At 36.7% G+C, this 72,089-nt stretch overlaps 4 protein-coding genes, 1 non-coding gene and 1 pseudogene across 7 annotated transcripts in view; 3 read left to right on the top strand and 3 right to left on the bottom strand.

Moving 5' to 3' along the window:
• Nucleotides 1-2,998, top strand: part of LOC122309238 (origin of replication complex subunit 6-like) — a 3,694-nt gene extending 696 nt beyond the window's left edge. Inside the window, exons 3-10 of the mRNA XM_043122634.1 lie at nucleotides 1-72; nucleotides 184-264; nucleotides 519-630; nucleotides 743-805; nucleotides 909-996; nucleotides 1,091-1,161; nucleotides 2,298-2,394; nucleotides 2,503-2,998. The exon at nucleotides 1-72 is cut by the window's left edge and continues 33 nt beyond it. Of these exons, the coding sequence (XP_042978568.1) occupies nucleotides 1-72; nucleotides 184-264; nucleotides 519-630; nucleotides 743-805; nucleotides 909-996; nucleotides 1,091-1,161; nucleotides 2,298-2,394; nucleotides 2,503-2,582 (664 nt within the window). The 3' untranslated portion in view covers nucleotides 2,583-2,998. The remainder of the gene's footprint in view (nucleotides 73-183; nucleotides 265-518; nucleotides 631-742; nucleotides 806-908; nucleotides 997-1,090; nucleotides 1,162-2,297; nucleotides 2,395-2,502) is intronic.
• Nucleotides 2,999-3,049: 51 nt separating this feature from the next.
• TRNAL-CAA lies at nucleotides 3,050-3,133 on the bottom strand. Its single transcript has one exon. It is a non-coding gene; the product is annotated as a tRNA-Leu (tRNA).
• A 6,219-nt stretch (nucleotides 3,134-9,352) lies between these two features.
• LOC122311617 (sphinganine C4-monooxygenase 1-like) lies at nucleotides 9,353-12,398 on the top strand. Its single transcript, XM_043126228.1, has 2 exons — nucleotides 9,353-9,893; nucleotides 11,603-12,398. The coding sequence occupies exons 1-2, from the start codon at nucleotides 9,672-9,674 to the stop codon at nucleotides 12,155-12,157; spliced, it is 777 nt and encodes a 258-aa protein (XP_042982162.1). The 5' UTR covers nucleotides 9,353-9,671; the 3' UTR covers nucleotides 12,158-12,398.
• A 7,330-nt stretch (nucleotides 12,399-19,728) lies between these two features.
• Nucleotides 19,729-21,712, bottom strand: LOC122309213 (protein PHYTOCHROME KINASE SUBSTRATE 1-like). Of its 2 annotated transcripts, none has more exons than XM_043122604.1 (2): nucleotides 21,518-21,712; nucleotides 19,729-21,369 (listed from the first exon to the last, which is right to left on the bottom strand). In XM_043122604.1, exon 2 carries the CDS (start codon nucleotides 21,335-21,337, stop codon nucleotides 19,850-19,852), a length of 1,488 nt encoding a protein of 495 aa, XP_042978538.1. In that variant the 5' UTR covers nucleotides 21,338-21,369; nucleotides 21,518-21,712; the 3' UTR covers nucleotides 19,729-19,849. The 2 variants fall into 2 exon arrangements, with proteins under 2 accessions (XP_042978538.1, XP_042978539.1); XM_043122605.1 differs by having other exon boundaries at nucleotides 19,729-21,315.
• Nucleotides 21,713-26,620: 4,908 nt separating this feature from the next.
• Nucleotides 26,621-33,027, bottom strand: LOC122310560 (probable methyltransferase PMT2). Of its 2 annotated transcripts, none has more exons than XM_043124536.1 (7): nucleotides 32,583-33,027; nucleotides 31,184-31,850; nucleotides 30,838-31,048; nucleotides 30,345-30,639; nucleotides 29,142-29,531; nucleotides 28,686-28,763; nucleotides 26,621-27,221 (listed from the first exon to the last, which is right to left on the bottom strand). In XM_043124536.1, the coding sequence occupies exons 2-7, from the start codon at nucleotides 31,829-31,831 to the stop codon at nucleotides 26,990-26,992; spliced, it is 1,854 nt and encodes a 617-aa protein (XP_042980470.1). In that variant the 5' UTR covers nucleotides 31,832-31,850; nucleotides 32,583-33,027; the 3' UTR covers nucleotides 26,621-26,989. The 2 variants fall into 2 exon arrangements, with proteins under 2 accessions (XP_042980470.1, XP_042980469.1); XM_043124535.1 differs by having other exon boundaries at nucleotides 31,184-31,838; nucleotides 32,583-33,026.
• Nucleotides 33,028-64,708: 31,681 nt separating this feature from the next.
• On the top strand, nucleotides 64,709-68,431 carry LOC122312009 (annotated as a pseudogene).
• The last annotated feature ends 3,658 nt before the right edge of the window (nucleotides 68,432-72,089 follow it).

Below are 72,089 nucleotides of genomic sequence, written 5' to 3'. Positions count from 1 at the left end.
AAGGCAGAGTGGGATGTCGGAGAAGGCTTATAACAGGTCTTTCAATTCGTTGCAGAACGGTCTTGGCGTCAAGTGGGTGTTTCTTCCTCTTTTTACTTTTTAAGTTTTTTTTTTTTATTTTGCTGTAATGTATTGGTGGGAATGGGGCCTAGATTGGATCCGATTGGAATTGTGGTGTTGCAGGAACAACCTCGATGTAAAGGAATTGGCGATTCAGTTTGGATGTGTGAGGCTCATTCCTTTTGTGAAAAAGGGCTTATCTATGTAAGACCCATTTCCGTTTGTATTGCCAATGTTTCCAACTTCCTTCTCTTTATGTTCATACGCTGTCTCTACGTGTTTGACAAAATTCCTGTAAGCATGAAGTTTGTTGCAATTGTAATTTGGTAGATGTTTCACACGTTAGTGATTACTTTGTAGTATTTGATCCGAAATGGTGAAAGTTTATTGTCAATAATCCCTGTACAATTTTTGTAAATGCTTGTATGTGACCAATTGCTAACATGTTTGCTTTCCAGTTTTAAGGAACGGTTTCTGGCTTCATTGCCGGCTTCTCGGCATGCAAGTGCTGACTTCACTCGCCCCTTATTTACTGCAGTGGCATTTTATTTGTGTGCCAAAAAGCATAAGGTACCTCATTTATGATCCCTCTTTGTCTCTCTCACCATACATAGGCAGGGAAATTAGTTGCCTTCTGTTCTTTTTGAGCAATTTACGAAATTATTTACTGCTTGTTTTACAGCTCAAGGTAGACAAGCTTAAGTTGATTGAGCTCTGTGGTGCATCTGAACCTGAATTCTCTAATGTAAGGGAGCCTTCCCACCATGCACATTGTTGTGTGGCCCACTATAGTTTTCATTCTTTTACTTGTAATATTGTTAGACATTGATTATGGTTTACCACTGCAGGTTTCTACTTCCATGAAGAACTTATGCCACGATGTTTTTGGAGTTGCAAAGGAAAAGAAAGATGCCAGAGATGTAAAGGGAAACCGAGGTATGTCTCTTAAGTGCTTAGATTGTCACTTTGTAGTGTCAATACTTGATCAACTCAATATTGCTAAGCAATTTGTTTCTTGATTACCATGCAGAGCTTTTGGATATGTTACCTGAAAAAAGGAAAATTGAGGATGGTGGATATTTATCTGATGATGAACCAGAGGTACTGTAATGGAATCTCAAATTGTTATTTAGTTCTTGTCAAGTAAAAGGCTCTCTTGTATATGTCTAGTGTACTTGGGCTATGCTTATTTATAATTTTATTAACAAAATTTCTTTTATCCATAAAAAAAATAAAAGATGTCACTCTTGTGAACTTCCAATGCATTGTTATCACCTGTCCTCTCAAACTCTGATAATATTTGGGCCATTAATCTTGGGATTGCTACATCAGTTCACATGTTGACTTCTTGAACTCGTTATGATATTTGATATGGATGTAATGTTTTTCCTTTTGCTTCAGTTTTCTAACACTAGAGATTACATTATCTAGGTCTATAGGTTACCCATCTTTAGAGTCTGCAAACTTTAATTTATATATCTTTAAAGAGATGATTAAGGCTTGTTTTCATCCGCTTCAAGTTGGCAAAGTTTTGTTTAGTTTCGCAGACTCTTACAGATTTGCTTATCTTCCTGTCTTATATCAAAATTGTGAACTTCAGATTAGTTCGCACTTATCATTATGGTGGAGACTGATTTGGTCAAACCTTTGAACCATAAGAGCATAACATGTTTCCAATACTCGTAAAAAGACAGAGCATAACATGTTTCCAGTGGTAGGTTCTAACTCAATAGATTGTTATGGCATATACTTAGGATCTGGTTCTAGAAGATTAGTGGTGTCCTGAGTTGATTTGTAACGTGTTGAATCAATGGATAAGTCAGAGGATATGAATATGAATCGATAGTGCTTAGTCCAAACGGAACACTAATTTTGCTGTATTACCAAGATAGTTTTTCTTGGCAATGTCACAGTTTTTACTTCTGATTTGAGCTTGTACTTGTAAGTAAAAGTCCAGATAGAAAATAGGTGATGGTGAATTACTGCAAATCTTATTACTACCTGATAGCTCATACCACTCATCGCCCATTCCTTGAGTTTGTCATTTTACATTCCTATTTATTGCATGGTAATTTTGCCTTGATATCTGAAGGTATTTGATACTATGATGTGAAGTGTTCTGTTAAACTTGAGGATTATTTACTGTTCCAGTTCAGTTTACTTTCTTTTAAATTAACCCAAACTCCTGAAATTCACATTACGTACCATCAAATGAAATCGATGTGATGCACTTGCAGTTGTCAAGTTACAAGAAGCGCAAACGAATGGAAAAACATGCTTATGAGGAGTGGAAATCTTCTGTCGTAGCATCTAATAACCAAAACAAGGCAAAAGGTTCTAAAAACATATCCCTATCAAAATGAAATTCCTTCTCCATTTCCACAGTGCCACATCCCACATCAAGAGTCACCCACACTAACGTTATCTACTTACATTTTCCAGTTACATGCAAGCGGTCCAAGCAAACCTGCCTCAATTTTACAAAGGAAGTTGCAGAGACACCAAAGTTGGAGGCTTTGTAAGAGACGAAAGTCTAGTCATACGGGGCTGGAAATTCACATGGGAATCAAGGATAAATACATTTCCAATTTTTGGTCATTGTTATCGCCTCAAGGGTGTCGAGTCTTGTTGGTCGGGTTCATTATGCATATAATTGGTTTTCACGTGCTGTATGGACCATGAAAGGAATTGACTAGCATGCATTATTGAAACAACTCATTTTGTACAGAGCGGCGATCATAATTGTCTACATTAAGATCAGTTTCTTTTTTATTTTAAAAAATGTTTCCGAATGCTCTCCTGTGTCACATATTTGAATACCCCCTTAAAAGCTTCGGACACCTCTGTAGTGGTTTACATAGGTGCTAGCTATGTCAAGTAAGCTGTGACATGTAAAGATTCCCTTGTTATCGTGGAAGGAATTTATTGACAAGTTGCACTTATTTATGTATGAGTACTTTCCAAAACAATCAAAAAAGTTAAAATGATCTGTCAGAAGTGGGATTTGAACCCACGCCCTCTCTCGAGGACCAGAACTTGAGTCTGGCGCCTTAGACCACTCGGCCATCCTGACGCCCGTGACCTTCTGGAGAAGACTTTTAAATCTATACTTCGGAGCGAGGCCACCCTAATGAGCGAATAATGAAACCGGACACAAATCCCTCTCTTTCTCCCCCAAGCATGGTATATCTCTTATAAATCAGGTGAAAAATGTCAACACAAATTAGAACGAGTTATGGTGATGAGTTAATAACTTAATGAATGAGTTTGAAAAAACAGCTAATTTGTACAGTTTGTCAAGATGATGTTAAGAAAAATTGTAAATACAGACTGGGTAGTGCTACAATTACTGCTGGTGTTAGGAGCTACCGCTAGTTGTATTATATGTTTATTTTTTTAGCTTTTTCTTTTTTTACATGTATTAACATTTTTAAATTTTTTTTAAAAAGAAATTCACAACATTATTAAAAAACACTTAATCATTAAGTAAAAAAAATAAAAAAGCTAGCGGTATCCCCCAATTGGAGCTATCAGCAGGCTCCCAAGCATTTTCCATACAGACCATTTGAAAAATATATGCTCAGATGAATTGGAATGTCAGTGTAGGGGTTGAACTAGTAGCCTATAATTTAGTCTCGAGATAAGGCCGAATATCAAACTAAGGGATAAAGCCAAGAAGCTCTATTTTAGTTTGGGTGTTGAGGATACCTCAACACTTCTCAACATACTCCATTACTATTCATTACTTTATTATTACTTTTCACCTATTTTTAATTACTATTTATTACTTTTTACTACTATTCAATATTCCATTATTACTTTTCACCTAATTTTTCATTACTATTCACAACGTACTTTAACACTTCTCAACACCCAAACCCTAGACTTCTAAAAGAAAAATGTTTCATAAGGCAAATTAAATTCAATCACTATAAAGAAATAAATCTTTATATAAAGAAGAGATCCCTCACAAATATGACAAACTATCTAAACTATCTCCACAGAAGCTCCCTATGTGCAAACCTAACCACACACACAATGATTCGAAATAATGTTTCCTATATTACTCCATTGTATTGTGAGATATGTGAGATCATGAAAGATTATAAAATCACTCATTATAGTGGATTTCACCCCCAAACAATCTGTGGATGTAGGCATTATGCCGAACTATGTAAATCTATAGGTCTCTCTTCATTTATTTTTATTCGCTTGTTTATTATTTATTATATAGATGAATGCGAAGAGTATCGTATTAAAGTCCGAATCACTAATGTGGGCCGGGAATCATTCATTCTTCCCTTCCAGTTTGTTATGCAAATTTTAAGTATTAACAGTTGGAGCTGTCTGTGGGATCGATTTTTTATTCTTAACACTAGAAATGGGTGTAGGAGAATTCCACGGCTCATGAGATTATTTCTAGGAGCCAGATAAGTTTCCCCAAATTAACTATTTTCCTATTATTATTTTTTATTTCATTAATACTTTTCTACAAAAAGAAGGAAAAAGAAGGGGAGTGTGTGCAGCAGACATACACTATGCTTCCAGGCCACACGTGATGTTAAAAAAATAGAGATTAAACTAGTGGAATGCATGGCATCTACTGTGCACGTGACAGATGCATTGTGCACAGTGTGCATAATAGGTGCACGGCATGCACCCATTTGTTTTTTTTTTCAATTGTGGAGATCGCAAGACTTGTAGCCGCCAACGCCATAGTGCGACAAGGTTTGGTACTAGCCACCCCGCATGGTGGAGGTGACATAATGGCAGAGCCCTCCACCGGTCTCTCATTACATCGGCGTGTCGTGCACGCCTTGCTTAATCTGGGTAGAGAGAAGAGGATCTAGAGGCCCACACATCGGTGTCCATGAGCTGTAGAAGCCACCAACAACCATCACCCAGACCGTTAGTGATTTTTGTCGTCGGCAGGTTAGTTCCTCGATCTTGGAAGCCAACCACGTAAGGCATAGTGCCACAAGCAAAGGATGCATGTCCTTGTGCACCTTGAAGGTCTAGACATTGGCCACCACCTTGCTCGCTGGAGTTTTCAGTCACAGGCAAAAAGGTCCCTAACCACAAAGGTTGTGCTTGCTGTCACCCCTCACCACCATCACCAAAGCTAACGGTAAGAGCCGCTCGACGCCGACACCACATTGTGCTCACCAACCTAGCCCAATTGCCAGCTCGTGGTGCCATCCACGGCAACACAGTGACCCTCCAATGCTATTTGTCGCTTTATGGTAATCCTCACCCACCAGTTGGATCTACAGTAAAGCTCCGCACAACTATCACCATAGGACAATGTCGTAAGACTCACACAACCCTTGGCTCTTGGCTATGAAAGCTTTTCTTGACAATTACTCATCGTCGTGAACCAATGAGGCCCCCAGCGGCTGCCGCCCAACTCGTTGGTGTGCTCTATTGCCATCAAGGTTGTCTTCAACCACAGAAACTTCGCTAATTGCAAACCCTCCTTGCCATGGGTTAAGAGACTACTACACGCCATAGGAGCTCCTAGCCATCACTGTCATGCTCCTCAACCAAGTTTTCACACCCCGAAGCTCCTCATCCCCTCATGGCAACCAAGTTGTGGCAATTGACATGCACCAACTCGCCACCCTCATGGCAAGCAACAACTCTCAAAGCTATGGCGACCAACATGAACCGCCTTGTGGCAAGCAATAATCTCCTCAAGCAGTTTACTACCCATGGCACAATGACACATGGCAACAATTAATTGTGGCAAGTAAAGATGGCGGTAAAATTTGATCACTAGTTATAATCAACTAGAAGTTACAATTCACAAAAAAAAAAAAAAAAAAAAAAAAAAAAAAAAAAACAAACAAAACAAACAAACAAAAAAAGAAGAAGAAGAAGATAGAAAATAATATTCAGGGATGAACAACTTCCATTATGCCAAAAAAAAAAAAAAACCACTAAAGCAAACAATCTCAGTCAAGAATGACTTGAAAGAAATGGCTAAATAGCTTTGGTTTGTCTCTCCCGAACTTGCTATTTTAATTTTATTTTTATTAACAAATTTCATTTTTGGAGATTTTTCCCATCAAAACTCCTTGAAATTCCACAAGAATCCGAATGGCTACACACTTCGAGAATATGCTTCGTGGGAAATCGCTTGCCTAGAACAGAATACCGGCTACCACCCCTCAGCCATTTTAATCTTTCTTCATTTGAATGGATTGTTTGGTATCGCGGGTACCTCAGACCTCCACCAATACTGAAACATGGCTACCCGCGAGCATCACCCATGTCACCAGCCTTCATCACGCTCTAACAAAATAGCCCATGTTTTCAAATCTCAAACTTCTAATTTGTATTACATTTACCTTGGTTTTTGGTTAAAACCTCTCAAGACGGGCAAACTTCATCTCACGCCATAATAGCGCCAAAGGCCCTACTAAAGTTGAGTCCCCAAACTCGCGATGAACAACGGCCCTCAAACATCAAAGTTGAGTCTTTAGACTAGTAGTGAACAACCCCACCAAAGTCGAGTCCCTAGACTAGCAGTGAACAACAACCCTACCAAAGTTGAGTCTCTAAACTCGAGGTGAACAACGGCCACACCAAAGTCTAGTTCCTAGACTCGCGGTGAACAACAACCCTTAAAACACTAAAGTCAAGTCCAAAAACTTGTAGTGGAATGAGCGTGGAGGTCAAAAGACCCCATGACCCCCCTTTTTAAACATCAAAGTCAAGTCCAAAAACTTGCGGTAGAATAGGCGTGGAGGTTAAAAGATCCCATGACTCCACTTTTTAAACAAAAAAGTCAAGTTCAAAGACTCATGTTGGAATGTACGTGGACATCAAAAGATTTCGCGACCTCAAACACTAAAGTCGACCCTAGAGACTCACGGTGATGAAATGGGCGTGTAAGTCAATAGACTCGACGATTCTCACACAATGCTTTCTCCAACAAATGTTGAGTGACAATACTTACGCCACAATTGTCGCTAGTGGGTTACCTTCTGGAATAGGCCACCAAGCTCCACTACCGCCTCGCGTGGGTTTCCTTCGGGAATGGTCGACGGGCTCGACAACCACCTAATGTGGACCCAGGAAGTCGATGGGTTTTCTAACCACTTAAGCAAAGGTTACTACTGAAAACACCAACAACAAAACAAGAACACTAACATCAATTTACACCAAGGGGCAGAAAATCCACTATTACCAACAATAGCAAAAACGAGTATGAAAATATACACAAAAACCAATCATGGAAATATGTACTTTTTGCTGAAAATAAACAATCTTTCAAACAAACATCCATACAAATAAACAAACTCAAAATCGAATTCCGCACTCACACCTAATACGGTTGAGTATGTCTCCCACTAGAGTTGAGCTCCACTCTCACACTTAATGCAGCCGAGTACACATCCTGCCAAAGCAGAGCTCCACTCTCACACACGATGCTGTCGATTACATTTCCCTCCAAAAAGGAGCTCCGTGCTTGCAACTAATGTGGTCGAGCGCTTTTCCTGCCTATCTCTCCAAGCTGAGCTCTTTACCGCTTGGCACAAAACAAATAGAAAACTAGAGACCAAACAGGAAACCAGAGGCCAATTTTTAAAATTTATTATGCCGATTATTGACTTGAAGATTCACAAGGCCTTCTGATCTAGTAAATCACAATTAAGAATCGCTTGCATCTATGGTGATCAAATTAATAGCCTATAATTTAGCCTCGAGATAAGGCTGAAGATCAAGGTAAGAGATAAAGCCAAGAAGAAACTCAGACTTCTAAAAGAAAAGAGACTCAGACTTCTAAAAGGAAAAAATTTCACAAAGTAAGATTCAATCACTCTAAAGAAATAAACCTCTATAAATAAGAGATCCCCCACAAATCTGACAGATTATCTAAGCTCTCTCCATAGAAGCTCCCTATATGCAAACTCCACCACACACACAATGATTCCAAAGAATATTCTCTAAATTACTCAATTGTATTGTGAGATATGTGAGGTCATGAGAGATTGTGAAATCATTCATTAAGTAAATTTCGCCCATAAACAACCTGTAGACGTATATATTATGCTGAATTACGTAAATCTCTGTATTTTTATTTAATTATTTTTATTCGCTTATTTATTATTTTATATATATATGAACATAAAGAGCATCGTATTAAAGCCTGAATCATCAACGTGGGTCAAGAATCATTCATTCCTCACTTTCAATCTGTTATGCGAATTTTAGGCACTATAGATTGTCCAAGATCTTAAGATTGACGTCGTGAATTGAATTTATCTTCGGAGTGTATGCCCTCCCATCAAAATATGACAATTAGCTGTTTATTATGAAAACATAGAACATAAAAAATAATCTTGCTTCATGTAGTTTTCCAAAAAAAAAAAAAGTACAATTTTTATGTGACAATATGAGATTGAAATGTATAAAACTAAATTTTATACCACATCCAAGCGTAGGTACTCTGATCTCATGAACTTTGTCTCTAGTGTATTTGTATAAACTATGAATCTTGATGGAGTATAAATTAGTTCTTATTTCTTGTTTAGAGCATTCACGTCTCTCTAAAAATTTAGCAGAGTTTTAGTGAAAAAAAATTGCGTGTAAATTAACTTCTCATTATTTTTATCATTATATTTATTTATTTTTTCTCTATTTTATTATTTGAGAAATAATAATTAGAATTGTGAATATATAAACACACATAATCACTTTTAAAAAAAATAAATAAATACAAAATTTATATAAAAAATTTAATAATAAATTTTATTATTTTTCAAAATAATTATATAATATTTACACACTTTACCACTCGACTACCGTTTCTCTTTTTCAAATGTACAAAGTCGATGATATTATTCGAAGCAACCACCAAAATTGGTCGTCATGCAGGGCATTTGTTTTGTCCACGTGTGCTTAATGACGCATGCTACGCTTACATGGACGTGGTCCGCACTCCGCGCACAACTTTGTTTACCCGTGTCTCCTCGGTCCCGTCAACCCATCGGGGAGGAACGTAGCGATAAGTCAGCCAGGACAAAACCGGCGTCGCTTTGTAACTTTATATCATTTTCCCACAAAACCCCAACTTGCTAGTCTCCATCAAAAGTCGGTCTCCGCCAAATGAAATCCTTCATTGATGTCGGGTCCCGCATTTTAGTCGTCTTTTAAATCGCCACGTATCGAGTTTATAGAATTCAATGTAAATTCGAGCACACCAAGTCATTCCCTTCACGAAATCCGAAGGAAACGGCAGTCAACGACACAGGTGGATTTTTTTGAGGGGCCTCCATGCTCATAAAACGGTCTTCGTCTTCTTTTCGGAACCCTAAGTGAATTGAATTCCATCGCCAATCCTTATTATATATACGGATATACATGCAAAGTTATCTGCCGACTAATCACCTTCGAGAATACTCTCGTTTACAATAACAAAGTCTAACGTAGACCGCGAGGTTCCACACTTTCCCCTTATAGCTCTTGTGCCCATTATTCTTTTCTTAATTTGACTCATGATTTTCTGATTTGGGAGGGCGGGAGGGAAAGTGGGAGGCGTTTCGATTCTCATGCAAATCTCACGTTTGGCGCTCACTGTCTAACACTTCTCCACGTTCTCAAATATGGGTTTTGCGATTTCCGACGAATTGTTGGGCACTTTTGCCCCAATTGTGGTGTATTGGGTGTATTCTGGGATGTATGCTTTGTTGGGATCTTTTGAGAATTATCGGTTGCACTCGAAGAAAGACGAGGACGATAAGAACTTGGTGTCCAAGGGTACTGTCATCAAAGGGGTCCTTCTTCAACAGACTATCCAGGCTATTGTTGCAATCATTTTGTTCAAGGTAAGTGTATTGAGAAAGGTTGGATTTTTTTTGTCTCTGAATTGAGTCCTGACCTTTAATTTTTGGAATGAGTTTTGGGTCAATTAGGCCAAAGGGTTTATAGATGAGACTTTTCAGTTCAGTCGGGTAATTATCTTAAGAATTCAGGTATTTATTCTTTTTCTGTATTCAGTGTCTTTTTGGGATAGAAAATTTGGATACTTTGGTTTCGGACATTACTATTAGGTAGTTGCTTCTGTACAAGAAAATTGGGCACATCTAGAAATGGCACTCCCTTTGTTATTTATGTTTTTACTGTGATTATTTTGTACTGTGATATTTTCACTGCCCTTGTTAATGAACAGCATTTATTACTAAAATCTTGAGTATACAGAATCCTTGATTGTAATGTTTGATCGGATGTAGTAGTGGTATCTTATTCTTATCGTTTAACATCTGATGATTATAAGAATCTTTAGCTTGTTTCCATGTCTATCTTGAGTATAACCTTTGGTCATAGAGTTATTTTTTCCACAAGCTCAGTCCATGATTTAGTCTTTTTCTTCTTGTCAATTTCTACTTTTCTTGAATGTTTACGCTGTTCTACTCTTTTTTCAAGTGAACTTTTACAACTTTATGGATTTGTGCATAGGGGAATTCCCCAATACTTATACTTTGGGGCCTCTTCCAATTTTGGAACTCAATATTTTCAACATGGTTTCCCTGGGTCAGGAAGCAATAGACACAAAAGAATTAGTCAATATCGCTCTGGCCATGCACTTCTGTGCTTTTCTATTTTAAACATCTCCCATAAGTTGGTTGCGGTGAAATTTACTTTGTAATATGAGTGGATTTAGAAGTATTCATAATGGATAGTTCAGCTGCAGTTCTTCTATTTGACACGATTGACTGATTGGGTAAACTCATGATGTATGGTGGGTAGCTGGGTATAGCCAGGTACATGTAAGGAAGTGGTTATGTGAGTTACTGTTTATAACATGAGGTCATATGAATTATACTTGGTCTAGTTATGTCTAGTTAGGCTAAAAATTTTCTTATGGCTCATCCTATAAGATTTGATGGTCTTTTTGAGGCCTGGTTGCCACTCAGGTGATGCCCTCATATTGAACTAACCTCCAGAATTATTCTGTATAACTTTTAGATTACAAAGTAACAAATGAATAAGGGGTTGTGCATCGCTTGTATCTATACTATATGATATATGACTGAAAATATACTAATTTAATGTTATTAATTGAATTGGAGAACGAGTTTCTACCTTGAAGTAGTGCAAAGTAATTGGGAAATATTGACCGTGCTAAAATTTTTATGATTTTGATATCAACTTTGGTGAGGAAGATGGTGATTGTGACCATCATCATCTTGCAGAGCTACTGCATTTAGCTTTGGTTAAAAAGTGTAGATCAAATAACTTGGCCTTGGCTATTTGATTGGTGAAGAAGGTATGCTCATATGACTGTTGCTTGTGTGGAATTTCTGTTTACTTACACCTGTTTTTTTTTTTTTTCCCAAGCCTGTTCTTCAGTTGTATTGTAAGCTGTTTTGTCATTTTCTTTTTCTTGTCTTTGTTTTCCTCTGACATCGATGAATGTTCTGCTAGTATTTGGTTCCAGCATCGAATGGTGCACAAATTCCGGCTGATTTGTTGAATACGGTAATTATGCTTAGACCATGCTATCAATAGTTAATGTACAAATGTTATTGTGTAGGTGACAGGAGATGGAGATGGGACTGCTGCAGTTCCACAGTCTTCCTTTATTGTTTTAGCTGGACAGTTCGTAACTGCCATGTTGGTCTTGGATACCTGGCAATACTTTATGCATAGATACATGCATCACAGCAAGTTCTTGTATAAGCATATTCATTCTCAACATCATCGTCTAGTTGTGCCCTATGCATTTGGAGCTCTGTACAATCATCCACTGGAGGGGCTTCTCCTTGACACAATTGGTGGCGCCTTATCTTTTCTTCTCTCTGGTATGTCTCCTCGAGCCTCGATCTTCTTCTTCTCCTTTGCCACCATAAAAACGGTAGATGATCATTGCGGACTATGGCTTCCCGGGAATCTCTTTCATGTGTTCTTCCAAAACAACACTGCTTATCATGATGTCCACCATCAGCTTTATGGCAGCAAGTACAACTTTTCACAACCATTCTTTGTACTGTGGGATAGAATTCTTGGAACCTATATGCCTTACTCGTTAGAGACGAGAGAAGCTGGCGGATTTGAAGCACGGCCTACTAAAGGCTACAAGGATGATTAATTGTTGATAGATAATTTTTCGTCATTGTACTGATATTTTTCACCCTTAAAGGCCACACTGCTTTGATGATTTGTATATACATATATTGTTGCTTTATAGTTCCATTGCTTTTTGTTAGAATAAGTTTTAAAATTTTGTTTTGAATACAAGGACCTGTGTACCCATGTAAAGATTGACACTCCTTTAGTGGCCTCGTCCCATTTTGGTTTTCAATGCCTATGGTTTAGGTGGTTTTTTGGCATCCATAACCTATTATGAGGGTGAGACGCCTGCATGCTCACACTTGGTTTCAAAATCTTTCTTGTCCTCCATGGTACGCGTGCTTCTTAGTCGAGTAAACGACTGACTTGGAATCAAGATCATGACTGTATTGACTATTGACCTTTAATATGTGAAACGGTATGATTCATGGGATGCATTTTTATTGGCAAGATTTGATTATAAGTTGACATGATAAAACAAGCTCTGTTCTTTTTGGAGAAACTGTTTTGGTTTTCTGAAGTATGTGTTGGAACCTGGAACCTTAATTCATTGTTAATCCTTCCAGTATATTTCCCTGGGTCCCCTGAGATACATGGATAAACATATTACTCCTTGTTCATCACAATGCAACTGGAGTAGAGAGTAGAGATTCCAGGTAAGCTACATTATGAAACTCTCAGAGATGCTGGGATAACAATTCGTGACTTTGACTAGATTTTTGCCCCTCGAAATAGAATTATGGAGTATGCATCAAACCTAGTGTTATTGTTCTCATGGAGAAATTTGTTTCATAAAAAACTTTGTTTTAAAAACAAACAGCTTTGAGTATCAATTAGGCTACAAGAGGGGGAGGGGTGGGATCCTGACAATCACTTAAGAACAATCAAAATAGTGCAAGGCAATCATGAAGAAGATGAAGAAGAAATGAATTATGTAGAAATGAATTTATTGGAAGTTAGAGTAAGAGCCATCCCGGTATCAATCATATTTTTATCAGAAACAGTTTAATTTCTTGCTCCGTGAATATCTTGAAAATAAGAAGGCCTCATTTTTTATGCTTTTTCATGGTGTCTCATCTTCCCTCCATTTACAGCATTAATGACCTAATTGAAGATCATTAAACGCCATATTGCGCAGTGGTCCAACACATGAACGAATCATATTTCGCATCTTACACAGTAATGTATATCTTAAAGAGCGTTGACATTGGTTTATCTATATATAAATACAAACACATATTTGCATAACTAGACCATTAAATTGACTGCCTTGAATTATGCATATCTAAATATTTTAATACATCTTGCAGATGCACTGTTCCCTCTACAAATACTAATTTATTATTTTTTTTTTCTCTCCTCTCACTCTCTCCACCAACGGGATTAATTTTTTCTCTCTTTCCAGTCTCCTTCACAGATCTTAAGCAGTGGGTGCTAATTGTAAAATATCTATAAAAAATAATTTTAGGAAAAAAATTAATAATAAAAAATAATATTTTATTATTATTTTGACTAAAAAATGTATAATTCAATGTGAGAGTTTTTCTTAAATGGCGAAGGCAATCTCCAAAATAATTGATTTTGTATTCGCATATAAATAAATCAATGTCAATGCTCTAATAAGATCAATATCCTCTAGGATTACCAGTTACCAGTCCAAATTTTATAGCAGATTCAGAATATATATATATATATATTCAAAACGTGTGAGATATAGCATTCAAAACATAAGACACATACTCTATTTATTGCTCCAGAACAATTCTCCATCTCACATTATTTTAACACTGTAGATTCTGGATAATTTCTGACCTCAGATTATTCTCCGCATTGTATTCCCCACAAAGTGGTCTACCCCAGCAATAAGTTATGTGGAAATGGGTGGTTGTCTTTTGTATAGTTTTATATCCTTAATGGCTCATTTGCTTTTTATTTTCGAGTATTATTTCTGGACCCCATCATGCACAGGGCTGCCCCCTGTCATTTATCTGCTAGTGGTTCTTCATTTTCTTGGTAAACATTACTCTCAATACGGTGATTGTAAGAGAATTCAGAATGTACCCCATGATTATCAAAAAGAAAGCAGCATCTACTCAATAGGGACTGAAAATGGTCACATTTAAAGGGGAAAATGATATGAGAATAGACCACACTGAAGCCGATGTACCGGACAAGTCACTGGCGGTGGAATATCGATATGAACATGGACCACTTCATTTATAAGGTTGTTATGGAATTGATTGGAGCAGCAGGTATTTGTTCAGTATGTATGTGTTAAGTATAGCCAGTAGCTGAGGCCTGAGGGTGTCATTTTACAGGACATTCCTTGTGTTGCACAATCTTATTTTCTTTTGTTCTCAAACCGACATTCCTTTCTTGAAAATTGAGAATTCATCATCAAACAGCTGGTCTGAAAGTGCTACTTTTACGATACACTTTTTAAGTTTAAACAACACATATAGCCCGCAATTTGACCTTCTTCAGGGGCACGAGCTTTTGTCTTGTGAGCCCTCTGGTAAGCATGTATGCGATTTGTGATAGATACCTACATTGGTGCAGAACAGAAAAGAAACAAGGTGAAGTGCAGCTTAATGGCGAAGCAGAGGTTACACAAACTACAATAAGGTAAGAATTTTTATATGCAACTTCTATATATGAATTTATTCCTGATCAGGATTGTGAAGGGTAAGATCAACCTAAATTTTGCTCTACTGACTAAGTTTTTCATTATTGTTAGTTTTTGTGTCAGTCACTTCACAGTTGCTGAATACCATTTTCAGCAGACGTTTCAAATGCTAAAAAAAATGTGCCATTCAAAGGAAGTGATAAAAAAGTGAGAAAAAGTCCTGGAGCTCTCCAATGATTCCTGTTGCTGATTGGTTGACAGAACATATTGACAAAAGGTTTGACAGCAGCACTTGAGCTATTTAAAGTCCAGGTTAGTTGCACTTGCAAAGGGGGTGAAAATGGAGTCTTTAATCCTCACGTTTAGATCCACAAAGGTAATAAAACAAAAAACCTAGTTTTGCTGATGTATTAACATGCCTGGAAAGAGGAAGCACTCTGAAAGCGACTTTACATGCCAGGATAAGGCAGGAAACGTCTACACACCTAGATGTTTGCAACAAACATATGCATTCAGATAATGCATTTCTTAATAATTTCAAGATATGTCGTGTTGTGGCTTAGTAAAATTAGTTTTTTCTGCAAAGTTTTAAGATATAGAGTAAGAGCATCTTCAATGAAGATTGATTAAATTTATTTTTAAATTTAGTCAATATCAATATTTTTTTTTTATTTATCTATTTCATCTAAATTTAATCTCTATATTGAATTAACCATTTATTCTCTATATAATAAAAAAAATATTATTAAATTAATATTTTTTTAAAAAAATTATTTTTATAACATTTTATAATTCTACCAATTTAATATTATTAATAATTAAATTATAATTAAATTAATATTAAAAAAATCATACTTTCAAAGATCATTTAATCCTAATAACCAAAAAGTGAGATTAAACTCATATAAAATTCTATCTAAATTTCTTAATTACTAAATATCTAGCAACATATGAGAATTCATGTCAATAAAAAATCTGCACCTACATAAATACCTATAAGGAAATACCTTCTTAATTATAAAACACCTACATAAACACCTACAAGAAATCTGCACTTCCAACACCATTTTAATTACAAAAAACACTTACATAAATATGCACTTCCAACATTTCAATTACCATGTCTAACAACATACTAGTGTTCATGTCTAACAACATACCACGTATAGCAGCACAAAAAGAAACCCCCAGATTATACATAACAGCAGTTACAAAAAGACCAAATACATCCACATAAGTTGTTACACAAATCTACTATGCTAAACCAAAAACCTCCATAAATCTTCTATGTTAAACCAAAAAAAGAAAGAAATCTATCATGGAGTTCCAAAAAATAATCTTCCATAAAAATTCAGCAACAAAATCCGAAAGCCACAATACTGCAAAACACATAATTAAGCAATATTAATTTCAAAATTTACAAAAAGTACTGATTTCTAGGTGAGCAAAACCATCAACTCTTCGGTATATTAACCAAAAACAAAAACTATCAAATATTTTTAAAATGAACAATATATACCAGGTGTGCAAAACAGCAACTCCAACTACTACATTTTATTCAATTCATTCCTATATTTCTCTAGGATCTCCATTTGAAGTGATTTGAAGTATTCTCGCTGCACCACATTCATATTATCAATATTCAAATTCATGATTTTCATCTCCATCTTCTTCTTCTTAAGTTCCATTATATCAGCCCTATCCCTATCAGCCCGGCTTGCCGCCTCCCATCCCTCAATCATCATTATCCTCCTATCACTTTCCATGTTACTTAACTTTTCATCAAACTGACTAGGTGGAGATTCTTTGTGTTTCATTTTTCTTTCTTTTCCAGATTTATTGTCTAGTGGCCTCTCCAAATTGATAGATATGTTCTCACAAACCTCTACATCAGTGGCATTGGTAGCTAGAACGGTAGAGTAGCCTGTCTTTTTCTTTGTTGGAAAATTATTCATATGCACTTGCCACTTTGGTTAGTGCCTCAATATGTTTCAACAATGACCCAAATTCTCGTTGCCTTTTTGTGTTGATCGGTACAATACCTTTACCTTCTCAATCTAAGCACTACTCATAAAAATATTAATACATATTACAATCCAAATTTATGATAATTAGAAACATACATTGTCTTGTCCATTGGTACCGCTTAGATGCATTGATTCGATTTGGGCCAACTAACTACAAAACTTGTTTGTGACTTTTTGGATAGTTGACCATCAATTAGTCAACGACCTCATAGAACGTTTAGGCCATTTAGGTTTTTTATAAGTCTTGAAATAATCATGGATTCTTATCCACAATTGGGTGGACTTTTGATCTATCCCCCTAATAGCGTCTATAATAATGTTGAGCCACCCTGATACAAAAAGATTATCTTCCTCCATGGTGAAGGACACACCCCGTTGGGATAGTTTAGTTCATGCCCTTACTTGCCCTTTGGGTTGTGTCACTTCAACCTCAGCCTCAACATTATCATGCAAGAAACAAGCCATGGTGGGGTTATTAATACATTCTCCACCACTTTGCAAGAGTGTGGTAAAAAAGGAATCGTCGAATAAGTGTGAATCCACCATTCATAAAATAGTCAGCAAGTAATAAAGTCAACTGTCAGTAAGTAAGTAGGGGAGATAGTCAAAACAGTAAGCCAAACTGACTAAAAGAGTCAGCAAAAAATAGGCAACAAAATCATACAGGTTGACTTTAACTATTTTATTCTTATTGACTTCTACACACACACAAAAAATATTTTTTTAATATTTCTTTTGCATCTAGAGTTTATCTGTTTCTTTTTCTTTTTTTTAATAAGAAGAAAGTTCATCACAATAATGCAGAGCCTCTATCTTTATCATTCAAAACCAATGAATAATAACTATTAAAAAAAGTGAAAACTCTATTTGCAGTCGCCTGCCCTCAAGCAGCAGGTAAACGGCTGGCCCACTGTTGATATGGCAAAAAATAAAAACGCAGCGTTTTACATTTTCCCCCTCTCCTCTATTTGTAATTCACGCCACACCCCCTTCCCTCTCGACAGCGTCAAAAATAAAGCCTGAAAATTCATAGAAATCCAAATGAGCAATCTTATTTTTTTTGGAAATCCAGAAAGCAAGAAAATCTTACCAATATTGGAGGAGTCATTGAGATTGGTATTCAACGGCCAAAAGCAGAGCAACAACTTGGAGCAACGACCTCCCATTACAAATCCGAGACAAAGAAAAAGCTAAAAATATATATACCTCCCTGTAAAAGCTCCATTTTTCTCTTTATATCACTTTCTTCGGGGTACTATAGGCGTTTTGGACTAGAGATGAGGCAAGAGAAGGACACCAAGCTAGAGATATAAATAAAAAAAAGCAAGAGAAAAGGAGAACAAGAGAGACTGTAGCATTCGTTTGGTTGTTTGGGTAGCAAGAAAGTGAGAGAGAGAAGCGAGAAAGAAAAAATGAAACTTTTTTAGATCCAGAGATGTCTTATTCTTTCTCACACATTGTTATTCTGAGTTAGCACCTCATCATTCCCTTCGGCAGCAAACCCACAAATCCCCTTTGTTTTCTGTTTTTTTTTTTTTTCCATTTTAGCTAACGTGGCATGACGCTAAATCAACCGACTGCACAACGTCTACATGAGATGACTGTGCATAGAAGAATTGTAAAAAAAAAAAGGCATAAGTCCTTAGGCAAAGAGATATAAAAAATTACAGTGTATAGAGCAAGAATAAAAAGTGTTTAGAACAGGCAATTCGTCAACAAGAAGCAAAAGAATTATACAAAAAAAGACAATATTTCTACAAATCCATTTCAAGCTAGAATACATATCCTTCTAGTACAAGCTAGATGTCTTCCACCTACGTCTCATGAAGTGCTACAAGCACCTAATTAAGCCATTAGTTCCAAAATAATTCCTTATAATAGACTAGTATAAGAACCAATGAAAGCTATTATTGAGTTTTTCTCATGTGTCAAGACAAGATTCTAGTGTGAGTCCTGCAAGTTTCTACACGGTGTTTTTATGAAAACTGATGTCACTTTAAATAAAACCCAATGGCAATAAATAAAGGATAAAAATAAGTTTCTTTTAAGAAAGCTAGAAGGAACCTCGCTATGTGTTTAGGAATACATTGATTTTTCAATGAGATAGAAAATCAAGCAGAGTTATCATGGAGACGTAAAATAGAGTTATCAAGTAGACTAATAGGACTTCCAAGTTCCAATCGTCGAAAAACAGAGTTATCAAGCAAACCCTAACTGTCAATCACACAATCAAAAAATCCAAAATCAAAAACCCTAATTGTCAATCTCACTTCTACATCCGTGTTGAAGTATAGTAACAATTGAGAAATTGATAGACACTAAAGTATAGTAACAGCGAAATCGATAGACATGAAACCAAGAAAAACTGAGAGCCTAAAAAAAAATAATTTGAGAAAACTCACAGATCATGAGTGGGAGTGACAAAGAAAGAGTGGAGGGGCATAGCCATGGGAGTGGACGGGCGCAGCCATGGGTCTTGGAGGGGCACCGTCTATGCGAAGAGAGAGAGAGAGAGAGAGAGAGAGAGAGAGAGAGAGAGAGTTCGGGATTAATGAAACGGAGAGGGTCAGTTTATTTCCAACGTCTAGTAAGTTCCCATATCCCCCGACTTTGGTTGGAGTGAGAAAATAATATTTTAATTTTTGCTGAATGAAAGTGGTCTTCCATCTTTAGTCAATGACTGTAGCAAAAAATGTAAAATGTTTTAAATTTTTCCAATCTAATGTGGGTCTTTTTTACACAAATAATTCAAATTTTAGCAAACATAGGCGGCTCTAATAAGCAAACTAAAAAGGGAGAAAGAAAAGGCACTCAAACATAAAAATAGATGAAGGGAGAGGAATATATCCTGTGGTCTTTTGCGGTGGCCCTAAAGCCTTGATGCACTTCTTATTCTTTTTGAATAATCACAGACAATATCTTGATCATAAAAAGATGTAATTTGGAACTCCTGACATGAATGTCACATATTGCGAGATAAACTTTATATTGTACACAGTACAGAATATATAATAAAGGCGTACTTCATCAATGAAATCTAGGTCACTGAATACACAAATTAAAGATCTGGAATGCGAGGTGATTGCGACCGGGGGAGTGAGTGCGTGGCGAAGGCATGTTGCCCTGGCTTGGAATTGAAACTGGCCGACCTAATCTCAGATGGAAACCTTGTCACAGGAATGAAGGAATCTGACCTGTGACGGGTTTGTGGGTAAACATCTGCCTTCTCATTCGGTCTGTAGGCATGATCTTCTGCAACATTCACAGCTTTTTGACTCTTACAACCCAACAAAATGCCAGAACGGCGCCGCTGCATAACTTTATTAGATTTAGTTTTGCCATAAGGAATTGCAGAAACGTCCAGTTTTCTTGGACTTGTCGTGGTTCTTGACCTTGGCTCTTCACAGTCTGACATCACTGAGAAATCTGCAGCACTGGCAGTGACTACACTCCACTCTATGCTTGCTTCGCTTGGTGCATAACAAGTTGTGGGGGTGACACAGCCTGACGCAGCATCTATTGTCTGCCTTGCACGAAATGGGTTGGATTTGCCTGCGATGCTCTCTATCTCAAATAAGTCTGAACTTGCATCACTGTCGGTATCATTGTAGGTTCTCCGCGATGGTAAAGAAAACTCGATTTCTTCCATTCTTGGAGTGGCATCCCAAGACAACATCGTTAGCCTCCTCTCAATGCCTAAAGACTTGTTTCTCCTTCCCATTACAGGGGAGCCAAACACATCGATCGACTTTCGCGGTTGTTCTTCTTCCTGTTCTTGAAATTGCAATTTGTTGGTCTGAATTGCCGTCCCGGAATTTAAACTTGGGAAGGCAAAACAGTTTTCTCTGTTCAACCCAGCTCCCAACTTTTCCGTTTTTGGGCAGTGCATTTCTTCCTTGTCCTTATACTCCAGGCAAGGTTTAGTTTTCTTAGGCTCTCTTGTGTTTACTTTGCCTTCGAGTCCATTCGAAGTAGCACTTTTGTTGGAGCTGATTTCACCAGTACCATGTTCTTTAATTTCGACAGACTCTTTATCGGAACAAGGGCAACCAAGACCTGCAAGTATCTTCTTTCCACGTGCCTTGTTCGTATTACCCTTCGAAGGATTTCTTACACCGTTCTGTAGTAACAAGCTTTGGCTGTTCCAACTTGATTCAGACTGAACACTCGGAGTTCCTGATTGAATTCTGTACTTCTTGGGGTCTATATCAATTCGTTCATCGTTCTTGTACAGATATTTCCTTGCACTCATGCTGGCAGTTCTTGGACTATCCTCGTCCATTCCTCCTTTGAAGTACTTCTCGGCACCAAACACTCCAATTTCTTCATCCTCCTTCTTTATCCTTCCCACGTGAGTTCTCTGCTCTTCAGTGCTCATGATGGGTATGAGGTTCCCACTTGACTCGGCGGCAAATTTACGAACAAAGGATTCCTCTGTGCCGTTCAGATATGAAGAAAAAGAGGCGTCGCGGAGGTTGCTGTTGTTTCCGGAGGAGAGAGTTTGCGAGAGGCTGGTATTGCAAGCTGATAAGGTAACAACAGCCATGGCAGTTCTTTTTATTCCTAAAGAAAATATTTCTGCATGAAAAAACCAAATAACAATAGAAAATGACTGCACAAGAGTTCGAAAGATGTTGGAAAAATGAGAAGTACCCAATACTAAGAAATTTGGAACAGAAGATACGAGTTTTGACTCTAGAGCTAGGGAAAATATAGAGGGAAGTACCTCCTTGGGATACGAATACAGCTTGGACACGAAAGAAGCCGCAAAGGTCGATCCGATGCCTAGCCGGAGAAACCCAACCTGAAGTAGAGCTGTTCTTCTGCAATCAAAAGCTGAAATCAGTTGCTGGGAAAAGCACTGGAAAGAAGAATATTGGAGTTTGAATTCAGAGGGTCACAGCTATCTGCTCAGCTCATTGAGAACTAGTTCTATAAGTAGGCAAGTGGAGCATGAAAAATGATAATAAGGTAGGCCCAAGGCCATATGAACAAATTTGTAATATTTAAACATAAAATATATTTACAATTGTGAATTGTGTAACTGTTACGTAATCACTTTGAAAAAAATGAATAAAATATGAGACCTATATGAAAAAAAAATTAAAATTTTAATAGTAAACTGCACTTTTTTTCAAAATGATTACGAGGCGTTTGTGCACTTTATGATTGTATGTAAAATTACTCATATTTAACGGGACAAGAAATTTTTTTTTCAAGTTTCTTTTAAGTTATGATTAGTAATCTTGAAATATGGATTAGCCCTTCCAAAGAGTGTAATTATAGAACTTTTTTAAAAAATATACTAAACCGAGTTAAGTTTTAATAAAAAGAGCTTTGAACTAGGGGTGTATAAGAACCGACCAAACTAGTCGTGAACTGATCAGACTGACCACCGGAGCATGGAACTGGCTGGAACTGACAAAGAACTAGTTGGTGGGCGAGGGGAATTGAAGGAAAACCTACATCAACGGTTTGGTGCCGGTTTAAACCTCTAGACACTGCTGAACCGATTGAGCCGGTCTATTTATATATTTTTTTAGAATATATGTATATAAAAGGGCGCCGTTTCACTTAAATAAATGAAACGACGTCATTTAGAGCCTGGATGTTAAAAGAAAATATAATAGAAGATGAGTTAATAACCCCCCCCCCAACCCCCCCCCCCCCCCCCCCCCCCCCCCCAACCCCTCTTCTTCTTCTTCCCCGCGTCATCTTCTTCCTCTCGGCTCTCAATCTCTGCAACTTTTTTCTTCTTCCATGGCAAACTACGGCAGGACGCTTCTTCCTTCTTCCTTAGTTCCTCCTCCTTCACAGAAAAAGCCGACGATAGACCGAATACCGCACCAACGCACATCGAGACCAATATGATCGGTTTCTCTCCTCAAACCCTCGGTTTCAGCCGGTTTAATAGACTCAGGGCAGACATCAGTAGTGTCTCGACTTGGTGCCAAAACCGACGCTAAACCCATTGGTGTATAGCCCTACTTCGAACATCGTATAAATTATGATGCATGTACTACAACCACAGAAACTTTACAAAACTAAATATATAAATCTTGACATGATTCCATATGATGCGACGTTAAATCTACTTTACAATAAAATTATCTTTTAAATCTAACGTATGTACCGCAACAAACTATGTTAATTTATAAATTATGTCGCAACAAACTGTAATAACTATTTGAATAACTGTTTGACACGGGTTGTGGTGAAAAATAGTGACCATTCTACAAATGACATAGATGTTTTCTTTTTGCGTCGATTTGCAAAAGGATGGAAATATTTTAGATGCAAAAAGCTGTGTTTCTTGTAGTGTTATGAATTTAATTTAAGGGATCTCTTCACGGCTAAAACATATCTCATAAAGTTTAAGCAGTAAAATTATAATACCTAATCTAATATTACTTTTTTCATTTTCAACATTAGCGGGTACAATGATTTAATGCTGGTAAGATATTGAGTATCTAAGACAAGGAATCATCTTGACTAATTGCTCTTCTATATGAGAGAACTTGACAAGTAGTCCGAATTATATATATTGACAAGATCAACACCAGCCAACTTGATTGGATAATAATATATATAATTAGATGCACATATCCGTATTAAATTGTGAAGTTTGATCGCCATTCAATTTGACAAGTTAATAGAGAGGAAAATAATGGAATGGATGGTCCACATTATTTAATGCATTATTCCCCATGAACAATCATGAATGGTTTCACTCATCCTTGGCATCACCGGCCAATAATATTTTGATTTTTTAGTAGGTAATTTTCATATGAATTATCATAAAAGCAACACTTCATAAAAAGATGGTTCCTCTATAAATATGGAGTGAAGATGCTATATGCATGCATGTATCATCTAATTATATATGTAGTTAGATGTTAGATGTAAGTGCATGCGGGACACACAAAGATTGGTACGGTCGTCACAATCCCAATAATATTAACTTATTAAGTGGTATGATATGGTTTAGTCACACGCAAAACTTTGAAGTGCAAGTAGATCACGTGATCCTCAGAGATGGCCCTGAGATGGGTCCCCTCATCAACCCTGATCTTTGATATGGAAATTGACGTGAATAATTCTGTCAAATTGACTGCTGGGAATGCGTTTTGAAAAAAACAGTATAATAATAATAAATAAATAAAAGGCAAAATATATGGGGTTGAGAACATTGCACGCATGCATTGTCTCCATGCTCGAATTTCCAGCACCCAAAGAAATATTTCCATCCCATCCCAATCTCCTCGGCAGACAACATAAGTCTACCAGCTTGTTGCTGGCCTTTCATGTGTACGTACATCTTTTAGAGAGAGGTTCTAGTCCACACAAATATCACCACCATAAAACCACGCCCCGGCCCTCGAGGACAATGGCAGTATTAAATTTATGTTTACGATTCGATGTTGTGGTTGGTTCATAGAATAGATTAACCATACATTTATATATAAATACGACAACAGTACTGACAATGTATGGGGCCTTGGTGATAAGTTTTAAGAGTTGAATCATGGGGCCTTGGTGAAGGCTGATCAATAAGCCTTTTTAATGTTGGTGGATGGCTTAAGTAGCTAGTTCTGTTCTGTCCGATGGAGCACGCAGGAATCCATGCATGACTCCGACCTCTGGTGTTAGAGTCAAGTTTGGAGTACTCCAACTCTTATTCCATTTCTGACAGCTTCTTGATGTCGAAGTTGGAGTCGGAATTACATTCAGTCACCAAAAAGAAAAAATTCTGTAGAAAAAAAAAAATGCTACACAGTTCAAAACTTGAACAGAATGGAACATAACTATTCCAAGCATATACAATATCAATTCCAAAAGTCACACTAATTAGAGAGAGAGCCACTACCTCGATAGAATATTAGAGGAATATGGTGAGACAAAGTTCCGAATTCTAACTCAATCCCGATTGGAGATGAAATGGAAATGAAGTTGGAAATATTTGCATGCTACAAATTATGAGCTTCATTCTTCTTCCATAATCTTATAAATGATTAGCTAAATGAAGCTTCCAAATAAACACATTGAATTTATCGTTATTCCATGCACGGTGGCCGTTGGGTACTTACATATATATATATATATATATATATATATATATATATATATATATATTTATATTTATAGATATGGTATGATCCCAACGGAATTAGCGATGCACTGATATTGGTTGATTTCTTTGGACCATTAAGAGATGGAAAATGATGGTTAAAATCCAATTTGATAAGTTTTTTAAACCGAATTATGAATCATTTTACTTTGTGAATTTTGAGAATTCATCCATTAAGAAAAATCAATATTGTGAAAAAAGAAATTTTCATTGATAAAAAAAATTGCCAAATGGTAGGACCCAGCTTATAGAACTCTTATGGTGCATTTGGTCTATGTTAATAAATATATGTATATATATATATATATATTTTAATTTGTTGGCCGTCATTAACGGTGTATAAAAAAGTTGCTGATTTACGTTGAATTTTGTTACATTTATTTTTAATGTTCTTTTTTATGTCATTGTGACTATATATTTTAAGAATTTATATATATAAAAGCGAGCAATTATTTTATTCTAAAGAAAGACATAAACGAACATGGTTTAATCGGCACTAGATAATAAACAAATAAAATATTTAAAATGAAATATATATTTTTTTATTTTCTATAAAGTTTATTTAATTTTTAAATATATTTTCTAAATAGGAATAATTATTAAGTAATGTTGAAGTGAGGATATTATATATATATATAGGATACCATCTCAATTGAAATTGATGCCTACGTAAATAATTCTAATTACATGACCTATATATTGTAGTAGGATGAAAGTACCATGTCGTTTAAACTCTGGGAATACCTAATAATTTTCCACTAAATAGACTTACGTAATTGAAATTCAAACATAAGGTTATTTTGAAAAAGATAAATAATTCCTATTATATTCCTCGAAATAAATAAAATATAAGGATATCTTATTAATCTAAGGTTTTTAGTAGATCGTTTGAAAAAAGGTTGTTGTGGTTGAGTGTATCCCCGGCTTGTATATTTGGTTTTTGTTTTGCCTTGTTTTTTTTTTTTTTTTTAATGTCAAAAAACAAAAATACATTATCGATAACTTTAAACGGTACATTTGACTCTTGAGGGGGTTATATATAGCATTGTCCTAAAAATAAAAAAATAAAAGTGGAATTTACTCAAAACCCCACTTTTCAATGATCGATCTTAATTTAATTGAAAGAAGCTGCATAAAATCTACCCACCTTAAACCTGTCCCTAGCGTTACCTGAAAAAATAAAAGTGAATCTGAATACATACAGTGGCCCGCAAGCAATTTAAAGCCACAAAATATGTCGTTCGGCCAGGTTCACTTCCCCTTTGAACATTATCTGTGGAGTTCCATATAAACACAAAAAGGGTGGACCTCGTTTCGATTGCATTGTAATGTTTCCAACCACTATTCTCTGCGCCCTTCCGACAGAATTAATTATCGGCGTCTCAAAAGATACGAGATCTTGTACCTCTTTATTTTCGTATTAATCAGTTAAAGGATACTAAATACTTTCGTCTCATTCCTATCATAGGCATGAAGTATGTATGCTTTTATATTTTCGAAAGATTCTACATATTACGAGATTATCTCATTCTTATCCTCCTACAATAGTAAACTGGCATTGGCTATTAATCTTTTGAGTTTTTATTTTTTATTTAAAAAAGAAAAAGAAAAAGAAATGATCGATGAAAAGTGTGACGTTTGCAAAAGTGATAATAAATAGCACTTTCTAAAATTTAAATAACCTTTGTAAATGTGGGTCGGTTTAAGATTAATCTCACTGCGCATTCCATTCCTAGCAGAAAGAAGATTTCTTAAACGTGAATGTCTTTTTACTGTAACATTCTACAAGAAAATTAATGGATGCCTAAAAATGAATAATCCCACAAACCTTACAAGCAAAGCCTTGTTACTTTCTAGCTTGTCTGTCTGATATATCGCTACGAAAGAAACATTGGGCCGGGTGAAGTCAGTTAAACATGAATCGTGCAGCCCTATCTCCATATGCTCTTAAAGTACTCTGGCAGCAAAAGTGCCCGTTGTAAAATAAGCGAAATTTGGGCCAGGACTGCGCGTAACAGAGAAGAATGCCGGCCTAAACCTTGCCAAGGTTCCGATTCTCCTCTTCTGAACTCACTGTGTGGATGTGGAGTTTCCACCTGCAACCCAGTATTGCTTCACAATAACCAGTATCTTCTCAGGAACAAGGGGACCATCCTCATGGTCTACCATTTTGGTGTCCCACCTCATCCCTGCGACTATCTTCTTCACCTTGATTAGCGCATCGACCTCGTCACGGAATATGACTGCACCTTCAGGTCGCAAAATCCTGTCCATCTCCAGGAGAATGTCCTCCACATTGCATCTGGCATTTTTTTAGCAGTACATACAAGTTACAGAAGTACAGGGGGATGTCAAAAATAAAAGATGAATCTAAAACAAAAATACTAGATTCTATCAATAGCAAGTACTACTGATGTGCTAATTAGCCAAGATAAAATCATCTAAGATATTTATAAGGTTAATGAAATTAAGCAGGATAAATTCGCTTGATCATGATTGGATCCTCTAAATGGTTTTTACCAACAATTGGCCTTCGATGAAATGTCGAGCCATGTGGCATTTATAGAAAACAACACTACAGCATCAAACTGGAAAATCTGCTTGAAGGACAAAGCTGCTAGGAAGTGGCTCGGCTTCAGCTCAATTCAGGGACTCTTCCAAACTAGGAAAGCTTTAAATAGAGCTATATTTTAAGCACAAAGCTGCAAAAGAGCCACTGAACTTCAGCTCACTTTAAAGACTCAAATAGGAAACCCCAAGGGGTTGGCTCAAGTGGTAAACACCTTGAAGGTGGTGGTCCCTCCAAGTCTAAGATTCAAATTCTAGGGTCCATTAGACTAGGGGATTTTTCCCTTAAATTACCCAAGGTGTACTTGGGGAAAACTCCTTGCCAAGGGCCTCTGCACCCTCGAGGATTAGTCAAGATGATGTTTCTGGCTACCGGTGCCCAAAAAACCATAAAAAAAAAAAAAAAGGACTCATAGAAGCTCCCAAATTAAACGTCCATGGTCCGCCCTTTGCTTTTTCTAGCACAAATGGTCAACAAGTCCAAAATCAATTATTTATTGTCTCCACTTCAGCTAAATAAAAGACACAATTAGGCACGGGCCTGGGCAGCTAGACACAGCACCACTAGATGTCTTGCCTAAAGAAAGCACCATGCAGGAATTGCTAGCTAGGCAAGCAATATGAAGCCACTGGACCACTGAGTTATGATTGAAGTGGATCAACCTCGTTCAGTCTAAGGCATATATATATATATATATATATATGTTTTTGATATAGTCAGTCTAAGCCATATTTTAATGCTTGATAGGTATAAATTAAGATAGGAGCGTCCAATTCCAACATGCTTTGGGTAGGCCTTTCTACATTTTTCTTTTTGTTGTTGTTGTGTTTTTTTTTTTTTTGGGGGGGGGGGGGGGGGGGGGGGGGGGGGGGGGGGGGGCGTTAGGGTGATTGAAGATGCTAGACCCAGGCAAAGCTCAGACAAACCTGGCTTGAATAGTCCTATTTATGGTTCAATGGCACATTGAAAGCTAAAAATATCATGTCCTACCCATAAACAGAAATCACTTAAGAATATAATGCCAAATTATTCGGATGTGGAGCTTAAGAATAAGACATTTTTCAATAAACACTGCTAAATATTTATGAGCCCAGTGTATCACATCGTTCTAGCCTAACAAGGCTGAAATGACACTTTAAGAGAGCCCAAAAGACTTGGATAGAATTCGAATGTATAAATATTTCAAGAAATACTTACCTGTCTTTGTACAGACTCAAAATACCATAAGCATGAATTAGGTCATATGTCCTAGGGTATGTGCTGAAAGCTTCACACCTGAACAAGGAATATAATTTAAATTAGTAATTATAATTAAAAAGCTAGAAAATAAAGAAAGAAACAAGACAAGATTCAAAAATGCTGTGGTTGGACAACTCCACAGTAGTAGACACATATTGGTGGATTTATAACCCTACACAAGATGGGCCAATCTGAACATGTAGTTAAACAGATCACCATAAGCAAGTAAACATTTTCTAGTAAGTACTACAAAAACCATCTACATTTAGAACAAAAGCGAATTTATATTTTTTACAAGCAGAAAAAAAGCAAAGATACTTGGGCAAAAAGTAATTACAAAATGAGTAAGTAGGCAAAAATGATTATTCAAAGCTGAAATGATCAAACAGAAGCAGAAAGCTGGGAAAGTTGTACCAGTCATGATAGATGCCAATCAATCCTCGCTCATATATGACACCCAATGTATTTTTCTCAGCTATAGTGGGCACAACATTCATGACCCACAATTTGGGAGATTCAAGTGCAGCCGCAAAACTTCCTAAAACAGCATTCATGTCCATGATGTTGCGATACCTTCCAGAGTCAATGAGTTTATTAATCTTCTTATAAGCTTTCACATGTTTCTTCCATTTACTGTTGTCCTCCTGGTATGTCTCAACAGAAACTCCAGGAACAGATCCACTAGAAATTCTAGGAGGAACAGAATAAAGCCTTTCTGGAAAGGCCTTCAATTCCCCACCAGCAACTTCATCTGGACTACTGACGACAGGGTATGGAGTTATGCATGCCTCCATTTTCTCATACCTGTATGAAATACATAGCATCTTCTTAGGTGGAATCAAAATATAAAACATAATAACATTAAATAACTCAAAGAAAATATAGCAGTGTACATTGCTAGGTTAACAATACAGATGTTATTTGTTTGGATGATGGTAAAACCTGAGTTACCATCAATTTTTTTTAAGGCAATTCTCTAAAAGCATGCATACTAGACATTATCTAATTCAACATCTTGTGTCCTTATAATTTCTAGTTTGTTTCAAATTAGTACCTAAAATTTAAAAATTAAAATCAAATCCTCGACATTTCAAGCTCATTACAATGATATACTTCACTCTTTTAAACTTGCTGATATGGCCTTTTTTTTGGCCAAACATAGTACATCGGAAGACTAGATGGAATGTAAAATTTCAAAAAATGTCCATCTTCTAAAAGGACAACAAAAGAAGAAGAAACAGACAACTAAAGAGGAAAAACGAGATGAGAGCAGATTTTAAAACTTCTTATTAGTTACTGCTATTGCCATTTATTGATTTTTTTTCCCTGCAACAATAGTCTACCATACAACTTCAACAATAATCATGAAACGCAGTAAGTTTTATTGATCAGAGGATGACACTGCAACAATTTTAAAGGATTTACTTTTTAATTTTGTAAATTTGACTGGATTGAAACTAGCTATAAATTTTATAGAGACCAAAAAGGTCTTGTACCCTAAATCCAAGGTCATTAATTTGGGTGGTGGTGAAACCTGGGTTACTCCCAAAACATATATAATGGATTAATATAAACTTGGATGAACTCCAACATTTTGTTTTCTAAACACATGCATACCAGACATTATCTGCTTCAACAGATTTGCAAAGAGGAGTCCGCGAATCATCTTTTCTGCCACGACATGAATCAGCATTTAACCTCTTCCTCCAAATGGCAATTTCACCCTTCTCATACTTCTTTTCCCAGCAAAGTAGTTTGGCAGTCTCTTCAATCTTTCTTTGTTCCTCTTGAAGTTCCTCCTTGGGACGTTGCCATGCTTTGTAGGAATTCTTCCAATTTATTGGAGGACCTGAAAGGACCCAGTAACCGCCAGGTCTAAGAACTCGATCAACTTCCATCAGATAGATTCCATCTGTGAAGAGAAATATATCAGATCCAGTGTCACATAATACTACAGTGCTGCCATCACAGTTTCAGTACAATATAAAGGTGCCATATAGGACAGGATGCAGGGGAAAGGGAAGAAAAATTGGCAAAACTACAAGTCCTTTGTAAATCAAAAGCTCAATGCTCCAAATCAATATATTCTGCCACAATACATAATTCTCACCATTTGCACCCCATGGAATTAAGCAACGAGAACAGTGAGCCATGTCAAAGGCCCTAGATGGATACGGTAGCTTTATGGTACCTAAAACCCCAATAACAGCAGGTACACCCCTTTCAAGTGCAAATTGAACCTGTGCTTCGTGTGAGTCTCTTGGTGCAAATGACATGGCGATAACATTCCTACTCAAAAGGTATGCCCCCCAACTGGCAACCTGAGAAAATAAACCGTTGCTAGAATCTTAGTAGTGAAATGGTTATATAGGAAAAGCTTATGTGCCTCCCAGAAAACAGAGAAAAAGGATGTAGTGGGCAACAAAATATTTTAGAAATTTGAGAACTTAACATACCCCACAACCAGTGTCCAGTGCAGTTCTAACTGTTCCATTATGAATTGGTATTACAGAGGCAAGCTGATCAATATATTTATCTGCCCCTTGAGGGAACTGTGTCCCTCCTCCAGGAAACCTGAATACATTTCCCTCATACTGAATCCAGTTCTGAATAGCCTTCTCAACTGTCAAGCTCTTATATGGTGCATTTGCAAAGGGTACATAGTCACGACTCTTTGGCCAAGGAAATGGGGTTACATATCCCTTGGGTGCTGGTATTAGGCAATGTAACTTCCCGTGCTCGGGGGGACAATGTCTTTCTCGGTAAATCATATTTTCCCTGGGGAAAGTCATGGCGCGCTTCTGTTCTTGGCAGGGTGTGTGATCAGTGAAACGAGGGCGGCATGGCTCAAAAACTTTGAGTTTTAATTCAGATTCAACGATACTCCCAGCTTCACCAGCATGGTGAGTCTCAAAATTTAAATTTGGGACGATATTGCAGTCTGCCCCACCTTTAGTTATCTCCATAGCTATACCATCTCCCTTCCCAAAACCACTTCTCTGCCATGCACCGAGTATATAGAAAAAACAGCACAAACCAACTACAACAAAAATTTGTATAGAGCTCCTAGTCCTACCGTCAGCAGAATTTGTCTTCATTGCCATATGGTACCTAAAATTAAAACTAGTCATTTCAAACACAATGTATCAAAATATTTTTTTGATAGTAACAAGTAAACTGCCAATTAAATCTGTTTATTATCAGCGTAACTGCAAATAAAGCTTGAAACCACTGAAGCCTCAGAGAACGACAAAAATCATGTTCAATCATCGCTAATTATCAGTGTAAAGCAAGAATTCCAAAAAACACAAAATAGAATTTCTCTAAATAAAAAGGTAGCTCTAGATCCACTGTCTCAAATGGCACTTCCTCTACCAGTCTACCTCGAAGAAACTATTTTCCAGTGTTCCTTTGGCTCCAAAATAAAGCATCCATATTTCACATAATGGAGCTCCTTTTGCTTTCAGAGAAAATGTAGTATAGGAAAATAAAATTGAAAACATCTCATCCCATTTCTAAAAAGTTTTAGACGTTTCAATCTTAAAACTCTTTCCATAAATTAACATCCAAAAAAAAAAAAAAAGAGGCCATAATCGTTCCTCCACTCCACACAGCTTAGTTAAACTACTAATCCTCAGTTGGGTTCACTTTAACAACTCACCAAAGCTTTTGTTCAGCTCACTCAGCAGCCAAAGCGGGTAAAATTAATCAAATAAACGAAAATCCGGAACTAAGAAGCTTGACTATCCCCTCACAATATTATTATACTAGCAGGAAATAGATCCGGCTCTAATCATAGAAATAGCAAGCAAACAAGGAAACCAAAAAATGGCGCTTAAAATAGAGATCTCTTACCAATGGCATGAAGAGAGGCAAAAGGTGGTGGAACCGTGGAAGATCTGGCAGGCCTATCAGAAAAGAAAACGTAAAAAAGGAAAATACAAAATCTCACTGCTCTTTTTTTTGTTTTGTTTTCTTCTCCTTGAGCAACAATAATGATGAGAAACCGAAATTGAATGAACGAATGAGAAAGAGTTGGGGGATCCAATAACAGTGGGACCTGCTGATAAATCCCTGGAAACCCTAGAAGCTTCGCAATCAAAATTTTTGCAGCAAACAAAATAGAGAGAAAAAGAATAAAAAGGACTGAGATGAGTGATGGATTGGAGCCTGAGAATTATGCCTTCTTTTCAGAGCACGAACATGCGCATGGCACTGGTTGGTAAATATATCCGAGGGGATCCCTTCTCTCTCTCTGTCTCTGGATTTTTTAAAGTAGATATTATTATAATATCTGTATCGTATAATCACATAGTACGAGATGAGGATATCTGTTTTTGTAGTTTCCCGCAAATGAAGAATTAAGAGGTAAATGAGAATTGAAAAATATATCTTCTTATAATTAACATAGTGTATTAGAAATAGAAAAATAGAAACTGAGATTTGGGACTAATGTTTGGTTTGGTAACAAAGAATTTTGATAAGAGAATTTTAAATTTTAAAATAATTTTATTATTATTATTATTATTTTAAAATTAAAAAAATTAAATTATTTATTATATTTTATATAAAAAATTTTAAAAAATTATAATAATAAGATGAGAATTTTAAATTTAAAATAAGAATTTTATTAGGAGAAACCGAACAAAAGAAAATGGTCGTTTCGCTCATAAGAAAATGGTCCCTAATTATCTCATGAATTCATGACAAAAGAAGGGGATCTACCTTCAATGACGATGTTGAAATATATTCCGATTACCAAACACTACTGTAGTGTCATCGATATTCTCATGTGCGTACTAAACTGGCATATGACAAATGTGCCGATAGAGATGGTATTGAGAGAAAAATAATATTTACCGTTATAAAATCCACGCAATCATTTGAAGACTTGCAAAGATACGACAACACAAGAGTTAAATAGCACATAGCCTCACGCGTTAATTGTTTTGATATTATTTGATTGGTGATCAAGTAGTCGTAAAGGGAAGGGAGGTGCGCTTGCGTCCATAGATCATTGAAAGGCAATAGATCTGATTGATTTTAAGCTAGATGAAAACAAATCCCAACTCAAAAATAAAATAAATAAATAAAATAGCTAAGCTTGTAGGTAAGAAAAAATTTGTCATCAATTTTTATCATTAAATAGGATAGATTTATAAATAAAATATAATAGACCTATCTGGCCCGGGGACAACCGGGGGGAGATGATATGTGACAAACGATGGGCGGAGATGATATGACAGGGGAGATACATGCTACAGCCAGCTCTAGCTGGCCGGGGGAGGGGATTGATTGTGTAAAAAAATAAATTTTTTTTTTCTCGGGGGGGTGGGCGAGGCTCGGGTCCCACTCCCATAAATGCGAGTACGACCAGTGCACAATCGTCAGTCCTTGCCGATCGATGTTTTTGTGGATCCAAGGGTTCAGATTGGACTGCCGTGGTTTTGTGGAGGACTGAGAGGACGTCTTTTTTTTTTTTTAATCATTCCAAGGTAAAAACAAAGGGGAGGAAAATTCTCTTGGAAAGTCTACTTTTATATAATGATCTCAAATTTTAAATGCAAGAACATTGGTTTTTTTATTTTTCTTTTTAGAACATGGAGTTTTAGGTTTTATTTGGGTAGTTTATTATTTTAAATTTTATTATTATATATTATCTATTTTTATTATTATTAACTATTATTCAATATATTATCATAATTTTTTTATTATTTTTTTGCTACTATTTATAAAATATATAAGATCACTTTACTACCAAAATACACCCTTAATCATTTTATCTGTGTGCACGTTTTTTCTAAGATCTTCTTTTTCAAATTCATTAAAATAAAACTGTCATATTAGGTCTTCCTTTTTCAAATTCATTAAAATAAGATTGTCATATTAGGTCATCCAATTTTAAAACTGATCACCAGAGTTTCGAATTAGGTATCTAGATACACTTGATTCTAGACCCGTATTTCAAACCCGGGCTGGGTTTTTATCCGGATATACAGGGTTAGGACCCACGTTGTAACCCAAGTAAATCCAGTTTTCAAAAACCCATAAATTTGGGTGTCGGGTAAAAGCATAATTCTCCTATATTTATTTAAAAATTTTAAAAAAAGTGTTAAAAATCTTAGTTTTTTTTTTATAAAAGTCTATATTATATGAAAAGTTTTTCTAATTCATTAAAAAACATAATACTAACATTTTTCAGAATAATAAATATATTTAAAAATAAAAAACTAAAATGCATACAATTTAGTACATATTACATTATTTTGTTATTTACACATTATATTACATTACAATACAAAATACAAAACTAGAATATATGAATTACAAAATAATTCCAGTAAGTTACTAGCACCCAACATGTTTTCCACTAAATAATCATTACCTGTACTAATAGAAGTAACATGTGGTATTTCATGATCTTCAACCTGCATATGTGAAAATGTGATTAGTGTTGCAGTTTATTAAAGCAAATGATTAGAGTGTTTTGATGAAGCCAAAATAAGAAAGATAAGACTTGTTTGGGGAATTTGCAGTCTCCTCAATCCCACTAGCAATTTGAACAGGATTCATACCAGCAGCAATAATCTAGAAAAAAGAACGATGTTTAGAATAATGTAGTATAAAACGGTAATAAAAAAAACAAAAACCATTAAGTCGACATGGTCTGATTCAACCCCAAAAGAGGAGGTTTAAAAAAGTCTTCATGTCGGTATTTAACATCACTATCATTCACCAGTCATAGCTTATGAGCTGTAGAAGGTTCAGTATTTTATCCCCATCTATCAATCATCATCCTCAATTGAATCCCACCAATTCACACTTTGTCAAAGTTGTGTGAGAGGGTGGGCCTCCTCTCAATACCGCATTTCCCTTGAAATGCCATATATGTGACTGCCACATATAAATGGCCTGATCAAAAGAACAACAAAATAAAACAAAACAAAACAAGACGATAAAAAATTCCTACTGTCTTATTGTAACTATAATATACTTTTATAGTTACTATCTAATATATGGCATGGCGTACTACAAGAATAATTGTTCATGTATAAGGCTGTGGACAAAGTCATCTCACCCTCTATTTTATTCACTTGCTTTGTCACCAATCAAGTGAATTGCAGTATCTATCAATACACAGATCTATGGAAGCAGCGCAAAATGAGGTGTTACTTACACCCTCTCCGGTTTGACTTGTGAATCACTGAATGGGGGGCTGTCGCGGGTTATCGTGAGAGATCAACAATTATGGGAGAGAGAGAAAATGGAGCCCTCTTTACAAGAAAATATGTACTTGCACTTTCATATCATTCGGTAGATTGAAACATGTATTTTTTGTCGGTAATATCATGGTGGGTTCAGGACAAAGAAATCAAGAATAATCTCACCTTTCTTTTTATAAAATATATATATATATATATAGTTTTTTAAAATTCATTATTGAGTTAGATCGGCTTTCATTTTCAGCATCGATAAAGGGTTTAATTAACAGTTGATCGGTTAATATTAAATATTATCATGAATTATATAAGTATCGTATATTTATTTAAAAAAATAATAATTTATTATTAAAAGATTAAATTTTTTATATAAATTTTATATTTATTTATTTTTTTAAAAATAAATATATAATACCTTACACATTTTATAACTATAAATATTATTACTTTTAATTAATGGTTAGCCCCTATCCCCGCAACAAAATCACGTCGTTAATTTATACATGGCCACCAGAGACTTTGAGGTGCACTGGCACCATCTACATTAAATGTTAGATGTTGAATTATATTTGTAAGTCGTTTTCGAACGTAAGTGCAGTTTCTTGGACTCGGAGCATCTGATTTTGTAGGTAATCAAAAATTTATGTGCAGTTATTTTTGTACACTCTTTTGTGCATTCCAGTGATATAATTAGTTGGATATTAAAAAAAAATAATCCAGCCAATTATATCAGTAAAGTGTGCAGAGAGTACGTAAAAGTGACTGTATGTAGCATTGCTTTTATAAAAAATTTATACAAAATATAAATAGAGTCTAAAAGCAGGATGCGATGACAATATTAGATTTATACTAACGTTTGACACGTATGGATTTTAATAAATATAAAATAGAAATGCTTGTAGGAGATAAATTGACCTTCTCCCCTCTCTCTTTCCCTCCCCTCGTAGGTTTGATTATCAACCCCAATTGTTCTTCAATGGTAACAATATATCTTAACCAATTTGTAAAGGACGAATTCCACTGCTGAGCGTAAATGTTAGCTTGCAAATCAAAGGTTGATGGCGCTAAATACGTAGAATCATTTTGATACTTAAGTCAGTAAAAAGTGATGTATAATAACTCAAATATATGATCAGAGATGTTCTCAAAAATACTTGGTGCACATATATAAGGTGTAGGGTCATATAGGATGAACACTATGACTTGAATATCTTCACGACTAAATAGGCGTGAAGTCTATATCTAATAAATATGAGTTATCTATTTGTCATACTATCACTTATCCATTCTGCTAACCAAAAGAGTATCAAGCTTTCATGGGACTTTGGCCAGCAACTTTTATCCATTATCAACATCCGCCTAATTCCCTTTGCTCGTAGGCATAAGGAATTCATTAATGGTTAATACATTTTTATGACTGCGCTGATTTATTACAAAGCTGTAAATTTAATTTTTGGGCTATGAGTGACTCAGGCTGAATCAGGGCCTTCTAACTACCCCGTTAGTTTCTTTACGGGACCTGATGGGCCACCCCATTAGCCCATTAAACATTTTATCCCGCCGTTTTCAATTTTCAAGAATTAAGAGAGGGGGGACTTCGATTGTCCATGTTATGGCGACATTTACTAGGCGACCTGCAACCATTCCCCTTCCTTCGCATCCTGTTGTCAAGTCATGATGCTAGAGTCATCGGCCCCTCGTATTCCCCACTCAATTTGCACACTACCCTCTTCTCCCCATCTTTCTTTTCATTTAATTCTTCTTTCTAGCTTCTCCTTTCTTGCTGCTCCTTTCCTACGATTTCTTGTAGTGTTCTTGTGATTTTCGCATTCCTCATCCTACTTCCTTTTCGATTCTCAATGGCTGAATAGGGTGTTTCTTCCCGTCTTACTAACAAGCAATCTTCCCATGTCCTGGATGTCCTAACCTTTGAAGGGTAGGGGTAGCGTTCTTCTCTCAGGCCTTATGATCTCCAAAATCTGCATGAGGATTTTGGTATCCCAGACACTGCTCACTTGGAGATCTCTGATCGCGGTTGCGTGGATGAAAAAGGTTTCAATGGCAAGGTTGCCCTAATTGTTTGTGCCTTGTTGCATGAGTTGTTCATTCGCCCCATACACGACCTTCTTGACCTCATTCACCTTGCTCCTACTCAACTTCATTCTTACGTGTCGAGGACTCTCCTCTGTGCATGTATTATCTTTTGTATGACCCTGGAGCCCGTTGGCAAAGAATACCCTGATCTAATTGCTAGGGAGTTCTTGGCCTTTTACCATCTGCGACAGTCTACTAAAGGCAACGTTTTTGAGCTTACGGAAGAAAGATTAGGAACAAACACTAGCCGGATTCGAGACCTGCCACTCAAATTATAAGAATTGGATGGGAAAATTCTTCTTCATTTCTGGTAAGGGTTGGAAGCTTCAGAGTTTAGAGACTCTCTGCCGGGATTTTCTCATCAGGGCCAATTGGGGTAAAATTCCTGAGAAGAAAGGTTTATTGGCAGCCATAGAACCCTTATCCAAATGGGAACTGGCTCGAGTTGAAATGGTTCACGCTTGAGCAGAAGGCCATCTAGACAATCTTTGGATTGAATACCTATTGACCCCTACCAACATAGACCACTTTCTAACAACACTTGCCCGCTCCCATGTCAAAGGTCGTTTGTTCCTGACCAAGGCCGTGACGTCTCCCTCTCCACCAAAACAAGCTTCAAGAAAAGTTTCAAAGAAATGTGTTCGTTCAAAGGATGCTTCATATTTTGCTAAAACGAAGAAAGCTTCAAGAAATAGAGTCGACGACCCTTTCCAGGATACTATTCCGTTTGTTATTCCATCTTCACACTCAATACCTCGCCCGCATGTGCAACTTCTCCAAGCCTTGGCAATGTCGAAGGTTTGGCTAGTCAAGCCCTCTTCGACTTGGCTGCAACATTCGTTATGTGAATCTCAATCGACTCGTTTTGAGACCTAACAATAATATTGGATAAACAAACCCAAGTAAGCCAATACCAAATCTATTGGATGGAGGAATCTAGACTCGATGAGAAATTGTTTCAAGAACCTAGATTATATAAAAATCTAGATCCGTTGAAAAACTAGTCTCAAGAACCCAGATTACAAAGGAGGAATGCTATAAAGGTTGTGATTTACCTTTGATAAGTTCAAATGTTCAATCAAGAACAAGAGAAGATAAACTTAATTCACAATGAATAAAATTTATCAATTTCAATAACGTCTAACATACTCAAATGAGGCTACAAGTAGTTTAAATAAACAATTCCTAAAAATTCTAGTGAATAGTACCATGGGTACTATAGCATAAACAGTGCCGCACTACAGTACTTCTAAAACCTTTGTTCAAATAAAATAATAACTTTCCAAATAAGCCATTGGCCAAAATACAAGTCTTTTCCAAAAACTTTAGTTTATTATATATAAGACGTGTGAGCTGGACATCCCAAACTCAATTATTCTAGATTAATTATTATCACTAATAAAATAAATCATTTTAATGAAATAAATAAGTTCATAGCCTTCAATAACAATAGACCGACCCAAGTCATATCTTCCATAGCATATCACATAGATGAAAACTAGATCTTCTTCTTTCAAGTCCATCTTGAATATTGGGCTCTTACTAGATTTGACCCAAGTGAATTGCACTAATCCTTGCATTGCCTCTTTACTCTTCTTAGCTCTCGATTTTGTAATTGATTCTTAAGACTTAATCCGCCTTGAAGCCCATCATTCCCCATCTCCTCAAAATGATTCGACCTCGAATCTCCACCTGAACAGTGCCGCGCTATAGTACTTCTAAAACCCTAGTTCAAATAAAATAATAACTTTTCAAATAAGCCATTGACCAAAATACAAGTCTTTTCCAAAAATCCTAGTTCATTATAAATAAGATGTTTGGGCTGGACATCCCGAGCCGGGCCGGCCTATTGTTATTGAAGGTTATGAACTTATTAATTTCATTAAAATGGCTTATTCTATTAATTATAAGAATTAATCTAAAATAATTGGGCTTAAGAATGACCAGCCTACACGTCTTATTTCTAATGAACTAGGATTTTTGGAAAAGGCTTGTATTTTGGCCAATGGCTTATTTGAAAAGTTATTATTTTATTTTAACTAGGGTTTTAGAAGCACTATAGCGCGACACTGTTCACTCTATTGTACCTGCAGTACTATTCACTAGGATTTTTAGGGATTATTTATTTAAACTACTTATAGCCTCATTTGAGCAAGTTAGATATTATTGAAATTAATGAATTTTATTCATTGTGAATTGAGTTTATCAACTCTTATTCTTGATTAAACGTTTGAACTTATCAAAAGTAAATCACAACATTTGTGGTGTTTCTCATTTGTAATATGGGTTCTTGAGACGAGTTCTTCAACGGGTCTAGATTTTAATATAATCTAGGTTCTTGAAAAAATCTCTTGATAGTATGCATGGTTCTATTACATGCAAACTCTAATAAGAGCGAATGATACTCTCACAAATGTTCATACAACAAGCTAATGAAAGGTAAATGATAATCTCATAAACGTACATGAATTACATTTAAAGTCTTCCTTACATCATAATGACAACTCCGATTATAAGAAATCTCAATGAATAGCAAATAATATTCCCACAAGCGTTCATACAATACATCAATGAATAGCAAATGATACTGCCACAAACGTTCATGAATGATATCTAAAGTCCTCTCTACACCAAAATGACAACTCTAATTATATGCAAACTCAATGAATGGCAAATAATATTCCCCCAAACGTTCATACAACACGTCAATGAATGGAAAATGATACTGCCTTAAACGTTCATGCAACACATCAATAAATGGCAAATTATATGCCCAAAAGTGCTTATGTAACACATCTAAAATCTTCTGTACACCCAAGTTATCCAACAAACTACCTCCATGTCTATCACGCACAAGCGACTCACGCATAAAATTAGTAAGCTCACAAAGTCTATTCTCTTTAAAAAAATACCAATCTAGTTTATCGCACTTACCAAACAATGCTTTCTCATGTACTCTATACACACTATCAAAGTCATCATCTTTAGCATGCAATTTCTTATCATATTCAAATTTCAATAACTTTGCATCCAAAATAAAAATAAATACATACCTTCTTCCTAATGCATCAACCACAAAATTTTTCCTTCCATATGTGTACTTGACTACACGAGGAAAAGTCTCAAAACAGTCCTCCCACTTAGCATGCATTCTAGTCAATAAGTTACCTTATTCCTTTAAGAATGTCAATGACTCATGTTCTTCAAAGAGAGGTCGGTTAGTAATTGTCACACCTGGCATTAAATCAATATATTGCTTTATCTCTCTAATAGGTGGCAATCCACTAAACACTCCGCTAGAAATCTTGACCATATATCCTTACAATAAAGAAACAAAAACACTAGGCAAAGAGTCATTAAATTTGTCAATATAAAAGCTTGCCTTAGTATAAAAACTTACTTCTCTCTTTGGTTTTCTCTCACTTTCTTTACTCTCACTTTTCTTCTTACTTTCTTTTCTTTTCACTCTCTCTTTTTTCTTCAGTCTCTTTATTCTTTTTACTTTCTTTTTTCTTTTCACTCTCTTTGTTCTTTTTACTCTCTCATTCTCTTGATATTTTGGCATCATTCTCTTTTTTCCCCTCACTCTCTTTTTCCATTTCACTTTATTTTTTTCTTTCACTCTCCTCTTTTTTTGAACTCTCACTCTCTTTTTCCTTTTCACTCTCTTTATTTATTTCACTCTTTCTTTTTTGCTTGATCTCACTTTCACTCTTTCTTTTTGACTCACTTTCACTTTTCAGTTTTAATTAGTCCTCATAGACCTGTGTTGGAATTAAAGGAGCAAGTTTGATTGTTTTTCCATCCTCTTCAAAACTGTACATGTTCTTGAAACCATTATGAATCACTCTCCTATCACATTGTCACGGTCTCCTCAATAAAATATGGTCAGCATGCATAGGCACTACATCACAAAGCACCTCATCTTTGTACTTCCCAATTGAAAATGAAACTAGCACTTGCTTATTTACCTTAACCTCCCCACAATCATTCAACCACTACAATTTGTATGGTTTAGGGTGTTTCAAGGTAGGTAAATTTAATTTTTCAACTAAAGTAATACTAGCTTCGTTAGTGCAACTCCTCCATCAATGATCATACTACATATATTGTTGTTGATGTAGCATTTAGTATGAAAAATGTTCTCTCTCTGCTACTTTGTATCATCCATATTAAATTGTGTATTGAAAGCACGCCTGACAACAAAGACTCACCATACTCTTTATTCTTGTTATATATATTCTCAATACTAGACTCACGTCTCCTCCTATCTCTCCCACCTTGTAGATTTTTAATCACTGTACCTCGTTGATCCATCTTATCTCTCACTTCCTTGAAAGCCAAATTCAACTTTTCAAACTTTTTTTGTATGGACTGCAACACAAAGGATGAGTTATCTACCATCCCCTTTAGTGATGAGTCATTTTTATAAGACATCGTATGCTTTGCACAAAAAGAATATTAATGGAAAAAAGACCTCACACGCTCCCTTACCTGTTTACACTCGAATAATAGCACTCCACTCGTATTTCACTCTTAATTGGCTTTTTTTTCAATAATTGGCTATTAATTAGTAATTTATTACATAATACAAAAATATTTTATATATAATTATATATTATATATAAAAATTAGATACAATAGAAAAAATTAAAAAATATATAAACTGGTCCGGTCCGGTTTTAGAAAAAGAAAAATTGAAACCGGATCAATTTTGACTGGTTTTAAGAAAAACAAAAATCGGTACCGAACCGAACCAAACTCGGGACTGGACCGATCCTACTTGTTTTGTCCAGTTAGGTTCGGTTTACCAGTTCACTGATTTTTTTTACATCCTTACTAAGACGGGAGGCTCCCTTCCTCATTCGCTACCGATTACAGTCTCTTGGGGGATACTCCCTCCTTTGATGTGAGCGGTGAGCGCCTCTCTACTCCTTCTCCTTTCCTGTCCTCTTTTGGAAGGGAGACTAGGTCCTTCCTCTTGAAGAGGGCATCTCCTTGGACAGCCTCGTGGGTGAAGGCGTTTGCTTGGTTAACATGGACTTAGCTTACAATACTACTGCTCACCCGTTGGGAGATCTTGGTGGCACCCCCTGAGGGGGGAAGGGAGCTAACTCAGTTATTATGCCTCCTAGGGTCTTTTTGCTTGATGGTGGTCATAATCCTGAGGAGATTCAGGGTGCTTCCTCTTCCTCCACTACTGCCTGAGGTAAAGCCACCGCCAAAATGTTTGATCGACTGAGAAATTTTCTTTTTGGGGTAATTTCAATTGCTCATGACCCTTTTTTGCCTTGCTTGTTAGTTATTCTGTTTTGGTGTTTACCTTTTGCAAGGCGTCAATGACTTAGTAGTCTAGATCATGGCAGGCCGGACTGATTTAGAGGAGGAAGTTCGAGAGAGGTGTAAGTTTGTCTTCTATGCCAAGAAAAAATTTGAGAGGTGGAGAGCTGAAATGGTGGATTTGAATGTGGTGTTGGAGCAAGCTGATGGATGGTCCCACTCCCTATACTGTGACTTGGAAACTCTTCACAACGAAGTTTCTCACCTTCATGATGAACTTCATCGTGCTAGGGAGATGAAGATCAGAGACGACTTTGCCTTGGGGTTCCTGGAGTCTGAGCAGGACACTATTAGGGTTTATCTCTCCCTTATTCAGAAGGTTTTTGAGTTCGAGCCAGGTCGCCTTAGCTGATCTCCTAGCTCTTAAGGGGGAGCTGGACTTTGTTCACCTGGAGCTGTCCAGTTCTTAGGATTGTAGCTGAGGACTTATGCAAGAGCTGGCGGCTTCATTGGAGAAGGGCGGTTAGCTGAGGTTGAACTCTTCGAGGCTTGTGGCTCCTTAGCAAAGTTGCAGTAGCGGCATGATCAGTATAAACAAAGTTGAGCAAACACCGATGAGGAGCAACGAAATCTACATTTGGTTCTCTTGGTGGAGGATAGCCACCTGAAGGAGAAAGCCGCCCTAGTGAAGGAGTTAGAAGCTGAACTGGTAGCCACACGGGGGGAGATTACTCGCCTGGGCCCTCAATTGGCTTTTGCCCCTGTAGCCAGAGATCATGCTTTGCTTATGGCTATTGTGCTGGCATACTGAGGCTTAAGTCTCACTTGCTTACCGACCCTTTTGCTAAATTGACGCACTTGGATTTGAATCTACTCAAACCTGCCTCTCGCCATTTTGCCAATGCTTTTGGTTGGAAGGAAATGCCCAACGCTTTCAAGGATATTCCTCCTTCGCCCCCACCTTTTGGAGGCAATAACTCTTAAATCTCCCTTGTAATAAACACTTTTGTAACACATATGGACAACTGTTTTGACTTTACCTAATCATTATGCTTTACATGTATTGCTTGGTCTGTGATTTCTCTCTTATGATTGATTGCTGTGCTTTTACCCTTTTTTTTTGTCATTAGGTGGGCGTTGGGTGATGCAGTCTTCTCCCTTTTGCTTTCTTTTCCCCCCCATTTGTTATTGTTGCGCGCATTGAATTTGGAGGGTGGCATGGTTTGTGGCCTCCATGCCCTTTTACAAGGGTGGCATAGTTTGTTGACCTCTGCGTCCTTTTCACATGGAATAAAAAATTGTTTAAGCTCATCATTTTTGTTTAAGGGTGGCGTGGTCTAAGGACTTTCGCGCCCTTTTTACATGACATCGCGAGTCATTTAACCTTGTTATTGGTGTTTAAGGGTAACATGGTCTGACGACCTCCACGCCCTTTTTATATGGTACCACGAGTCGTTTAAGCTCGTCATTGGTGTTAAGGATGGTGTGGTCTGACGACTTTTGTCCTTTTTTTACATGGCACGTTGAGTCTTTTAGGCTCGTCATTGGTGTTTAAGGGTGGCGTGGTCTAATGACCTTCTCACCCTTTTTGCAATAATGTAGGGCTAGAATAAGCACTTTATTTGTAATAAAATATTGATGGAGTTCCAACAAATGATCAACAAAATCTGTCAAAAACTTGCCGACATAAAAAGACTAAGAGTAGAAAGCAAAACATTATCATGGATAGAATTTCCTCAAGTGCTCTACATTCCAGGGGTGTTGTAATTCTTTGCCTTGGCTATTCTTTAGGTGGTAGGACCCTGGTCTATGGTTAGCTACTACCACATATGGTCCCTTCCAATGGGGTCCCAACTTGCCTTCTTCTTTGATGGTGACTCTACTTTCCTTTAGGACCAGGTCTCTTATCGTGAGGGTTCTGGGCTTTAGTCTCTTGTTGAAGTATCGCTTAGTTTTTTTCTTCTCATGTAGCATTATGACCTCAACCACCCACTTTCTTCTTTTAGAAGGTCGAGATATTCCTCCATAACTCTGTTGTTATGAGGCACCGAGAAATGAAAAGTTTGGAAACTTGGCAGCCCCACTTCTACTTGGGGCACAGCCTCACACCCGTACTCTAGCGTGAATGGGGTTTCTCCCATGGGTGTCTTCACTGAGGTTCTGTAAGCCCATAATACTCCTGGCAATTTTTCTGTCCATTCTCCTTTCTTTTCTGATTTTCTTCTTTAGAATTGCTAGTAATGTCTTATTGGTTGTCTCTGCTTGTTTGTTTGCTTGCGGGTGCCCTGGAGAGAAGTACTTGAGTTGTATTTTTAGCTTGATGCACCATTCTCGGTAATGGTCTAAGTCGAACTGGCGCTTGTTGTCTGAGACTATGCTCTGTGGAATGCCATATCGACAGATGAGTTCTCCCACAAGAAATTTGTTACAGCTATGCTTATTATAGTTGCTAGCGGCTCTACCTCCACTCATTTGGTGAAGTATTCGATTCCACAATGAGGAATTTGACCCCCCCCCACCCCTTTCTAGGTGCTAAAGGTCCAACTAAATCTACTCCTCATCGAGTGAACGACCAAGGGGTGATCATGGAGGTTAATTCCTCAGGGGTGCATGAGTGACTAGTGCGTACATCTGGCACTTGACGAATTTCTTTGTAAACTTCCGGGCGTCTCTCAGTGCGTTGGGCCAATAATACCCAACTCTTTCTACCTTCCTGGCTAGGGCTTTCTTGCCTGAATGATTTCGGCATATTTTTTTCATGTATTTCAGCCAAAACATATTGTGCTTCTTGTGGAGAGATACACCGGAGTAAGGGGTAGCAAAACCCCTTTTGTAGAGAATCTCATTGATAAGTATAAACATTGCCGCTTTCATTCTTATCCTTCTTGCTTCTTCCTTCCCTTCCTGGAGTTCGCCCATATCAAGATACTTGACCACGTCGTTGGCCCAGTTAGGGATGTCTGAGCTCATCATGCACACCTCTATCCCTATGGCTAGAACTTCGACAACTCTCTTTTTGATTTGCTAATGGAGGGGTGCATCCTCCATCCCTGATGCCACACATGCCAACTTGTCCGCCACTACATTATCTTCTTGGGATATTTGGGATATGCTAAAGTATGAGAATCAATCGTGTGCCTTCTAAATTCGAGCGAGATACTTCTTTAACTTCTCACCCTTGGCGACGTATAATCGCAATACTTGGTTGACCACCACCTATGAGTCTAACTTCACATCCACCTCGGTTGCTCCCAACGCCATGGCTATCGAAAGTCTTGCCACCAGAGCCTCATATTCTACTTCATTATTGGTCGTCTTGAAGGTAAGGATCGCCATGTAATGATATTCCTAGCTTTTGAGACTAGTTAAGTGGATTCCTATCCCTTCGCCAGCATGACAGGAAGAGTCGTCTATGAAGAGAGCCCATGGCTTCCCTGTCGGAGGACGTGCGCCACCACTACATTATTTTTGTCCAACGTAGTCGAAAAAACTTGGACTTTAAGTCTCTATCCTAGTGAAAATATAAATTGTTAACATGGATGTCTTGCCAAATATTTTTAGCTTGCAAAGTGTTTGCCCATGAACAAGGATTTTTTTTCCCCACTTATCAGGTTCTTCTGCATTTTCCCAACTAGCTGACCAAAATTGAAAGAGGACTAAACTTCTAACATTTAATTAGTTAATTTTACTAGGGCGTTGAGCCAGGAGGGAGGTTTGTCTATTTGTGGGTGTATTTTCATTGCCATTAAATTGGGTAAAGCTCTACACAATAAGACAAATCGAGTAACGAATCTCTAGTAAAGAGAAAGGGTTAGACCATTATAGAGATTAGGGAAAATATGGAAATGGGTTTGAAGATGGAGATGGGTTCGAAATCACATTCTTGCTCCAACTAAATGAGATGGGTTCCAATCGTGACCTATTGAGAAAAGGGATCGACGATCAAATGGGGTTGTTTGGAGAGAGAGAGAGAGAGAGAGAGAGAGAGAGAGAGGAGGGAGAACAAACCTTCACAAGATGAGAGAGAAAGTTTGAGAGGAAGAGGAAATGTGATTGGAGAGAGATTGATAGGGAAAATGTTCAAAACGCTCACCCATGGTAAATAATGTGAATTTCTTATGTGTCGGTTTTCTTCTTCCTCCTTTTTTAGGATAATCATTGCATTCATAATACTAGTAGGAATATCATCCATTTACATTCAACAATTATAAAGAAGCATATAATAGAACTTAAGCCTCAAGAAATTCCAGACATTTATTCAACCATAGAACTGTATCATCTACCAAACGAGCATTCCTTGCAAGTAAGTGAGTGGTTTCATTTCCTTGTCTACAAACATGAAAAATATTATGTATCGAAAAATAAAAAAGTAGCTTTTGTATTTTGGAAATCACATTCCTTTGCTTTGAGAAATTTGAGTCTTTAGAGCTAATAGTTTCAATGGTAATCGAAGAGTCCCCTTCCAATAACAAACTAGTAAACTCTATATGCAAGATCATCTGAAGTCCCCTCAAAGCAGTCAAAGCCTCAATATCGTCAACATCATACAAGCCCACTTCTCGCCTACTCATAGTAGATAACATAGACCCATTCTCATCCATTACAATATCTCCAACACTTCTACAAGCTTTAGAATGGAACAATACCCCATCGAAATTAAGTTTGACTGTACCCTGGTTAGGAGGTTTCCAAGATGAAACCTTCCCTTTACATTCTATCAATTATTGCTTTTTAATAGTAGTATACCCTTCAACATATGCTAAACAATTTCTACAATGTTTATTAACACACAATCAGAATTCTGAAATAGCTTTAAATTTCTACACTTTCATATAGCCCACAAAAAAGTAATAAATTTAGAAATAAAGTTTGCATCAACTTTCATCATATTCAACACCACATCAATAAAATGATTACCAACCCGCAACAATAGCCAAACTGAAGGACAACGCATAACCAACACTTTTAAAACCTCTAGAAAACCCTAGAAAATATGTCTCTCATCTTCCACAGCCAATTGACAAAGTGGACAGTTTCCATTTGAAATAATACCCTGTTTCAGCAAATTCAATCTTAAGGGTAGACTATTCTTACAAGTACGTCCCAAAATTCTTCACTTTGTTTAGAAGATTTAAATGCCAAAATTGACGCCAAATAGTTGAAAGTCATAGCTAAATGATACCTCGACCTAACGGAATATTGCCCATTCTTAGTACCTTGCCATACAATTTATCTTCACACTCTCTTGATGGTAAAGGGAGTTGTAAAATTGCTTCAACTACATAGGAAGGAAAAACAGATTGTATCAAATTCACATTCCAAGCACCATTTTCAAGATGCAGAAGCAGATTTACAGTGGAATCTTCTTGTATTATCTTAATAGGTGATAATGAATGAGGAACCCAATAGATTAGAACCCATTTATCCTTAAAAATCTGAACGTTATCACCAATCCCAATACTCCATATACCTCTATTCACCAACAGTGGTTTACTAGCACAAATGTTTCTCCAAATATAAGATGGTTTCTTACCCAAATTTGAATGTAAGAAATCAGTAGAAGGAAAATACCTCTCTTTATAAACCCGAGCCAATAATGAATTGGGGTTCTAAAGATTTGGGCAGCATAAAATAGTTCATTGTGTAAGTTGGCAAGGCTTGAACCACTGCTTTGGTAAGCACTTCCCTGCCAACCTGAGATAGTAATTTTTCCTTCCATCCTTGTAGCTTTTGTCGAACGCTGTCTTTTAACTCCTTAAAAGTATTGCATTTAGATTTACCCACCAAAGAAGGAAGCCCCAAATACTTGTCATGATGCTGAAGAGAATGAACATTCCATATAGCCATAATAGCATCAACCTCTTCCTGTCTTGTGTTTGGAATAACCAAAATTTAGATTTGTGCATATTTATTTGCTAACTTGAAGCCAATCTATACGTTGCTAGCAACAGCTTTAAATATTCATTTTGAGATCATGTAGCTTGCCAAAATAATAGATTGTCATTTGCAAAAAATAAATGTGTAACAACAGGGGCTCTACAACACACTTTCACACCTTTAATCAATTTTCGTTTCTTAGCAACTTGAAGAAGACAAGACAAACCCTCAGCACACAACACAAACAAATAAGGTAATAATGGATCTCCTTGTTAAGTCCTCGTGAAACTTCAAATGAAGAAGTAGGCACCCCATTTATAAGTACATTATTAGAGATTGAATTTATAGAAGATAATCAAAACTCAATTTCAACATAATTCTTTCAAGAAATCCTCATTTTACTCTATCACAGGCCTTACTCATATCCAATTTTAAAGACATCTTGCCCCTTCTTCCTCTTCTCTTCTTTCTAATAAAATGCATAGTTTCAAAAGCGACAAGCACATTATCAATTATTAGGCGACTTGGCACAAAAATACTTTGACTATCCAACACCATATGAGGTAGTTTAGTTTTCAGCTTATTAACAATGAATTTAGTCATAATCTTATATACCACTTTATAAAAGCTAATAGGTCTGAACTCCGTAGCTTTTTCAGACTTCTTTTTCTTTGGAACAAGAATAATAAAAGTTTCATTTAGAGCAATAGGTAACCCCCCCATTATTTAAAGAATCTAAAACTGTTTGAGTTAACAAAAAACCCACAATATGCCAATATTCCTAAAAAATCAGTGTACAAAAACCATCAGGCCTCGACACCTTCAAATGGTGCATTAGAAATAAAGCATACCTTACTTCATCCACTGAATAAGGCTTCATAAGATCCACATTCATATTAGTTGCAACCTTTGGAGTGACAGAATCCAGAACAATATCCATACATGTGGGGTGAGATGTAGTAAAAATACCCTAAAAATAAGGTAGAACAAGAGAGTCCATGTCCCTTCCTTCTTTCCAAAAACCTGAATCATCTTGAAATTGAGAAATAAAATTTCTTGACCTCTTTTAGGAGGCTTTGCGATGGAAGAACTTTGAATTTTGATCACCCAAATGAAGCCATCAAGCCTTTGACTGTTGTTTCCAAATTATTTCCTCTCTTTGCAAATCTATATCTTCAACAACATCCAATGATTCACCAATCTGTTTAACAATGTCTACCGCCATACCCTTCAAAGGTAAATCATGAATTCTAATCCAAAAATATGCAAAATTCATCTCTATATCAGAAGGTTAAAGATCACCATCGTAATCATGAAAAAGCACAAGACTTCTATCAAATGACCATAGACTATTTCTAATAACCTTTTCCTTATTAGTAGAGTCTAGGGGTGTAAAAATTAACTGGTAAACCAAACAACTAGATCGATCCGGAATCTGATCCTTTAGTTTCAAAATCGGCTGGTACCGGTCCGGTTCTGCCTTTATGCTTTTTAGGACCGAACTGGTTTGCTATATTATATATTTTAAATTAATTTTTTAATATTATATATAATATTTTTATATTACATATAATCTATATATATAATATAAATTATAATTATATATAAGATAATGTTATTATAATTTATAACATAAAATTTTAATCTTAAACATGAAAATTGATTTGATCATATGCTTTAATCATAAAATATATATATATTAATAACATTTTATGGTCTAATAAATTCTTAATATGTTCTTTTGATAAGTACATTAGTAAATTAGTAATACTAATATATATTTGTATATAATGTATATTGTTGCCCAAATGACTAACACAAGAGGGGTGGTAACTTAAGTTGTATTTATAAATTAACAATTATAAATCAAATATATAATATAAAATATAAACAAAATACGAAACAGTAATAAATATAAAGAGTAAAGGTAAGAGAGAAGCAAACTTAATATGTTAACAAAGTTTAGCACCACTGCCTACGTCTTCGCCTCAAACTACCACTTGAGAATCTCCAAATTTACTATTCAACCTTTTTCAGGTGGAGATAGAAACCTATTACACTTTTGAACAATATCACTACAAAGAATTCGTATAGAACACACTCTACATTTGCAATCACATTACACGTGGTATTCAACTATTCTCTGTCTAGAACACTTTCTACACACACAAGGGTTATACACACCATTTTACTTATACAAAAGTTGATAATGGGTACGTTATCAGAGAATACTCATCAATAAGTGAAATAAGAATAATATAATGCAAACTATATCTCTCTCAAAATGAACAAGGATTAAAACTCAATATTTAGAAAAGAGAGATTGAAAGCTCTGAATGAATGTTGTAAAACTTACAATGATATGCGTATGCTCTTGGTGTTGTAAATTTGAAACCCTCAAATGATCTATTAATAGGCATATGAGATTTTATATTTAAATTTAAAAAGATTCACATGTCAAAGACAACAATTTACCTTTTCAAAAAATTCAAATAAAAGTTTCTTCTTTTTTAATTGTCAAAGACAATATCATTCACTTTTCAAAAAATTTAAATAAAAGTTTCTTATTTTCATTTGTCAAAGACAACATTATTCACTTTTCAAAAATTTCAAACCTAAATTTTGTACTTTTCGCATATGACAAAAGGAGTACTATTTACTTTTCAAAATTTTCAAACAAAATCATCTATCTTTTACATAAGTCAAAAAGAGCATCAATTACTTTTGAAAATATTCAAATAAAGTATGCACATGTAAAAGATGATAATCAATCATCTTTAATATTTTCAAAATTCAAACATTTAATCATGTCATGCATATGTGAAAGATGACAGTCAATTATCTTTCAAAATTTTTAAAATATTCATGCATGTGTAGAAAATGTATTTTAATGGTTTATGATAGAATATTAATTTTGAGCCTTAATCCTAATTTTAAATTTTTCAAGAGATGTACAACATTATTCTATGAGTTTTAATGTGAGCTTGTTTCCTTCTTGCTCATGCTTGGTTTCTTGATATGCTTGACTCCAGTATGTAGACAACTTGAGTTTTAGACTCCTTTATTCTTTAAATTTGTTTGTTATCATTAAAATTCATGTGTAGATATATAATTACAGAAGACTTGAAACATTGAGTTCAACATATATTAATTACAATTTACATTTTATTGCCTAATACTAATAGTCTAATACTGTATTACTATTAGTAATATATTTTAAGTCATATATAAATCATTATATTAAATAATTATATATAAAATAATAATATAATAATACTAATACTATCATTATCAATGATATAGTTATAATAAATTAAAATCACTATAACAAATACTAATATATAGTTATTTTAATCACTAAAATTAATACTAATATATATACTAATACTATTAAAACCAAAAAACTAAATCGGAACCTGTAAAATTGGAGATACTAGTTTAAGAAGGTAACTGGTGCGAAATCGATTTTCAAAAATGTAAAATCGGTATATATTGGTTCGATTCTAAATTTTTTTCAAAATTGGATCAAACCGGACCCGTTACATCTTAAGTAGAGTCTAAAAAGTTGGCCAAGAAAAGAGTATCCCCCAAATCAAAAAATTGCACTCCTTTGATAGATTCCAAACTTTACGCATCATAGATTTAAAAGCCTCTTTGTTGAAGACTTTGTATGAACAAAGTTTAAACAAGAGACAATGCTCACGATGGGTCTTTGAAATATCTAGACAAGCATCCTGCAACACAACATCAGTAGTCTCAACTTTAGACAGCAAAAACTTTTCTATTAATCGGTTAATTCATCATCCATTGTGAGATATGATCCAAACCAAGTAATAAATAACTCAAAAATCTTGCAAAAATGCAGGAAGTGTGACTCTCAAGTGGCAACCAGATCAATTGTGAACTGAGAGAATACAAAACCAGATAGAGTAACCGCTAGACTTAACTACTACCCGTAATTGCCGAAGCACACTTTTTCTCAATTATAGAGATTTTGATACTCTTTTTTTGTTTTGTTCTGTCTTTTTTTTTATTGGATGATATAATTTTTCTCTAAAATATAATAAATAATTTAATTTTTTTCATCTTATCTTAATTTAATGTCGGAACCTTCCTAATTAAAGATGGACCAAAAGTATTGAATAACGGGTAATGAATCATGATACCCTTACTACCCGTCTACTGCCCAACACGTGACTTCTCCGATCATTTTCTTTTCCTCTGCCTTTTCCTTCATCAAGTTGCCTTAGCCTGGTTGGATACTGAAATTCAAAAGAGAATTAATACTATTCAAAAACCAATTTTTGCCGCACCTCTCCCTCCTCCCTCCTCCACCCACGGATTTCAGCTAGGGCTCGACGCACCTCTCCCCTCCTCCAACTCCGATTCCAGTCGCACACGCCCAGCTGTTAACCATCGGGTATGAAAATGATAATGGCATAACAATGACGAAAAGCAGTCCCGTAAATGTCTACAAACATAAAAAAACTGAAACTTTCCCCTAGCGTAGATCAGAAACCAGCATGAAAAAGAGTAACTTTTGGCTATAGCTAGCCTCGTTCATTCCCTTGTAAATAGAAATTTCTTTTCAGCATATTTCTCAACATATATTCCCTTGTACCAAACTGAACAGCAAAACTTCTTTTAACTTCGATTCATAAGCTAATCCATGTGTTTAAGTAACTCAAAACTGTTGAATCAACCCAAGTATGAAGGGCTGCACATGCACCGTTTTCATTCTTTGTTGTATTAGGCACCAACTGCAGCCACCAACCACTCACCCACCCACTCACCATTGGAGGCTCACTTGGTCAAGAAGGGTGGCTATTTGTCCCCCATGATTTCTCCTATAAAAGGAGATGATTTGTGTAGAGAAAATTATCCTTACTGCGGTGAGAGATCAAGGGCAGTGGGTGAAGAGTGAAAGAGGGACGTGAGAGAGAGAAATAGAATTTTGTAGAGTGTTTTGTAAATCTCGTATAAATTCTATAAAAGAGGCTCCAGTGGACGTAAGCAATTTGTTGAACCACTTTAAAATTGTCTTGTGTGATTTTTGGACAGGCTGGAGGCACAACAATTGGTATCAGAGCTCTGGTTCGAGCTGTCTGAAAATTCAAGTTGCTCAAAATCAATTTTTGACAACTCCAGGGTGTTCCTTGCATCGAGATGAATCCGTTGCCGCAAACGGAATCAAAAACGGAGGTCGGAATAGCCCACACGCGCCCCTAGAAGGTCAGCGCGTGCATCTCCTGTCATCCATGCGCCCCCACACGCATCGGAGGTTGAAGACGACTGAGTCACACGCGCCCACGCGCCCTCACGCACTCCAGAGGTTGAAGACGCATGACAGACACTCGCCTCACGCGCCCCCACGCGCCCTACAGAGGTTCAGCGCGTGTAGTGCACGCGCCTCACTCTCCCCCATGCGCACATAGTGCTGTAGCGCGTGTAATCCATGCGCCTACTCAACGCCCACGGGCACTGTGACGCGCGTGCATCCCACGCGCCAGACAGATCACAACCGTCCATTTTTCAGATCCATTTTCGGCTTGATCTAAGCCATTCGGAGTCCGATTTCAGCAATCAAATAGTGCTTTCCTACTATTTGGATCGTTCTGGATTCATCCGTACAGTTGGAACGTGGAGATTCACCATCGGTACTGTCGATCTGAACTGTCAATATGTTGCAGATCATTGTGGGCTAGATCTACGCCAGTTGGAGTCTAATTGCGATGATCAAATGGTGATGTCAAACTATTTGGATCATTCCAGACTCATCCGTACGGTGGGAATGTTGAGATTCGCCATCGATACTGTCGATCTGAACTGTCGATGTGTTGCAGATCATTCTGGGCTAGATCTATGCCAGTTAGAGTCTAATTGCGATAATCAAATGGTGATGTCAAACTATTTAGATCATTTCGGACTCATCTGTACGGTGGGAATGTTGAGATTCACCATTGGTACATTCGATCTGAACCGTACACGTGTTGCAGATTATTTTAGGCTAGATCCAAGCTAGTTGGAGTTCTATTGCGATTATCAAATAGTGCTGACAAACTATTTGGATCATTCCGGACTCATCGGTACGGTAGGAATGTTGAGATTCGCCATCGGTATTTTCGATCTGAACCATTCATAGTTGCAGATCAGTTGTGGGCTTGATCGTAGCCAGTCAGAGTCATGATGGACTCATTTGTTTTGAGCTTGATCGCAGCCAGTTGGAGTCATGATGGACTCATGTGTTTTGGGTTTGATCGCAGCCAGTTGGAGTCATGCTAGACTCATTGGTTTTGGGGCTTGATGTCAACCAACTGGAGTCCAATGTTGCCAGACTCAGTTCGTTTAGGCTTGATGTCAACCAGCTGGAGTCCAATGTTGCCGGACTCAGTTCGTTTGGGCTTGATTTAAGCCAGTTGGGATCGTGAAGTTTGAGGAGCAAACTTCTGATAATTGGACGATGTTAATTAACTTGTTATATCAGAAGATTTTGGCAGTAAGACAACTCATGGAGCGTAATGTTATTAAGAGGAGAACGGCAACAGATCTCATTGTGGCTTTCTTTGAAAAGTCAGTTGCAAATAACAAAGTGATGATAAAGAAATTGTTCAACTTCAGAAAAGGCAGAAGGTACTATTGTTGCCCAATAGCATTTGACGTTGTGGTCAAAAGGTTGGGAGGTCATGAGAATGGCTATGAGTAATTCTGCAAAGAAGTCGAAGTTGAAGTTTCTCAATGTAAGAGATCTTATCCTAGATGAGGAGGTGCGCAGAAGAGATTCTGGCAAGATCTCGAGTTGTTGGTCCTGAATGTTGATAGTAAGGACAGAGGCAAGTCAAGATCTGGACAACAGATGACTCGCTAGAAATTGTGGCAAGACAGGCCACAAGAGACTGCTAAAATCAGGAGAAAGTTGTGAATGATGCTGTGAATATGGTGACTGAAGAAATACATAGAGTTGCATTTCTTGCAGTGCACAATGCTGTTAAAGACAGCTTGAAGACAACAGTCATTTAGTAGTGTTTTCTCAAAGAGATATGTAAGGTCACGAATGATTCATTGGTCTTGGCTTGTGGTAATAGTCGTGTGAATTAGATAAGGACATGAAGAAATCTCCCTAGACCACGACATGAAGCAAAGGTGTGAGAGATGAGAACAAAACATTAGATGTTCCATGGATATCTACACCTAAAATTGATGATCACATGGCTGCCAAGACGATTAGACTTCCATGGTGGTTACTACCTTAAACTATATCCTGCTGAATGAAGGTAGTGAACTACGGTATGAAGAAAATCTTGCAAAAAGAGAGATTATGCAAGTCGGAGACTGCACACAAGATGGGCACATGCGACTGAAGACAGCAGCAGGATGATGAGTAAGCCAGATCAGAGATGGAGACCTCAGCAATAGGTTCTCTGATATGTGTCAAGGTCCGTGCGAGATCATTGATTCCTAGTGCAGTAGGAGATGTGTTGCCCTGTATGTATGTGTTGATTAAGGGCACTGTACGTGATGAACTAAAGTTATACATCACTTTAGTTAGTCTTCTAAGATGAAGACATGAGCTGTAAAATTGTATAGATGATAAAGGATCATGCTAGAGATAGAGGCTAGCATGTTGAGAATCAGTCTCCAAGTTGGAGATTGGTGTGATTGTAGGATTATGGAGCTTAGTTTGAAAGCTGTAAAGGCACCAGGTAGATTGTTCGCTCGGTTGTGGCTCGAGTGAAACTCAGTTTGCTCAAGGTGTACATGAGTGCGGACTCATGGACTCGAGTGAAAGAAGAATCCTAGAGAGTTGAGATTGTGCAGTGAAGCACTTGTAAATCTCCTCTGAAGAAAATCCCTTACAAGCTCCATGGATGTAGACGATGCTAATGCATTTGAAGATGCATTTGGAGAAGCATTTGGACATCCATTTGAAGACGTACTTGCAGATGCATTGGAGCGTATTCGATAGCAGAAATCTCTCATGTCAAAGAAAGAGGTGCATTCATTTGAAGAACGAATCAGTTTGCAAGCAGTCTAATATGACATACTTGGGTGGAGGGGGTGATTGTTGAATCAACCCAAGTATGAAGGGCTGCACACGCACCGTTTTCATTCTTTGTTGTATTAGGCACCAACTGAGCCACCAATCACTCACCCACCCACTCACCATTAGAGGCTCACTTGGTCAAGAAGGGTGGCTATTTGTCCCCCATGATTTCTCCTATAAAAGGAGACGATTTGTGAAGAGACAATTATCCTCACTGCGATGAGAGATCAAGGGCAGTGGGTGAAGAGTGAAAGAGGGACGTGAGAGAGAGAAATATAATTTTGTAGAGTGTTTTGTAAATTTCGTACAAATTTTATGAAAGAGGCTCCAGTGGACGTAAGCAATTTGCTGAACCACTTTAAAATTGTCTTATGTGATTTTTGGATAGGCCGGAGGCACAACAAAAACTGTGAACTCTGGCCAATTATCCACTCTTTAGGAGGTTTCTCACATTCATACATATGTGTATAACACTCGAAGAATGGTAAATGAGAAAACCTTCAAAATCTATTTAGAGAATGAAGGAAATTAATTTCACATTCATCCCAATAGGGTACTGTAACATTGTGAAAATGGTAAACAAGAAGAACGGAAATTTCATTATCTTATCAACTATTATTGACAAAGATACCCAAGTTTTAAACGTTTAAACGGAAATTTTAAACGTCCATATATAAAACAACTAACTTTAATTAAATAGCATGTCAAAACTGTGTTCTCAGTTCGATATAGTAGCAGCTTGCTCCAAAAGAGGTTGATCCTCGATTAATACTTCCCTGTCCAGTTACCTCAGCATTTTGAACCTCTCATTCAATGTCACAAACCCAGCTTCGGGAGCAACAACACCAGAGGTTTCAGCACTACGGACTAAAAGCACACTACCCCCCATATCTGGGCTGTGGAGTTTACCTAGCTATTAGCAACACTCGAAGAGGCATGAAGAGTGATTTTTCCTGCACGGAGGATGAAAATAAACAGATGAAAATAAACAGAACCAAGCAGTGGATTCGAGTTAAAATACACCATGGTCCCCCATCCGTCACATGCCCATCTCGTCGACTTCGCGAGGCCCGGCCACTCCCTGTCCATCACCTCAACTCGGTGAAGTGTCAGGGTTATATGAGTTTTGGTTGGACAAGCGTGCGGCAAAATTTAGTTTTTGAATTTCGGAAATAGAGTATGCCAACAGCCAACTCGGTGAAGGTTAAAAGGCAAAGGAAAAGAAAAAAATAAAAGAAGTCAGGTGGGGCTGGTAGATGGATGGTAACTATATCATTACCTATAATTTATTTATTCATTGTTACTTTCCCTTGTTCACTTGGATTTTGAAATCCGGGCGGAGTTTGTAATTTTGATTCATGCATGATACAAAGTTCAATTTCTTTATACTTGTAAAAGAAATAAGAGATTTTCTTTATACTTCCCTTGTTCATGCATGCTGAATTGTTTTTCATTTTGTTACGCATTCCAATTAAGAGATTTTTCGCCAAAAAAAGAAATAATTGATTTTTAGATTTTAATTCTTTATGGAGCGTTTGGATTGGGTAATTTCTTGGGACTTACATTGGAAAGGGTAAGTCGAGAATTCAATGTCCATGGCAATCTGGGTTCCCTTTCAGCCCCCGTTTGGTGGGGAACGTGGAATCCCTAAGAGGACTGACAATGATGGTCTAGTCTAAAATTTGACTAAAATTTCAGATTTTAGCTAAAGTAAAAGTTATGGAAGATATTAATTTAAATTAAATTATTTATTTTAAAGTCAAAATCATAATATAATATTATATATTTTAATAATAATTTTTTATTTATTATAATAATTTTCAAATACTCTATATATTAATTAATGATTTAATTTTTACTTAAAATGATTGTTTTCCAACCTAATTATCTAATAAATACACTTCAACTAAAGGAACAGAAAAAAGAAAGGAAAATGGGAATAGTAAAACTGTAGAATAGTAGAACTTGGAAAATATTTTTAGATTAAAAAATTGTTTTGGAGATGAACAGTAGAGTTCCAAATTTAGAGAATGGTTTGATTTTACTGTTGTTCAAAAGTGGAGTACTGGAGTTTTGACTACTCTAATATAGACCACTTTATTAAAAATTAGACAAAATTTGACTAGGGAGAATCCACATTTCCATCACTGTTGGAATGCTTCTTTTATTTCAAATTGATGAAAATATCTTTCTTTTATTACATCACTATTATATTTATATAAAAAATTAGAATTATTTTACGTATACTTTTAGAGTTATGCTAGATTCAAGTGTCAAATAAATAAATTTCATATAAAGTTTTTGTAAAAATGTGGGTCACATTAACAAAGATTACTTTTTTTTTTTATACTTTTTTAAGGTAGGATTTATTTTTTTACAAGAATTTATATGAGACATGTCTGTTTAGAGTTTGTAAAATTCATTTCTCTTTTGTCATTATTTAACTACCCCATATATTTCGAATAAGTGTCGGTTTATGCTAGTGTGTTTCTTTAGTTTGTTGGTTGCCGTTAATGGTGTACAAGAAAAGTTGTTTCTTTAGGTTGAATTTTGTTACGATTATTCTTTTATGCTATGTATAAAAGTGAGTAATTATATATTCCATAGAGAATATAAATGAGCATGTTTTATTTGGTACTACATACGAAACAAATAATATATTTCAAACGAGATATACAATTTTATATTTTAAGAATAAAAGAAAAGTCATAGTTTTTATAGTTTTTATTCTATAAATTTTATTTAATTTTCAGGTATCTTGCATGCAAAAGTCTTGTACATTTGAAGTAAAAATATAGGGATGTTTTGGAAAATATAAATAATTTCTATAGGATGTATAGGATAAATCAAACATGAGAGTATCATAGTCATTGGAATGATATTAGATAGATTTCCGATCAACGATTTCAATGAACCTACAACACAAGAAACGTGAAGGCTCGGTAGGTGGTTAAACACTTCTGATGCCTAAGTCAGTTCTCTAGACGTTTAGAGTGAACTTTTATGTAAGAATATGTGAGAGCATGTTTCTAACATGAGGTTAGGCTTTTATACTCCAGGGTCACGTTTCTTGTGCCAAGGATATCCGTCCACTATACTATGTACCATACCATCACATTTAATGCGGTGTAACTTTCTCAAGTTATGTCCCCTATGGTAGTTGGGTGAGTGCAGCCATTGTTTGGACACTTTGTATTTGTTCATTTAATGCGACGTGGTTTCCCTGCATATCATCTGGACAAGGTCGTGTTAGAGTGAACTTTGTTCCATCTTTCCATGCTGATCCTTTTTTCCACGTAGGCTTTGGCTCCCTTTCTCCTTTATTTCTTAGTGGGCCAGTTACATTCTGGTTCTTGGGCTTCCTAGTGCTGAATCAAGCCTGGTCTAATGGAGAATGAAAATATACCCTCCAATGCCAATCCATTTCTAAAGAGGGGTTGAGTCGTATTTCTAAGAAATCTAGGTTTTCAAAGTATGACATTCCTAAAAATATGAATGCTAAAGGAAATGTTAATTTCCCCTAACCAAATGTCACGTTAGAATTCTTGACCAAGCTTAGAGTGAAAGGGAGATGGCTACGTAAAGTGGTTCTACAATATTTATAACTATTAACTAAATTTCTCAAATAACGTTAAATATTGATTATGAAACTTATTTTATGTGTTTATCTCTCTCACACACTTCATGTCCGATATAACTCTAAAAGATATCAATTCAATACTTTTAATATAAAGTTCAATACTTTATGGCATGTCTGATTTAGATTAGATATAGGTTCTCCAACAGCGATTTGTATTAAAATATTATACAAAAAGTACTGGTTTAAATAATTTATTAAAAAAAAGAGAAAGTCAGCTTTCACCCTTTTCTTTATGAAAGTAAACTGCAAGAGAAACTGCAGGAAAAGCTGGACGAATGAGATAAGGTTTGAAATTATAAAATATGTAAACTTGATTTATGAACGTCATGGAAACAGTAGATTATGGGAATAAATAAAGCTTTGGATCCACTAAATTGAGTAAGGTCGCGTTAATAGTGGAGAAATATTAGGCCCAATATAAAGGAAGGCCCACATGGCCCATGCCTAGGCTAGTATAGTTGTAGTATATGATATCAATACCAACAGCAACACTATTTTTTATATTTTTGCATCTTTCTTGGAGCCCGTTTGTGTGCCAATCATTGCCGTAAAATAAAAAATAATAATAATAAAAAATTATACTTACACCAAAGCCCAGTAAAGTCTCAACTTTTCTCTTCTAACTTTTATATTTCAACTTTTTTATACATTGGTTATGTAAACATAAAAATTAATATAATTTTTACAAATCTTAATAAAAATACTTTTAAAAAATTAATTTCAAATAAGTTTTTTTTTTCAACTTTATCTATTTATACTCACAAAACTTCAATATAGAATTTACTTTTTATTTTATTTTTTAAAAAAATTATTCAAATTATTATCTCTCATTTTTCCAAATTTAATTATAAAAGAATTGTCAAACATTTTCCTTAGCCTAATATTATTGTTTTTTTGAAATCTCAGTAGAGTAAATGGAAGAGATTTATGATTCAATGTTAAGGTTGTTGGGCCTTTCATAGACTTTGCACATTTATATAAATGTTCATTTCCTTTAAACAACTCTCAATTATGACAAAAATCTATCGACAAGCCAAAACAAAACATCTTAGTGGTTATAAAAAAAATCATCAAAGTCCAAATCAAGACGTAAGATCATCAACTGAAAATCATTCCAATTCCAAAGCCCATAGCTCTGACATCTCGTCTTCTACCCATCCAATTCTTGTTTATTTCCTACCATGCTCTTTTACATATTCATTTTGTGAAAGAAATACAAAGATATCATCAATATATATATATATATATATTTTTTTAAATATAAATGATACAGGGTGTCTGAGAGCAAACTCTCGACTAGTCCCAAATTTACACCAATCCTCCTCAACAGAAATTTTCAACAAGTGCATCTTGAGATCCACATTAAAAACTTTATCGGAATATACAATATTATTGTGACTGTAAATCTTAGATTTTTTGCTTCGAAGTTCAACATGCATCTAGCTTGGTGGACCTAGCACATCTTTTATATATAAAACGTGTGTATGAAACAGAAATTCTTATTTTTCTGTCTATTTTACTTATTTTTTGTAAAGTCCTGCTTCTATCCGTTTGTATTCTATTATAATAGAAAAATATTATAACAGAGAGAGGGAGAGGGAGAGAGAGCCTGAGAAAGAAACTCAGGCTATGGCGGCCTCGAATGAGACTTCTTCATCTATAGCCGTCACTTTAACCCCATGATGTTGAATCTCAACCATCAAATGGTGGCTCTCAAGGGCATTGAGGCTGCCTACTGCACCTCCAGTGGCATGGCCGCCATCTCCTTTGTTCTCCTCCATCTCGTCAGCAATGGGGACCACATCGTTGCCTCCACATATCACAATGCCTTCACTTTCTCCTCCTTCTTTTTCACTCTAATAATGATTTCGATTGATGTTTTTGCCATCCACTCTTTTTCGCTATTTGCTTCCCTGTCCCATGCCATCTTGTCAACTTTCGTCGTTGATTTTTTATTGTTTACCGAGACTTGGACTTGGTCAAGTTGGAGCTGGGGTTTGGTCTGATCGTGGATTTTGGAGTTATGGAACCTCGCGTTGGGAACAAGTTTTGGCTCGGCTGGAAGATCAGTAGTGGATCGTTTGGAGAGATCTATCTCGGTTTGTAAATTTAATTTTTGTTTTTTTGGGGACCATGGTGAGTTCGCCAGCTCGGCGACAACGTCTTGGTATGAGGAAAGAAACAAAATAAAATGAAGAAGGAAAAGAAGGGAAGCAGCAACCGTACGGATTGAAGAGGATGAAAATTGAAACGGAAAGGAGGTGGAGAAGCAACACTCGCAAGAGAAAGAAGGAGAAGAGAAGAAGAAGCCCTAAGGGTTGGATTAAATGATGCTGTTTGGGGGGATTTAGTGGGTTGGGTTGAAGGCTCACGAGTTGAGCTGGGGACCGAATGGGTTGGGCCCAAAAGAAAAATGAAACACACTCTATAGGCCCAGCCCGAAAATAGAAGAATCAAATAAAAGAAAAAGACACAATAAAAATAAATAAATAAGAGCTAAATAAAAATACAATACAACTCAATATTAACAAAATAAAATAATTAAAGTCCAACATTAAACTAATGTAAAGTAAACAACAATTTAAATGCAAAACAATAATTAATACTAAAAAAGTACATCAAAATAAATTTCACAACTTCACATTTTTTATGTCTGTAATGTAGTGTATAGTAGTGATCTCTTAAAAATATATTAGTCTAGAATAATTGAAATAGTCTGATAAATAAGAGAAATAAATCTCATAATTTGTATTAATTTATCATTTTTTGAATTTTTTGTATTTATATTCTTTACTTTTCTATTGATTATACACAAGCATGAAATTCATATCAGTATGAGCATTTGTTATATTTAAAAAATATTACAATAACAGACTTTACAAAGAGGTAATTTAACTTAGTATATTAATTAATTTTTTTATAAAAAATAAAACTAGATAAACGTATTTTACGTATTACTCCGACTTAGTAGCGGGTAGAATGGGAAAAAAGAGTCCAAGAAACTCCTATCTCGAAATGTTCAAATTCACACCACGAGTTTCCACGACTTACCAAAATGTTCAAGTTCTCCGCGTAATCACTATACCAATCCTTGAAAGTTCACCGTCCAAGATATGATTGCACCCCCTTTTTTGGAAGACTTTGACTACATTTAAGGCTTGACAGGCAGCTAAAAAAAGTAGAGAAACCAAGTTAGGTCTTAAATTTCGGCGTAGTTGTTTTCATACTCTCAATTCGTCTCTCGCAATTCGTCTCTCGCCTGCCTCGTATCATTATTATACTTTTATTAAATTTTTATAAAAAATAAAATAAATAATTTAACTCTTTTAAATTTTATAATAAAATTAATATTAAAAAATATAATAATAATAATTCATTTAACTTTTAACTATTATCTCAACCCATTTTATCTTATCTATAAAAATAAATGAAAATGTTCATTAAAAAAAAGTCTAAAAAGCTTTTATTTTAAAAGTTTCAAGTTGCTATTCACATGAGACTAAATAATACTAACTCGATTTTTTTTTTATAAAGAAGTTCTATATTTATAAAGAGATTATATAAAAATAAATTTATAAAATAATATGATTTTATGTAATTTATTAGATTTATTTTATAATAAAAATAATTTTAAAATTTAATATATTATATAAAATAATGTTATTTTATAAATTTATTTTTACGTAATAGTTTTGTATCTAAATTATTTCTCTCATTTATGATATTCGAACGATATTGTGTACACGCTCAAATTCCACGCATGAAACCATATTTGACCTTTACTCTCGGCCAACCGAAGAGCCCTCATAATACTCTTGAATCTGCCTCGCCACAGCACCAATATTTCACAGAGCTTCTGCTTCTCCAATAATGGAGCTTCATAACTTCAAGTTACGCGTATCATGCTCCACGTACTTTCTCGTGATTCTTCCCTTTTCTTTCAGCCTACTTTGCTTACAGTCAGCCACGGCCAGTACCGTTGTCCTTCCAACAAATGAGACCGATCGTTTGGCTTTGCTGAAATTCAAAGAATCAATCACCAATGATCCACGTAACATCTTGAGCTCCTGGAATGCTTCTTCTGCACTCCACTTCTGCAAATGGCAGGGAGTTTCATGCGGCCGTAATCATCAAAGAGTCACCGCCTTGCAACTCCAAGGCTATTCTTTGCGCGGATCCATATCACCTTATGTTGGCAATCTCAGCTTTCTTTCGTCTGTCAACCTCCGAGAAAACTTCTTAGGCGGAGAAATTCCGGCAGAAGTTACCCTTTTGTTCCGACTGAAAGATCTCTACCTCAGCAATAACTCATTCACAGGGGAAATTCCACGCAACTTGACCAACTGTCCTAAACTCAGAGTCATTCATCTGGAAAGGAACAAACTTACGGGGAGAATTCCTGACGAACTGGGCTCTTTGAAGAGGCTCGAGATGCTTGTGTTTAGCTCAAACAACTTGACAGGAGGTATCCCCCCTTCTTTGGGAAACGTTTCTTCACTCCAAGGACTCTACTTAGGGGATAATAAGTTAATGGGGAAATATTCCAGAGGATATAGGGCGTTTGCAGAGGTTATATTTCTTCAGAGTTTCGAGCAATAATCTGTCTGGTACAATCCCTTCTGCCCTTTACAATATATCAACTATGAGAATCCTCTCAACTGCGATAACCGACTTGATGGAACTCTTCCCGCCAACATAGGCCTCACTCTCCCTAATCTGCAGTTTTTGGCAATGAATAGGAATAAGTTCTCTGGCCCAATCCCCGTTTCTCTATCCAATTCTTCTCAGCTTTTGACACTTCTTCTCTACCGAAACAATTTTGTAGGACAAGTTCCAAATCTGGGAAACCTACTTAATCTCCGATGGCTAGCTTTTCATGTGAATAATCTAGGAAATAATTCATCTAAGGACTTGGATTCTGGATTCTTTGGGAAACTGCACCAAACTGGAAATGCTTTATTTTTCCAAGAACCATTTTGGAGGTACTTTACCCAACTCTATAGGAAATTTGTCCATGCAGCTCACACAACTAGATGTTGCAGGTAATCAAATATCAGGAATTCTTCCTGCAGCATTAGAGAACCTGACCAACTTAACTTCCTTAAACATGGCACAAAACCTATTGACAGGCAGCATTCCTACTTACTTTGGGAAGTTTCAAAATCTTGAAGGATTGAGTTTGGATGGAAATAGATTCTTAGGGCTGATACCTTCCTCTATAGGCAACCTCACCCGATTGGTCACACTTAACTTATCACAAAACAAATTGGAAGGAAGCATTCCATCAAGTTTTGGCAACTTTAAAAGTTTGCAAGAGTTGGATATTTCAGAAAATTCCCTTAGTGGAGCCATACCCATAAACATTCTTTCTTCCCAATTGCTGGTACTCAATTTATCACAGAACTCACTAACCGGCACCCTACCTGTGGAAGTAGGAAATTCAAGAAATATTTATCGATTGGATGTCTCTAAAAACAACTTCTCTGGTGAGATTCCGAGAACTCTTGCAAATTGCTTGAGCTTGGAGTACCTTTACCTACAGGGGAATTCATTTCAAGGAAACTTACCTCCATCTTTGGCTTCTTTGAAAGGCCTTCAGTATTTAGATATTTCACAAAACAATTTGTCAGGAATGATTCCTAAAGATCTACAGGAACTATCTGTTTTATTATATTTGAATCTTTCCTTCAATAATTTGGCGGGTGAGGTACCGACGGAAGGGATATTCCGCGAGGCAAGCAGAGTATCAGTGGCAGGAAATAAAGAGCTTTGTGGGGGTGTATCGGACCTGCAACTACAACCATGCGATATCAAAGTTGAGAAGAAACGAGGAAAATCTCATGCTTTCAAGATAGCAATCATAATTAGTAGTGGGATTTTATCTTTGACAATAATATCATGCTGTCTTGTTCTTTATAGGAGGAGAAAACCGGAAAAGAAATTGACTTCAATACATTCAAAATCTGACCTTCTTTCCAAGGTTTCGCACAGGGAGCTTTATCAGTTGACTGGCGGATTCTCTCCGAATAATTTAATTGGAAGCGGTGGTTTTGGCTCTGTGTATAGAGGAATTCTTCCTCACGAAGAGAAGATGGTTGCTGTCAAGATCTTGAAGCTTCAACAAAAAGGAGCTTCCAAGAGTTTCATGGCTGAATGCAATGTTTTAAGAAATATACGACATCGGAATCTTGTCAAAATCTTAACATGTTGCTCTAGCGTGGACTACAGTGGTAATGAATTCAAAGCAATTATTTACGAATACATGCCAAATGGAAGCTTAGAGAAGTGGCTGCATCCAGATATAGATAATGGAAATCAGTCAAGAAATCTCAACCTTCTTCAGAGACTGAATGCTGCTATTGATGTCGCATCCGCACTGCATTATCTTCACAACCACTGTGAAACACCCATCGTTCATTGTGATCTAAAGCCAAGCAATGTTCTTCTTGATGATGACATGATTGCTCATGTAAGTGATTTTGGTTTGGCAAGGCTCCTCTATCCAACCAATCATCTTTCTCACAATCAAACCAGCACAACTGGGATAAAGGGTTCTGTCGGCTACGCCGCTCCAGGTAAATAATCACGACTCTTTCTTTTTTATAAAAAAAAAAAAATCAAGTTAGCAAGCATTGCTAGCTGTGATTTTTATCAAATTAAGGAAAGACCATGTTTAGCTCCCCCCAAATACTTACTTCGTTTTCATTGCTGCATTTACACATGATACATGCAAGCACGAATATTTATCCTTTTTAACCATCGATTTCTCAACAACATTCTGTAAGCTTTGATTTTAGACTGGAAATCACATCTTATAACCATCATCATCATTTCATCTTCTTCTGAGATGGTATTTTATATTATTTCCATTATTTGTTGTCATGTCAGTAGATGAAAAGAATAGGAAGATTAAAAGGCTTACAAATACCTAATTAAACATGTAACAACTTTGGATATTAAATCCCATACCTTTTAAATCATATTTATTAAGCAGCCTACAAGAAATCATCCTCACTTTCACTATGCATGTAAAATGTATGAAGTGCAGAGTACGGAATGGGTGGTGAGGCATCAACACAGGGAGATGTAAATAGCTATGGGATATTTATGCTGGAGATGTTCACAGGAAAGAAACCCACTGATGAAATGTTTGAAGACAGTTTCAACCTCCATAATTTTGTTAAGATAGCATTGCCAGAGAAACTTGGACAGATTGTGAGCCCAAAGCTTCTCACAAGGAGAGAAGTTGATGAAATAGCAGCAGCAACAAAAGACGATAACTACAAGTACAATCATCATGGCAATGATATTGAGGAGGAGGAGGAGGAGGAAGAAGAAGAAGAAGAAGAAGAAAGATACGTTGGGGAATATTGACAGAATCAAATCTTTCCATACTCATGGATTGCACACAATCAGGAATCTCTTATTCTTAGGCATATGTTACGATAGTATTTTTTCCTTTTATGTAGATTTTCATAATTAGTCCCATTGTACACTTATATATTTTGTAAAGCCGTGTACCAAATGTTCAATATACTGTATTATTCAAACACGTCTTCTTTCTCTTAACATGGTATCAGGCTAGACAAGGTCTTGTATTATCATGACAGAATCATCCCCGATCCCTCCTTCCCTCTCTTCCCCTTACCTCCTCCACCCCTCAGATTCCCCAAGCTTAATCCTTGTCAATGGACTCCTCACCGGCGACAATTATCCCAAATGGCAAAAAGCCATGACCCGAGCTCTCAATGCCAAAAACAAGCTTAGTTTTGTTGATGGTACCCTCACCCCCCCTGCCCCCAACACACCCGAATACACTCAATGGAACCAAACGAAGGATATGGTTCTCACTTGGATTCTCAACTCTATTAGCCCCTCTCTTGCCAACTCTCTTGAATATCATACCAACCCACGTGATGTTTGGGTTGATCTTTCCTCTCGTTTCTGTCATGGCAATAATGCCAGAATTTACCAACTCAAACGTACTCTCTCTTCTCTACACCAAACCACAAATTCAGTTCATGATTACTACAACCAAATCAAACAAATTTGGGATGAACTCAGTCATCTCCAACAAAGCACTGACCTCAAAGCATTGCAGCAGCAAGCCGATGATGAACGGGTCTTTCAATTTCTTCTCGGCCTCAACGATTCCTTCGCTTCTCTCCGTACTCAAATTCTGGCCATAGATCCCCTTCCACCCATCAGCAAAGTCTTTTCTATTTTATTTCAAGAAGAACAACAGAGGTTGCTCAACCTTCATCCTCCTTCATCGGAAACCATGGCCATGGCTGTCCGATCCAGTGGGCGCCCGAAACCCATTTTCAAGTGCACGGCTTGCGGCAAGGATGGACACACCAGAGACCGTTGCTGGACCCTCGTGGGTTATCCTCCTGGCCGCAACCCGAGACCCAAACCCCAGCCTTCTATTCTCGGTCAGCCACCGTCCAGCGTAAACCAGGTTGCCGTGGCCCCTTTGGCCTCCAGTCCGGTTCCTGGTTTGTCACCAGAGCTCTACCAGAAACTGCTTGGCTTGCTTGCACCGACCTCCTCTCCGATTGAGCCCACTGTCAACTTCGTTGGTAATCTCTTCCCCTCTTCTCTTGATTTTTCTCTCAATCGGTGCCTCCATTGGGTGGTAGACAGTGGCGCCAGCCACCACATTTGCCACCACAAGGATGCTTTCACCGATCTTCATCCTCTTGCAAACCCCCATTCCATACGGCTTCCCACGGGTCAAGATGTCCCTGCCGAAGGACTCGGCACCTGCATCTTATCTCCATCTCTAATTCTCACTCAAGTTTATTTTGTTCCCCTTTTAACCTTCAATTTACTATCTGTTTCCCAAATTGCCCTTCACAATTCTTGCATTGTTACTTTCTCTTCTAATAGCTGTTTATTTCAGGACCAACAGTCGAAGAAGCCGATTGGAACGGGTGAATTATGCAATGGGCTTTACGTGTACCGTCCCGACCCCTCCATGGTTTTTGCTACTCAATCCACTGCCAATAAGACCCTATGGCATCAACGTCTAGGTCATCCCTCTAGTTTTATTATTCCTACTATTTTTGATTCTCCTTGTATTCTTTCTGATTGTGATGTTTGTGCTCGTTCTAAGCACACTAGATTATCATTTCCAAATGTTGCTACTAAAAGTCTTTTTGCTTTTAATAGAATTTTTTGTGATATTTGGGGTGGATATCATACTTCCTCTTTATCAGGAGCACATTATTTCCTTACCATCGTAGACGATTTTTCCCGTACTACTTGGATATATTTAATGCGTTTTAAATCTGAAGCTTACACCCACTTAACGCATTTTTTTGCTCTCATCAAAACTCAATTTAACACCAATGTTAAAATCATTCGCACTGATAATGGGCAAGAATTTCTCTCTCATCAATTTCAAACTTATCTTCTTGACCATGGCATTATTCACAAACGTACTTGTGTTGAAACTCCTCAACAAAATGGTGTTGCGGAGCGTAAACACCGGCACCTTCTTAATGTTGCCCGCAGTCTTCGTTTTCAAGCCCACTTACCCCTTCCCTTTTGGGGAGATTGTATTCTCACTGCTGCTTATCTCATCAATCGCACTCCCAGTCGTACTCTTCAGAATAAATCACCTTTTGAGATTCTCTTCGACAAAACACCCAACTACGATCACCTTCGCGTGTTTGGGTGCCTCTGTTATGCACAAACTCTTTGTGCTCATCGTGATAAATTTTCTCCTCGTGCTACTAAATGTGTCTTTCTCGGCTATCCCAGCACTCACAAAGCATACAAACTTTACAATCTTGATACACGTTCCATTTTTTATTCTCGTGATGTCACATTCCATGAACAACAATTTCCTTTCCAGGATACTTCAGACACTTCTTTTTCCTCTTCATCTCCAATTATTCCCCTTCCCGTCCCTGAACCCATTTTACCTACTTCTCACACACCTTTAAATCCTCCTCCAAATCCACCCTCCCCATCTTCACCTTCTCAATCTCCACCATCTTCCCCTCCACCTGTCTCTCGTCCTCGCCGCCACACTACACGGCCTCTCTATCTTCATGACTACATATGTCCCACCTTACCCACAGAGCCCACGGCATCTTCATCCGCTACACCGGCTTCAGGTACTGCTCATCCTTTATCTGCTTTTCTTTCCTATTCTCGTTTTTCTCCCCCACATGTTACTTATTTAAATGCTCTCACCTCTTGTGTTGAACCCTCATGTTATTCTGATGCTCTCAAACATTCTCATTGGCGCGAGGCAATGTCTGCCGAGCTCCAGGCTTTAGAAGCTAACTCCACTTGGACTCTTGATCATCTTCCCCCTGGCAAAAAACCCATTGGCTGTAAATGGGTTTTCAAAACTAAACTCAAAGCTGATGGAATTATTGAGAGATACAAAGCCCGACTGGTTGCCAAGGGCTATACTCAAGTTGAAGGTCTTGACTACCATGAGACTTTTGCTCCGGTAGCCAAAATGACCACTGTCCGCTGCTTATTAGCCATTGCTACTACAAAAAATTGGATCATTCATCAGCTTGATGTCAACAATGCCTTCTTGCACGGCGATCTTGATGAAGAAGTCTACATGCACCCTCCTCCCGGCTATTGCATTAAGGGGGAGACCCGTGTTTGTCGACTCAGAAAATCCCTCTATGGCCTCAAGCAAGCCTCCCGCAACTGGTTTTCCAAACTAACTACTGTGCTTCTTGATGCAGGTTTTCATCAATCTCAGGCTGATCACTCTTTATTTACTCTTGTCACTCATACCACCATCACTCTTGTTCTGGTTTATGTTGACGATATATTAGTTGCTGGCAACGCTCTTTCCCAGATTGAGTTTTTCAAGACCCTTCTCTCCACTAACTTCAAAACCAAAGATCTTGGCTCTTTGAAGTTCTTTCTTGGTCTCGAAGTTGCACGCTCTTCTGCAGGCATTTTTCTAAACCAGCGAAAGTATGCTCTTGATATACTTTCTGACAGTGGTAACCTTGGTGCCCGGACTGCCTCTTTTCCGATGGAACAACATTTGAAGCTTTCTAATGAAGATGGATCCCTTCTTCCTGATCCTAGCATTTATCGTCGTCTTGTTGGCCGTCTCATTTACTTGACCATCACTCGACCTGACATTGTTTATGCCGTCAACATTCTTAGTCAGTTTATGCATACCCCTCGGGCTCCTCATATGACTGCTGCCACGCGTGTTC

The sequence above is a fragment of the Carya illinoinensis genome, chromosome 5, assembly GCF_018687715.1.
Source record: "Carya illinoinensis cultivar Pawnee chromosome 5, C.illinoinensisPawnee_v1, whole genome shotgun sequence".
NCBI lineage: Eukaryota > Viridiplantae > Streptophyta > Magnoliopsida > Fagales > Juglandaceae > Carya > Carya illinoinensis.
Note: the sequence above shows the minus strand (reverse complement) of the source record. Positions and strands in the feature narration are given on the sequence as shown.

What these genes read in the sequence shown, in the direction of transcription:
- LOC122311617 (XM_043126228.1), top strand. Translation starts at nt 9,672, where the DNA reads ATGGGTTTTGCGATTTCCGACGAATTGTTGGGCACTTTTGCCCCAATT. An exon ending in TTGCAATCATTTTGTTCAAG is followed by an intron (nt 9,894 to 11,602) that starts GTAAGTGTATTG and finishes GTTATTGTGTAG; the next exon opens with GTGACAGGAGATGGAGATGG.
- LOC122310560 (XM_043124536.1), bottom strand. Translation starts at nt 31,831, where the DNA reads ATGGCAATGAAGACAAATTCTGCTGACGGTAGGACTAGGAGCTCTATA. An exon ending in CACTGGACACTGGTTGTGGG is followed by an intron (nt 31,049 to 31,183) that starts GTATGTTAAGTT and finishes TTATTTTCTCAG; the next exon opens with GTTGCCAGTTGGGGGGCATA. An exon ending in ATTGGCATCTATCATGACTG is followed by an intron (nt 28,764 to 29,141) that starts GTACAACTTTCC and finishes TTCCTTGTTCAG; the next exon opens with GTGTGAAGCTTTCAGCACAT.
- LOC122309213 (XM_043122604.1), bottom strand. Translation starts at nt 21,337, where the DNA reads ATGGCTGTTGTTACCTTATCAGCTTGCAATACCAGCCTCTCGCAAACT.